This window comes from Lycium barbarum, chromosome 5, assembly GCF_019175385.1.
Source record: "Lycium barbarum isolate Lr01 chromosome 5, ASM1917538v2, whole genome shotgun sequence".
NCBI classification, from domain to species: Eukaryota; Viridiplantae; Streptophyta; class Magnoliopsida; order Solanales; family Solanaceae; genus Lycium; species Lycium barbarum.
Window position 1 is genome coordinate 143,085,024 of NC_083341.1, and position 64,149 is coordinate 143,149,172.

Consider the following 64,149-nt stretch of genomic DNA (forward strand, 5'->3'; position numbering starts at 1 on the left):
ACAAATTGGAAAAATGAGATTCGAGAAGGAAAATACTAGTTTATTTGATCCTTAAGTCTCAGCAGTGAGATACACATTGACATACTGCACATAAAATTTCCTTTCTTTTTTCATTTTTCTTTCACAAGTAGCGCACACGAACATTAAACAGTAAACAATTTCATCTAAAGAAACACAATAATTATAAGTCCACCATGATAACCACAACTACATACAAAGCCAATGAAATGAAGAGTTAAGTAGAAGGGAACTACCAAAGCCACTCTAAACAAATATTATAACCTTATCAAAACATTATTATTATACTACCAATTATTAGAAACCCAATATAACTTTGAAACACCACATAGTAATAACCATGACCCAACTTCAAAAACACTTCAAAAACTAATCTTAATCCTCAAAAACCAGGGTGGGGAAAAAAAAAAGACACAATCTTTACCTTATCAAAACATTATTACTATACTACCAATTACTAGAAACTCAATATAAAATTTGAAACCCAACATAGTAATAACCAAGACCCAACTCAAAAAACACTTCAAAATCTGATGTTAATCCTCAAAAACCAAGGCAGGCCAAAAAAAGAGACACAATTTTTATCATTAAAGTACTAATTATTAGAAACACAATATAAATTTGAAACCCCACAGAGTAATAACCAAAACACAACTTCAAAAACACTTCAAGAACTGATCTTAATCCTCAAAAACCAAGGTGAGGAAAAAAAGACACAATTTTTACCTTATCAGAACATTATTATTATAGTACCAATTATTAGAAACCCAATATAAATTTGAAACCCCACACAGTAATAACCAAGACCCAACTCCAAAAACACTTCAAAAAGTAATCTTAATCATCAAAAACCAAGGAGGAAAAATACAATACACAATCTACCTGAAATGAAATTCCCAATTACTATTATACTATCAATTATTAGAATTACAAATTTGAAACCCCACACAGTAATAACCAAGACCCAACTCCAAAAACACTTCAAAAACTGATCTTAATCCTCAAAAATCAGGAACAAGAAAAAAAGACACAATTTTTATTACTACCCAAAACCCTGATATCAATAGTAGAGAAATGTATGCATGTAAGTGAAGAGTTGGAGATATAAATAGAGTAGTTAAAAGGGTGTTGAGTGAAGCTTACAAATGTTTGAATTATTGGTGCTGATTATTGGAATATTACAGAGGAGTGAAGACACTGAAAATGGATTTTCAAGGAATAAAAATGTCTGCTGTGCAAATGTGAATAAAAACCCTAACTTGTCGCTGATCCTGTATTATTTTATTTTATGTAATCGTTTTGCAATGGAATCCTTCATTTGTTGCTTTATTCATGTATGTCCTTAAACGGAGGTTTGGGTTAAAATTGTCCCTTATCTATGGGAGTATGTTCATTTTGGTCCCTCAAATATTACCTTGAGCATATTTGATCCCTTATCTATGGGAGTAGGTTCATTTTGGTCCCTAAAATATAAGGCTAAGCATATTTAATCCCTTAACTATGCTAAAGTGGGGCACTTTTGGTTCCCCAAATAGAACCCGTTTAAAAAGTAACGCTACTAAACCCATATGACACTCCCGTGACTCGTAAACGGCTAAACCCATTGGACAAAATGCAAAGCAGAGTAATGGCATTTCTTTAAAAAATGCAACTCATATAAGATATTAGCAAAGCAACTCATAATATTTGGATCATAGGGTTGGTAACTAACTCTTAAACGATAATCTGGCAGCACATTGGAAGCATGTGAATATAAAGTTATTTTTGTTAAATATGAAAAAAATTAAAATTCTTTTTAACAACTGTTATAATTGTTAAATATGAAAAAAAATCAAAATTCTTTTTAACTGTTATAAATTATCTTAATTGGTGGAACCACTTCAACTTTTTTCGGAAGCATGTCAATGTAAATTTTAATAAATTAGATAAAGTTTCTGCGTGTTTTAAAAAATCAGCTTCTTCTTCTTCCAGCCAATTGAAGCTTTCTACAGAGAGGCTAGGGCTTTTTCCGGTGAAGTGTTTATTCATATGAAGTTGGGGAGAAAGGCGAATGAGTTTAGTATTTTTGTCCGATGCGTTTAGCCTCTTACAAGTCACGTGAGCGTCACATAGGTTTAGCATCGTTACTTTTTAAACAGGTTCTATTAGGGAAACCAAAAGTGCCCCAATGTAGCTTAGTTAAGGGATTAAATATGCTTAGTGTTATATTTAAGGGACCAAAATGAACCTACTCCCATAGATAAGGGACAATTTTAACCCAAAACTCTCCTTAAACGTGTCAACCGGTCCGGTTTAACCGGTTCAAACCGGTAACCGGACCGGTAGAACCGGTTAACCGTTTATTTCTTATCGGTCCGGTTCCCCTTTTTTTGAAACCGGAACCGGACCGGTTAAACCAGTAAAATTTAAAAAATATATATATATAGTCGTTGCTGCTGGGCTTATGGACGTTATTGGACCGTTGGCAACGATCCATTTGCAACCGTTGCCCAACGGCCATAAATTAATTCCCCCCCCCCCCCCCCCCCAACCCCCCAAACTTTTTTTAACACTTTAACCCATTCTCCAATCCTATATAAACCCTTCTTCATTTTCATTTTAATCCACACCAATTTACTCTTCTCTTTATCTCAAATCTCAATCTCTCAATTATAGTTACTTTGCAATAATTAGCCACTTTAAATTTCTCTCAAATAAATATTATAGTCTTATTCTAGTTTCAATTATTAATTTCACAATTATAATATTGTTGGTGATTTTGCAACAATGACGAGTTTAGAAAAGTTTTTACTCATTATTCTAATTTGGAAGAACGTGCTACACTCGTTGCTCCACGCCTTACTACTTCTCAAAGTAGCAAAAAGGGCTTGTCGGGTTTGTCGCATTTAAAAGTTTTACATTCACAGCCAACTTCTTCTTGTAATGCAAACTTTGATGAATATAACTTTTATTTGATGCATCCAAATGTGGATATCAAGGAACTGGATGAATTGGACGTCTTAGCATGGTGGAAGAAGTACAAGGCAAGTCATCTGATACTCTTAAGAATGGCTCGAGATATCCTTACGGTTCAAGTATCAACTGTGGCTTCAGAGAGCGCATTTAGCCAAGGAAGACAACAAATTGGAGACCATAGACATTCATTATCCGGCTTTAGCTTGCAAGTACTAGTGTGCATTCGCGATTGGATTAGATCGGAGCGACGCAACCAAAACTCAGAAGTGGAGGAAGGCGAAGAGGAAAAAATTGAAGATTTGATAGCAAGTGGACCAGACCAAATGGAAGACTTTGAAGATATTTCCATGGCCGAATACGATATGGGGGAAATTAACGAAATGATTCAGAATTGGTGATTTTATTATTCTATTATTTCTTTACAACTCATGTATTATTTGCAAGTTAAAAAAAACTACAACTTGCAAATAAATGTTATCCAATAATGAATAAAATATATGGCTCATTGAGCTTTCTTCTATTTACTTGTGTTCATATTTTTACTTTTATTAAGTTAGGAATATACCTAAAATATACTAAGAATATACTTATAATATACATCTACGTAAATTAAAAACTAGAAAGTTATATACTTGAAAAATAACTAAAATATATTAAGAATATATATTATAGTATACATATAATATATATATGTATACTATAAGTATAACTTAAATATATAATATATAGTATACTATTTGGATATATAGTATACTTATAATACATAGTATACATATAACTATATAAGTATAACTTAAATATATATATATATATATATATATATATATATATATATATATATGTGTGTGTGTGTGTGTGTGTGTGTGTGTTTAAGTTATACTTATAGTATACATGTAAGTATAGTATACATATAATATATATTAAGGATATATAGTATACATAAAATATATTTGGAATATACTTATAATATATAGCATATAAGTATAACTTAAATATATATATATGCATACTATATGTATACTATATGTTTAAGTATAGTATATCTATATATGTAATATGTATACTTAAACATATACTATATATTATAAGTATATTCTTAATATATTTTAGTTATTTTTCAAGTATATACACGTATATGTTGTATTGCTGACTTGCTGTTAGCCTGTTAGTCAGTAAATATTTAAAATTTACTTATAAACTTATATAACATATGTAAATATACCTACAGTATACTAATAAATACTATAATATATATATACTATACGAAAAAAGGGGGGTTTTGGACACTTTGAACCGGACCGGTTCCGGTTTGGGGTCTCGAACCGGTTAAACCGGAACCGGTGGCCGGTTCCATAACCGGTTACCGGTCCGATTCCGGTTAAACCGGTTGACGGGCTTAAATTGTCCTACTGATTTTATGATTTGCATCTATGCCTCTACCACAAGTGTACTGTAAACTACTGCCAATAGTGGCTATTTTGTGGGGAAGTCTAGACCAATTCTTATTCTCCATTTGTACTCTTTCCTTTAGTCAATTCTAATATATATATATATATATATATATATATATATATATATATATATATATTCTTTTATTCATTCTAAAACTCTATGTTTAGTTAAACACCTTCACATAAATTGAAACAGAGAGAATAGTTATTTTTCCAAAATCTTCTTGTAATCACTCCTTTGTCAAGGATAGATAGAATGGTTAAAATGAAGCTAGTCGGTGGCTATTTATCCAAAAAAATTCAATTCATTGTACATTTTTATTAGTTCTTAACAATTAGTAACATGTATTAATCTTATATGTCGGTTGCGACTTCCCTCAAGATCGAAATGATTATTCCTACCTGATGGGAGTAGGCAGGCAGGCTTAATTAAAAAAAATATATGTAAAACTGTTTCTTATATTTTTCTTTTCAACTTTTATGAATATATAATCAGTGAAGCTAGTTCGGTAACAAAATAAGCAACATTTAAAAGTTAGGTTACATCCATTATGAATGTCGTCGGTATTGTTAACTTTTCCGACATTCTTGAATTTCACCTATGTATGTTGGCACCTCCTGAATACACGAGAAAGAAAACATTTCTTGGAGCAACCCCTCAATTTCTATATTGCCGACTTAATACAATAAAAAGAGATATGTTTTTTGAGATAGATCAAAAATAAAAGTAAGACACTTTGGGGTGAAGAAATATTTCCAGACTTATAAGCAATTCAATACTAGTATTTTGTTAGTGATTGCCTAATATTTGATGAAAAAACTGCCTAATATTTTCTCTTCTCCATTGTTATCTATTGCATTAAAAAGAAAATGTTAGGCCTTGTTAGGGTTAGGGCTGCTTATCGGGCGGATCGGACGGATTATTATGTTTAACGGTTCGGCTTAACGGTTATCGGCTTTTAAAAGTACTAATCCGCTAGCCAACCTATAAGATATCGGTTGGTTCGGTATCAGATTAGCAATTATCAGACGGTTATCGGGCAGTGTATCGGCTAAATATAAGAGAAAATGAAAGAAGTGAAAGAAGATCCGACACTAAAAATAATGACCCAACACATTCTCACTCTGTTTTATGGATTGCCTATAGTTGCTCATTGAAAGTGCAAAAATGAAAGCCACATTTGAGAAGTTTTCACAGATGTGCTTCTAGCCCATGTACTTGGATGCTGGAAGACAGTTCTCTTCTGATATATATAGCACAAATATATTAATTGGTGCCTATGTGGGAACTTGCTAGTTGTAGAAATTGCAGTAAGGTTGCATAAAGCTGCACTAACTCCATTGAAACTCACAGTGAGTGCAAGTGCTAAAGGTCTGTTCAAAGGGAAATTCTTTATGCACAGAACAAAACAAACAGTGTAGAACCAAGTGATGCTGCATTAGCTAACAAGCAAAGTAAAAATACTTGTCAACAAAGTGAGCACAATTTAGAATATAGAGTCAGTATAATATCAGATTCTCAGTAGAGCATCACATTGTTGTATGAACTAACAAGAACCAAAATTCAATTAAACAACATAAAATATAAAGTACTATATTATGCCACTCAAATAGATCACTAATCAGTTGTGTTAAAAATAATCAGTTCTTTTTCACATCTAATTAGTCTACTTTTGTACAATATAATCCAATAGCATATTTGCTTTTCCTTGCACAACTTCTTTCGCACAACTGCTGGTGCTTTTTCTATTGCGGCAACCGGCAAGTATCCTACAATAAAAAACAGAATTCTTAATATGTAAAATTTTAAGTGCATTCAAACAAACATCGAGAAGATAACAGAACATTATGATCAACTTGTACTATATGTCAACTACAGTAGGGTCTTTCCCAGCGCTGGCTAAATCTGAAGAGAAAATTATCATAATGAGTCATGTAATAAGTGTAAACCATTTACAACAATAATATACAACAAATATAATAAAAAGTATTATTACCTTGTTCAAGCTGCTCGAGATTATCAAGATCTTCCTCAACACTAACAGGTTGTTTTAATTTTTCACTTCGAAGCCAATCTTGAAGACACACTAGAGCTTGCACTAATTTAGGAGTCAATGAACTCCTAAATGAATCAAGAAGACGTCCTCCCATACTAAACGCAAATTCAGATGCCACACTTGAAACTGGTACAACTAATACATCACGAGCCATCTCAGCAAGAATAGGAAATCTAGCTGAGTTCATTTTCCACCAGTCTAGGATGTTAAATTCTTTACTATCATCCTCAGTTTATTCACCAAAATATTTATCTAACTCTGTTCTAGCATCCACACCTCCACTCGCTATTTTATAGTTCTTTAGATCTTTCATGAGTGATTCTAAAAGTCTTGTACTTTGGGTACTTACTTGACTGCTAGAAAGCCCGGAAGTAGAAGTGTCCAGTGAAGAGCAAGGTGAAGATTCAACAAGCACGCTGCCTTTTGAGCTAGATTTTACATACTCGCTAAATAATGAAGTCATGTACTTCTTTACTTCTGCTTGTATAGATGGCCCTTTTTCCCCAAACATCTTTACAAGTGCATAGCTAACTGATTCAAGCTTGTAATAAGGATCCAAAATACATGAAATGAAAATTATCTTGTTCATTTTTGCTAGATCTCCCAATACTTATTAAATTTTCCTTTCATCTTTTTTGCCATATCGCTTAAACCAGTGTCTTCGCTTGCCATCAATTGATTCAAATAAACAGCAATCACACAAATTTCAAGAAAATGAATATTTGACGTAACATAACGTGATCCAGATATTTTCAAACTAAGAAAATAAAATATCTCAAGAAATCTCGTAATTCTTTTCACATGGACCCAATCACTACTCAAAAGTTCACCGGCAGTGATTCCAATTTCAACATAAGAATTTTCAAGATAATGTCTCAGGCCAATTTCACAAGAAGCATAATTTGAAAATGCATTCTCAAATTCAACATCCCTACTCAACATCAGATAGGTGGAATTCCACATAGTTGGAACATCTAAACATAAAGATTTTTTGCAACTGAGTTGTTCATCGTCACAACTTTCTTGAAATCTTTTCAACCTCGCAGGAGACTGCCTAACATATCTAACTGCATGTCTAACACGTTCAATAGACAAAGAGCATTCTTTTAAACCATCCTGGACAACAAGATTCATGATATGAGTCATACACCTCACGTGAAGGTGATTACCGTTCATCAAATTAGCTCTCATTTTTGTTAATTGCTTAGACAATTCTTTTACTGTCACATCATTTGAGCTTGCATTATCAACTGTGACGGTAAAGATTTTATTTATCCCCCACTCACATAAGCATCTACTAATACCATGTTCCATATCTTCACCTTTATGGCTAATAATAGGACAAAAATTAAGTATTTTCTTGCGCATGTTCCAATCACTATCGATCCAATGGGCAGTGATACACATGTAACACCTCGTGCATTCGGGCTAAGATTTGACTCATAAGACGGGGGTATAATGAACCCAATTTGAGTAGTGTATAAATGATGTTTGAAACCCAATCAAGACATGAGAAGAGTCCTTGAGCAAAGGAAAGTCGGAAGCTACCCTACGGAGCGTATTTTCAAGTGAGTTTGCACCATGTCTCAATTAAAATGAGCATACGGAAAAATATGTAAGGAATTTGGGAAAATTTCCTTTTGAAAGTTGTAGATCTTTGAAATACCTTTCTAACGGTATATTATGGAGGTCAAACAGACATCTGTACAAAAAGTTATGTCCGTTTTACTAAAATAGTGTTCTGCCGATTTACAGCGGAATCTACGGGCCGTGAAAATTATACGGGCCATAGATTTAGGCCGTAAAATTGGCCCAGAAATCCCAAATCACTGTGATTGATTTACGGTGGGATATAAGGTCCATAAAACTTTTATGGGCCGTAAAATAGGGCGTAAAATGGGTCCGACAGCAATTTTAAAACTTCGTTTTAAGGCTTTTCACTTCATTCTTCACACCCCAAGCCCTAGAACTACCTTCTATTCTCTCCCATCATCAAGAACACCAAGGTAAGCCTATTCTAATCATTCCAAGTCAATTCTAATATATATATCCTTGTAATCTAAACAAGAAATCATCATTCCTAACCTAGGGTTTTCAAGAAAACCTATCTCAAGGTTCAAAATTCAAGATTTTGGAAATCTTCTTCAAAGTTAAAGTCTTTGATTCAAGTTTGGAGCATTACCAGGTATGTAGAGTTACTATCTACGTGTGGGAACATCATTGTTCTTCCCCACGCCTCATAATCCATAAATTATGATTCTCCACTAAAACTAGGGTTTCTATACCATGCTCATGATAACCCTAGGTCCATGTCCATGATTATATTATGTATGAATTATTATAATTACATCATTGAGTTCTTAATATTTCTTTATGATTATTGAGAATCCGTCCGTAATCCATGAAAACCCATATCTTGTATTCCATGGGTTCTTGCACGCATGTTTTTAAATAAAAATGCTTATTTCATGAATATCCTACATGTCTACAAGTTTTCATGCAATTGTATTATATAACTATCTTCATGCCATGACTCAAGATACATATCTGCTAAATACAAGTTATTTCATGAAACCATGTTTACAAGTTATTTCATGAAATCATGTTTACAAGTTATTTCGTGAAATCATGATTACAAGACAAGTACAAGCTAATTCACGAAAATCATGGGCTTCTTATCCAATTATATCATGTTCATGTTTTTAGGAGTTGCACGAATTACCGAGAAGGCTCAGATAGCCTGAAACTACGTAGCCACCGTAGGACAAGGATCGCTCCGCCCAGTTAGGACGATTTCCTTAATTTGACACTGAATGGATCCATCAGGCACGTTACCACCTTATACCCTGACAAGGTATGGGGGCTCTGCTGGTCCGGCGAGGTACCAGACTCCACGTATCCACGTGGTGATATCATGTTATCAGTTTATGAAATGCTCTCCTTACTTATCATGTTTTACTCATGTTATATATATATATATATATATATATGTACCCATGCTCATGCTCATGTTCATGTCCAGGTTTTCAGTTTCAGTTCTTATCATGTTATTCCATGTCTCATGTTATTTCTTTCAGTTGCTTTACATACCAGTACATTCAATGTGCTGACGTCCCCTTTTATTGCCCGGGGGCCTGCATTTCACGATGCAAGTACGGATTTACAGGACGACGCCTTTACTCATTAGGATCTGCACGAACCAGCTTATTGGTGAGCCCTATCTCATTCGGGGTTTAGGCATTGTCTTTCTTTATTTAGTTTTGCATCTAAAGGTATGCTGGGGGCCTTGTCCCAGCAAGTATGTTACGTGTTTCAGACTCATGTTAGAGGTTTCATAGACAGACAAGTGTCATATTAAACTTCCAGAGTTGGTTAGCCGGTTTGGCTCATTTATGATATTGCCCGCATTCATGACTTAATCGAGTACTTATGTTTAATATTATGACTTACTATGTTTTATAAAAGCTCATCATGCACTTCACGTTATATTTCCGCTCATGTATGCCTTATGATGATTCAGCAAGTCATGTGGTTCGCTCGGTCACATGCAGTCAGGCACCGAGTGCCGTGTTACGCCCAGGCCCTGGTTCGGGGCGTGACAACACATGTAATTGATTATTTGTATAGAAGTCCATGTGTCAGTGGTAATACAAATTCTCTGTTTTGTTTCTATAAAATACCTTCTCAACTTTTGCTTTTCTTCGTTAAACAGATTAAAACAGTCCCTAGTTACAGTACTTACGGGAAGGGATCCAAAAATGAGGTTGCGCCATTTTCATAAATTCTTTGAAACCTTCTTTTTCGACAAAGCTAAAAGGAAGCTCATAAACTATTATCATACGACATAAAGCCTTCTTACACTCTTCTTGGTCAAATTTCCAAAAGACAACAGCTACATCACCTTGACTACCCCCCCGGAATAGATTTAAAGCCTATGGTTGATTGTTTTTTATCAACAAGAGGAGTAGGAAGTTTAGGACATGTCAACAAATAAGCAAGAAGAGTCGACGTACCATCTCTTGACTTAAAATAGTACACCTTATAGCAATGGCTACATTTTGCTTTCGTACCTTCGGAAGTTTCAACTTCTGTAAAATGATCCCAAGCAACATACCTTTTTCTTTTTTTTTTAGCACTAGTTGACTGAGTTATCTCAGCATGACTTGCTGCATTTGAAGCCTCACTTTCACCTATCACCTTATCACTTTGTTCAACCATGCTACGAGTTTAAGACTTTGAGTCCCTGTGATAAGAAAAAACAATTCAATAAACAACCAAAATTAGAACAGGCAAAATATGATCGGCACAACAAATAGTAACGGAAAATACACATAGCACAGGAAATAGAGAATTTGTTAATCCAAATACAACACAGACACACTATGGTAGTGGAAGCAAAACTGAAAATAGAAACATAGCAAAAAATGCAACACCTTTACATCACAGGGTTGGAAATAGATGAACAGATAGTCAAGCCAAATGAAACTCTTGCAAAAATAAATCGATCACACAAGACCTTGCAGTTCATGTATTGAGCCAGATAAATTGATCACACAAAACCTTGCAGTTCATGTATTGAGCCAAATAAATCGATTTGTAGTTTTTGATTTTATTGAGCTTCAATTTTACTTTATTCTAGAAATTGTTCAATTATCTGAGATTGCTTGTTCACGTATACTACTGCTTCAAATATGGTAGTGCTAGAAACTGAATGTGGATTATGCTCTAAAAGAACTCTCTTAAAGGCATCTTACTTTATTTTGTGGATGCTTAATCAACTGTGATTGCAACTTATCAGTATTTTTCCTTTTCTGGACTATGTTGTTGTATCAAGCATATTTGAACTTACAATTAAGTTGAAGAAAACTTGAATACAAGTACTTGATGAAATCGAACAGTGGGGTGAACTTGAAGTTGCTAATCCTAGGAAATATGTGTCTTTATGGAGTATTGACTAGGGAGAATTCTAAAAGTTGCAAAATAGAAAAAATCGTATAGATCAGAAGGAAAAAACCCATTACAATCATAAGCGGAAAAAAAAAAAACTCGAAATTTACCTTGCAGAAGCAGAACAATACTTTTGTCTTGCGTGTAGTAGCAGTTGCTGAGTTGCTGTGGTTTACCCTTGAGGTAAATTAGGGTTATTTTCTAAGAATTAATTAAGTGAATACACTTACTGCCTTATTAAACTAAATGGGCTTGGCCTGCCGAGGCTTATCTTTAGGTTTACAAATTATAATTACCATACATATTTTATATGTTTAGGAGTAAAAATATAATAAATTCTTAACAGGTTAACGGTTTACCCAATAAGAAATTGAGTAATCCGTCCCCGCACCGATAAGTCGTTAAATATAAAATTTAAATTCATTCCCCATCCGCTAATCCGATAACCCAATACCAATAAGCCAATAAACTGATTTTACGGTTGGGTTATCGGTAGCGGTTGGTTACAAAACTTCAATAAGACCATAGTAAGATCATATGTTATAAGGCTAGAGGCTGTTGGATATTTCAGTAATTGACATTTCTTTACATGCAAACCCTAAAAACCTTCTATATTTGGCAAAGATTTGGGTGATATTTTCTGCAGTGTCTTTGGTGCTTTATAGATCACAACGAATTCAGTAGTACCCAAAGAATTCTTCTTCCCCAAGAACACTGTAATTTATACTTTCTTTAGCTCTTTACATTTTTGGTGCTTATAAACTCTTTGTGCTTTTTTCTATCCAATTAACAAGATCAATTATTTACCATGTTCTTTAATCTTGCCCTTGAGTGCATTTCATTTGTGCCCTTTCTAATTGTTAAATTTTATTGAATTTCTGTATGGAAGTTAAAAGTTTTCTTTTTCTTTTTTCTTTTTCTGGATAAGTGTAAAAAGGAGATGGAGTTTTTGGGTGAATGAAAATTGCTTCTGGTTTGGGTTTTCTTGTAAAGCTGGTTACTTTAAAGGAAATTATGGAGTGTTAGAGACTTTATTCCAATAAATAGGGTATTCAATTTCAATCATGAATTTTCTATATGGGTTCATAGAGTTTTTCAAGAAAAAGTGTAAATGTGAGTGAAAATTGCTGTTGGTATGGGTTTTTTGTAAAGTTGATTGCTTTAATGGCAATTATACAGTGCTAGAGATTGTATTCAAGTAAGAGGGTCTTTAATCTTGAGCATTTAATTTTGTATGTCTGTTAACTTGCATTTTGTTACTTGGTTGATTGCAAGAGCTTCACCAATTAGGTTTTCTTGAAAATTGCTTCTTCGATTTAAGGCTGTTAGGTTGATTACTTTAAAGGAAAATCTAGATTGTTAGAGAAAACGAGGCCTTCAATTTCATTATGGTTACTTGGTTCTAAGGTTATTGAGTGAAGCAATATAACTTCATTGGGAAATTAGCATTGCATGTAATGTAATTTGCACCTCATGACATTCTATGTAATATCACTTCATGAGTTGTTAGTTTGTTTCTGATCAAAGTTGATACAGAATAGTTGGTTTGTAGGGTGACAAATTCAGCTCATCTTGGCATGGCAGGACAGAGGAATAACTTTGGGAAGAGAATGCAATCTGAATCCGACCACCCGAGGAATGATGGAAGTAAGAGAAGGAATCCAACTGATGAAAAGGAATCAAATTCCCTTGGACCAGAGGATACTGTTTTTCGTTATCTGTGCCCCACGGGAAAAATTGGAAGTATCATTGGAGTTGGTGGGGACATTGCAAAACAATTGAGGACAGAAACTAATTCAAAGATTAGGATTAGTGAGACCATTCCTGGCTGCGAGGAACGTGTGGTAACTATTTATAGCACTAGTGAAGAAACTAATGTCTATGAAGAGACTGGTGACCTGATTTCACCTGCTCAAGATGCTCTATTCAAGGTGCATGACAGGGTCTTTGCTGAAGAGCTGCGTATGGATGAAGATCTGGAGGATCCTCAGCAAATTACTATAAGGATGCTTGTCCCATCAGATCAAATAGGCTGTGTAATAGGGAAAGGTGGACAAGTGATCCAGAATATACGAAGTGAAACAGGTGCACAGGTTCGGGTCTTAAGCAGTGAGCACTTGCCTCCTTGTGCTCTAAACTCCGATGAGCTTCTCCAGGTAATAGCAGGGTCCTCCTCACTACGTTTTGAGTATATTTTATGTTCGCCAAAGTTCTATGTAATCTTATAAATTTTTTGATCATTGTAAGCATATACATTATGCATGTACTGTAGACTACTGAAATATTTAGGCATGTATGGTTTGAACATTACCATTCTCAATTAAAAAAAATAAAAAAAATAGACATGTATGGTTTACTTTACTTGAAGTAATTTCATCAGAATTTTGAATGTGAGCACTTCCCTTAACTGTGGAATAGTTGAGATCCGCGCAAGCTGGCCTGGAACACTACCGTCATAAAAAAAAGGAGGTTGCTTCACAAAGTAAAGTAGGTAGCTAGAAATGAGGGTTTTAGCTTGATTAAAAAAAAAATGAGGTTTTTGGTTTTCCAGCCTTGGGTCTCTCATAATGAAGAGGTTTGTTTCTATCTAGCTGATTGCCTCACCAAGCTAGTCAACCAACTTATTATGCTATTCACACTCTCTTCCTAAAAGATCTTAGATTTCCCATTGGCCTAAGATGAATTTAAATGGGGAATATGGTCAGTGAGGATTCATATAGCCGACCTCAACTTGTTTGAGACTAAGGCATTATAGTTGTTGTTTTTCTTGTAGGCATTGTATGTCAGTGTATATGTGTGAGTTTTGGAAGACCTTTAGGGGTCGTTTGGTTTAAGGACTCATTAGTCCCGGGATTATAATCCCGGGACTAATTTATTCCATCTATTGGGATTATTTTATACCATCTAAAAGATGGTATAAAATAATCCCAGTATAAGTGGCTTAAGAAGGTATAAGCTGGGTTATCCCAACACTAATTTTTATACCATGTTTGGTACACGGTATAAATTTATCCCAGCACTAATTTATACCTTATACCAAACATGGTATAAAAATTAGTGTTGGGATAACCCAGCTTATACCTTAAACCAAACGACCCCTTAGTTTTTAGAGAATCCTAACTACCTTAAAGGATCATTATATTGGAGTAAAATGAGTCCATAGAGCGGAATGGTAATGAAGGATTCATGCACTGACTTACTAGTTCGAGATTGAGGGGTAGTTGATGATTGGTATGAAGTACAACGGGGGTGAGCAGAGACTTAAACATGATTTGCTTGGTTCTTTTTCTGAGAAGGTAAAGTACATTTTAATAAACTAGCACAAAGGATGTGCTGTTACATCAAAAAATTGTTTGTAAAAATCAAAAGACATAAAAAGTGTGCCCCATCTAACCCCTGCAGGGCTGCTAACAAGATTGGTTTGGTTCTTTAAAAGCAGTTCTGTTATCTGTTAGCCATACCCATTTTTTAGGGCATCCATACGTGAAACTTGATGGTACTGAAAACACTGACACGGAATATTGACAGAAATGGACTTAGAATCAATTGTTGAGTGAGTTGAGTGAGCAACTGTATATATATATATATATATATATATATATATATATATATATATATATATATATATATATAGTATATATTTGCAAATGTCAGCCTATGCTCTCATTTACTTATTTCTGGTTATGCAAATATGTAAATGATGTGCTAAGAGATTCTTCGTTTATTTTCAGGTAACCGGTGAAGGTCCAGTTGTTAAGAAAGCACTTTATCAAGTAGCAGCGCGTCTCCATGATAATCCATCACGGTCCCAACATCAATTGCTGTCGTCACCCAGCATATATAGGTCTGGTGCTGGACTTGCTATCCCTCATGCTGGTCCCCAAGTAATGGGTACGACATCTTTGATGGGTCCTTATGGGAGAATTGATGGTAGAAGTCGATCTACTTCTGTAAAAGACTTTGCAGTTCGTTTGGTTTGTCCAACTGAAAATGTAGGCGCTGTAATTGGCAAAGGTGGAAGCATTATCAAACAGCTAAGACAGGAATCAGGTGCAGGTATTAAAGTCGATAGTGCTGCAGCTGAAGGAGATGATTGCGTTATATTTGTATCTGCAAAGGAGGTGAGCAACAGTTTCTTGGTTATTGAATTGATCATTTGATTGCTAGGACTGAGAATGCCTCTCCGTAGCGTTTGTTTCTTATCCAATTGTGATCTCAGGCATATGAAGATCAATCGCCTACAATCGATGCAACAATGCGTTTGCAACCAAGAAGTAGTGAGAAAACTGAAAAAGAATCTGGTGATGCTGTCCTGACGACTCGCCTGCTTGTACCTAGTTCACGAGTTGGATGCCTTATTGGTAAAGGTGGTTCCATTATCAATGAGATGCGAAATACCACAAGGGCAAGCATCCGCATCCTTTCGAAGGAAAATCTTCCCAAAGTGGCATCTGAAGATGACGAGATGGTGCAGGTAAACAGGTTTTGTATTTTTTTCCTTGTGTAATATTGTCTCACTTGTTTTGTTTACCGCTGAGGAGTTCTTTGTAGGTTGGGGTTGTGATGTTTGGGGTTTTGGTGTAGTCCCTACAAGAAATTCTTATGTCATGTTATTGTGTTTTTCTCCTTCAGATTACTGGAGATGCTAATGTTGCTGGCAATGCGTTATTGCAAGTACTTATGCGGTTGAGGGCCAATACATTTGAGATGGAAGGAGCTTTTGCTGCATTTTCTCCTGGCCTTTCTTACGTCCCAATGCCTGCAAACACGCTAGATGGTTCAAGATATGCAAATCGTGATAATAGATCGCGCCGGCATGGTTATTCATCTTATTCAGGTGGACATGATTACAATGATTTGCCTTCAACTGAAAGTTATGGCGGTTCACAGGTAATGCTCAGTGTTCATCTTTTAGAAGTTAGTTTGATTGACGTTATCTCATTTTTACAGGTAAAACTCAAGTTATCTTGTTCTGTTGTTCCTATTCTAATCAATGATCTTCTAATTTGCTGCTATGTTTGTATAGCAAACCAAATATGTTTGTAATAGTAGATCTGAATTCATTTTTCAGGTTGGTGGTGGAGGTAGTTATGCACCATATGGCGCGTATTCTTCTGGGCGATCTAGTAGTGCAGGGTAAAGCATTATTTGACGACATGCTTTGACATTCAGACTATCTTTCACTTACTATGAAAAGGTTTTGTTATTTACTTGTTCAAATTTTTCCAGGGTTTCCAGCCATAACCCTCCTGCATATGGGAAATCCTATGGCTACTAGGGTGTAGAGGGTTGTTAGCAGCCGGAGGTACAGAATTTTTGCCTTATTTTTTGTCTTGTACATAATCAATGGGCTTCTGTATTCTGTACTTCAGTTTAGCCCCAAACACATCTACCTAACTTTGACTAGCCTGAAGCCTGTGTTGTGTCTCTAATGCTCTTTCTTTTACTTTGCCTTTTCACACTTGCCTCTAAACAGCTATCATCTCCGATGCCTGATTCCAGCCCATTGCCCCTTTTGACGATGCCTCCAGCCTAAGAACAGACGACCAGACGAACAAGATAGAGAAACTTGTGGCCATCCTTGCCCTAGTATTTCTGTTTCTTAGGTTTACCAGCATAGATATTGTAATGAAACAACGCGTGTACCCAATAATACCTCTGCGTTAGTGGATTTGTGTAGCAGACTAAGTCATGACGGTGGTGGTTCTTTATTTTTTATTTTGTTTTTTTGTGTTCTGTAAAACTTTTGTGACGTAGTGGTATCACTTTCTCTGTTTTACTGTTGACCAGTATTGCTACAGGATTCAACATTCTGTCGTTTTCTCTTGCATCGAATTTTTCATGTTTTCTTGACAGCTTTCCAGTTATTGAACGAAAATTCAAGAAAGTTAGGCTTCCACATTTCAGGAGGTAAAAATGTAATCAGCTCATACTTATCAATCCCTTAGCCACTTTTGCTTGTAGTAATCTATAGTTTGGCATGATTCCCACTGTTGCTCAAACGTATCTCAAAGCTTTTAAGAGATCAAGAAATTGTTAATTATGATCAAAATTCACATTAATAGATGTTATGGTATATCCTAACAAAGGCAGAATTCTCCCGAAGCCATGTTAATTTTCTTCTCTTGCCTCTCTGGGGTAAAACCGTGAAAGGTACTTGAGATTGATAATTGCTTTTCAGAATGTTGAGTAGACCTGAATATGCTTTCAGAGCTTTGCTATCATGTACTATGTGGTAAATCTGCCGTGTCTTTATCTTGTCAATATTCGTGCTCCTTGGGCCTTAAGGAAATGATGGTGTTGGTCACTGCTTGATGTCTGATTATTTTATGTCATAAATTATGCAGGATTGATAGATAATTTAGTTCTTGTGATAAATTCCTATAAGGTAAGTATTTTTCTCTCTTGCAACTGTTAAACTTTAATCCCGGGCAGATTTATGATTTTAGTAGAAACATAGATACAATTGTCAAATATTTCAGGAGGAAAGAAAGCCAGCGTGATCGTGTTTAGTCAGTTAGCGTCATTCTTGTACTAGCAAGAAGCCTTAGTCCATTTCTGCAAAGGAATATTTCTTTTGATGAAGGAATGAAGCGTTTTGATTAGAGCAGTTCTACGAAGACGTATCACATGTATTGCCAACTGTCTTTTGCCCTTTGGAGAGGGCTTCATGATTCTTACAGTAGAATTACTGGGATTCCATGTCTACAAATGTATTCTTTCGTTAATTATTACTTTCTCTTTGAGCATGGATTAGTGTGGAGAAAAAAGCAAGGTTTTATTGTATTACACAGATTTGCTTGTTCTCTTAGCTCTGCGCTGCTTAGTGAGAGTTATGCACTGTACATTCAAAGCTGATCCGATTTCTTATATTGTGTTTGGAATCAATGCCTGTGAGTCTTTTCTTTTCATCTTCAAAATTTTCTTTTGTGTGTATACCTACTTTGCCCTTTCTTATTCCTCAATGAAAATACATAAATATGATGGGTTATGTTCGGCTGAAGGTGAGAGACACGGATGCTAGATTCCTCCATTAACCATGGTACCAGGGAAGGATATAGGTTTAAAGTATTTGTTTATAGCTTATACAAATGTATAAATTGAAAGGCAGAGCATAATTGCCCTTTGAGTGTGGCCGTTGTATGGTCCATTTAAAGCATTCTTCTAAGAATTTTATTTGATTTTAAGAGTAAATACCCACACCTTTTAGTTATTAGGTATTATGTCATTACTAAGGGGATGGTTGGGAACTTGTACCTTCACATCCAACTGGAGATGGGGTTCGAGTCGAAGTAGAAAACGTTTACTCCTTTGTGGATGGATCAGTGAGCTTCAAATGGGCGATGGTTAAACCAAAAAAATAAGTATCAAATCATTAAAAAGTAAGAAAGTAGTCATAACATCATTGTCAATTCCAGTAATCTGAGCAGAGTTGAATCAATGACTGCACATTTGCCGGGGGTCTGCGTACACTCTATCCTCTCAACCTCACTTGTGGGATTACACTGGGTGTCTGCTGTTGTTAGTTGAATCAACGATTGCCTTCTAAGGGTCTGCTTCGATTGTTTAAGTACTGACTTGCTTATTTGCAGCTCTGGAAGTGAATGGCGTTTGCTAAAGTGTCTATTAATTGAATTTTCGATTCTCTGGGGATTTACGACCTCATTTAGTGTTTCTCCATTTGTTTGAACCAAGCAAATCAAAGATGACGTTGGTGTTGCAGATTTTTTATCATGTTGTCCTGTTTAACAAGCCAATAAACCTTTTTCAACTGCTAGCAACAAGGTGTTGGGTGTCGGACCTCTGGAACATAATTTCTAGTGTGTTAAGAACCAAAATCGTAGTTTGTTGGCAAAAGAAGAAGAGGGTAGCATGAGATCATAAAAAGAAGTCGAGTACAATGAACCAAAAGGGAAAGCCATTAATATTGCAAAAAAGTATACGTCTAACATTTCATTCCATGGGTCATTTAGAACTTTTACCACCAAAGAAGTATATTACATCATGATGGAATAGCACAGCCATATGGGAGATGAACAAGAAGTTGCAGGCAGTTTTCTGAATTTTATGCAAGCAAATCAACTCAGTATAGGACCACAAATCTAATCTCAGTACAAAATTTTTGCCACACGAGCATTTATTCTTTCTTTTCTTTATACCTCTATAAGTAGCTAGCATGATTTACAACACCACCTTCAATTAATTCAGCAAGAATCTTCCATGAGGCTGTTCAAGAATGTGTTGGCCCTGATGCTTCTGATTCTAAGAATTATTTATTCTCACCATCCGCTGCTGGTGTTCCACTCTGCTCATCTTGCTGGTCAAGGCGGTTGTTGCTACCATCTGCTGCCACATTTTAAACGAAAAGGAAAAAAGTCAAAGGACCAAGTTTAGCTTACACTAAGAGCACACTACAGGAAATAGCTTTTATATACATACCTTCACCAGCCTCTGTCAGAGAAGAAGCTGAGAGGCGAGTACGAAGTTGCTGGTGTGGTGTGGGCTGTTATCACAGAACACATAAGTTATAAGTAATGCAATCTTGTTCTGATAGTTCAATATAAATCAAGCGCAAGGCAACTTGGGAGCAGGGTGTGTATATGAATTGTCATTTTATTTGTTACTATTTAAAGGACAAATTCATGCAGCCATGTTTTAGTTTGAATATATATAGCAAGATAGAGCTCCTCCTACTGAAACAAATAGTCAGGAAATCAAATGCTATTCAACACATTGTTCCGTCAGGCCTGAGATCCAAAAGTTTTGGATTGAGATTAACCATTGATTTGTTTTATTCCGGCCTAAGTTAAAAAATGACAAAGGCAGAAAAATAATAATCTAAGCAAGCTATTCAGACCAACAATAGAAACTGGAAATGTGTTTCGCAGAGTAACAGGGTAATGCACCTCTAATTTTGGGCGAAGTGCCTCAGCAGGTGCTTTGGCCTTCTGTGCCCCTTGCTGCAAGATAATAAAAACGAAAAGAACATGGTAAAAGATGCTTACAAACTTCAAAATTGATCGTTAGCTAAAGATTGAATCAGCCAAAAGTTCTTCTAGAGCTGAGTACCTTTCCTAATGCCCAGTCCGCAGAATCGAAGAAAGCACGTTCATGGTCCTGGCAAATGTAAAAGAGGTTGATAGAAAATTCAATGAGGACAAGAATTGAAGTAAAACTCAAAATACAACGAGATACCAAAGAGTTGAAGTAAAAGCTAAAATAATCACCTTAGATATCAATGGAGGTTTCTTTTTCACTAATCCACCGTACTTTTTCTTCATAAGTTCCTCCTGGACATATATAGCAAGGAAAGAATTATGCCCCGAATCTCAAGGAAAAATTGGCAGAAGTACCGTTTCATATAGTTGTAGTCGATCAAATTTGAGGTCATTTTCCCTAACACGTTCATCAACCTACACTATCTTCCTCAAATACCCTTATACACTTATAGATGGATACTAGTCTTATGAATGAACTGTCATTCACATGGTTTATGGCAGAAAATGAAACAAAGTACACGGGGCAAACGAAAGACAAAGTACACATGGATTTTCAAAAAAAACTTTGAGCAAAAATGTGTTCCCTAATCCCTGTGGCTTTAACATATGCTTCATCGTTCACTAGCATCGTAAAAGCTTTGAGCAAATGGAATCAATTAGCTGCGCATGAAAATATGTACCTCCTCAGGAGATGGATCTTGGCTTTCTTCTTCTTCTGAATTCTTTGGATCTTCTGCAGGAAGGTCATCATTTACTTCACCTTTAGGAGGATCATTACCAATGTTTGGCTCCTTGCCGCTTTCATCTGAGCTTGGGTTTGACATTTTCTTTGCTTGTTTCTGCAAAAATAAAACTGATTTGGTATCACTCAAAGCTTCTTTTCCAGACCGAGAACTCTTTGCTTGAAAACATTTTAACAGATGCCATAACAAGAAAATCCAAAAAATTGGGCATCTTCCAGTAAAATATTTAAATTCTAAGTAATCTATTAGAGATAAACTGAAAGCAAAGAGTTTCAATTGATCCACATATCAGAAAATGACCTTAAACAATCTAAGGCATTGACAAGTAAATGAATATAAAATCAACAAATCATGAATCACGGCATATATAATCTTAGTTAACAAATGAAAATCCACTGCCCTGGATAACATAAAGCTCCGTATAAATTGCATAAGCGATCTAGAACACATGAATCTAAAAATCACATATTACAGAAACTGATTGAAGCCTACAAACACTTATGCACAAGTATTGATGGAGATTCAATCGACTCAGTCGACACAAAATAAACTGAAGCCTGGAAGAGTCCCTAAGAAAGAAGAAAAACTTTAGATACTCCTATTACTGTATAATGTACAGTTTATAGTTTAATAAGTGCGCCATATCATACAAAAACAGCTCATTTTACACAGTTGACCGGAATATTGAATTGCCACCAAAGCTTACAGTGACACCCATGAGAATCACCACACAAAATGTGTTCAATTCTCACTATCACCTTCCCCGATCCCCAATGTAATACTCCCCCCGATTCAATTTGTTTGTTTGGTTTTGACTTGGCACCGAGATTAAGAAAGTAAAGAAAATCTTTGAATCTCACATTCGTAAATTAAAGATATGTAGCATCTACCAAAATGACCTTTAATCTTGTGGTCTTAAACATGCCAGGAGGAAAGTTGGAATTAAGGAAAGAGGCATTCTTTTTTAAAACGGACTAAAAAGGAAAGTAAGACAAACAACTCGACACCAAGGGAGTAGAAAAATCTAAAAGAAATTGATTTGATCCCCAAAATTTGAGGGGAAATAAAACCTTATCAGTTTTTTTCTTTCTTCAAGATTTCAGTTGTGTCAGGAGCTAAGCTAATAAACATGCAAACGAAACAAAATAAGGGAAAAACTATGCTATAAATTCCCAGTTCAAGAAAACATGAATTACACGCACAGATTCAGTAATCCACATCAATTCAAGCATCAAATCAATCATCACAAGAGTATCATTTCTAAGTTTTTTACATACAAACTTAGATCAATACTAAAATCCCATTTATACCAAGAACACAATAATAGATTATCAAATGAAAAATAACAAAAAGAATCAAACTTGATAGAAAGGCACAAGAACAAGCAATTTACTATATATTCAATATTACCACCTTTAATAATAATAATAATAAAAAAAAATATAGAACACAAGGGTGCCAAGAAAATCAATTTTTTGATATATGAAAAGAATAAATAAAGAATAATAAGAAACGTACCGGATTAAATGAAATTGATGAGTTACCAGAAATATGGAACAGAAAGAAGAAAGAAGCAAATAAACTGCAAAATGGAAATTAAAAAAAAAAAAAAAAAAGGTTGCGTTTTCATTCCACAGGAGAATATGGGCCTTCTCATATTGATACATGTTTTGGGCCTGGGCCTTAATTTTGGGGCCCCAACTTTTCGCGCGATATAACTTTAGATTTCGCTCGGTATAGTTTAGATTATATATCACACAAGTTATGTCAGTAAGGGAAAAATTTTCAAACTACACATCCAACTCTACAAAACAGGACTTATGCCGAGTGGAACAAAAGTTTAGTTTTCGAAGATATATGACAGAACTTATGCCGAGAGAAGCAGATTTGGATATTTTCATTAAATGAGTAGCATGGGTAAAATTAAAGACCAGTGTGTTTGAAGGGAAATCGGTGCAAAAACTTCTTTTGCAAGTCTTTCAATTTGAAATAACTTCAGACATTCAAGAATAACTATATATATATATATATATATATATATATATATATATAGTTACAACTTTTGTCTGAAGTTGGTAGGCACATACATGGCTGAAATAAAAAAGTTATTCTCGAATATATGCTCATAACTCATTAGGTACCAAATCTCCTTATATTCTCGAAAATGGGATTAGAAACCCTGCTAACTTTTAACTAGTGACATAGAGAGAAAAGAAAAGAAAATTTTAAAAAGACTGATAAATGATAAAGTTCAATATTGGAGTATTCGCTTAAATCCGAAACTTTATGTTTGCATGAATAATAAAATAAAAAAACAGATATAAATTGAGCAATACACAAAATTAGAACTTGAAAAAAACGAAGTGCTCTCTATTAACTTGTCAAAATAAGACGTTTCAGTGTCCATTTCTATAAAGTTAGCATATTTTCTAAAGGGACAATGTATTAATTTGATACAAGTGGTTTGTTTTTATAAGAGCAACATGAAGCAACTGTGAAATAATGATTAGCTCTTAAACATATAGCTTGTTAGGTAAGGAGTCTAAATTTTTTGACTCTCATGCATCACATGCTGCTAATCCCGCGTGGCTTCATTTTCTAAATGTCATAAGATCTCCTTTCTTTGTTTAGTACATCTAATTGCACCTTTCATTTTCTTGCTCATTGCATCAATCTTGATCACATTTAGATCTAGATCTTCTATGATATTTGGAGAAGTATCAAGTAAAATGATACTTATTTTCTTACTATTATTGGAGAAGTAATTTTCTTAATTTTTAAGAAACTTATTTCGGTAAATACATATCAGCACTTGTTGTTTACCCCAAACTATATATACCAATTATTGATTAATAGGGTGATAATATATAGTATTAATTAGCCGTGATTAAGTGATAATAGTGTGTTATCCAAATGTAGTGCATCTATTGGTTTGGTCTTTTTTTTTGCGGGTAAGCTTTTACCACTTATTTCCTAAAAAAATTGTTTCAAAATATTTTGATCAACCAAACATGAAAAAATTAAAAAATGTTTCTTCCATACCGAACATACCCTTGGTCCTTAGAGTATCAATTTCTATAACAGGACCTGTGTATCGAAGATGTTGGATAATGTCTATTTCCAAGAGCAAGATGTTTATTTGTGGTAACGTTTTTTTATAAACCCTGAAATGGTTATAGGACACTGAATTTTGTCTAGTTCTCATGTTTTATACGCATATAGAGGATAGGAAATGTCCAACCCTCACTACAATTTGTTATAATGTAAAGTTTGCTTGTACTATTTCTTTTAAGTATCAGTAAAATTAACATTCAGATTTTTTTTATCTTAAACTATCTGAAAAACAAAATGGAAACACGAGTCAATAAAGTGAGCTAGAGGGAAGTCTGTTAACAAACTTAAGAGTTTAAAAGAAAACAAAGCGTTGAATATTAGTTGTAATTACTAAAGCTGAAAATTGAAAACTAAATATGAAAGCTGAATTTCGCCTCACCAGATCTGAGTGCTAAAAATTAAAATCAAGATTTCCCTTCTAGCGTCAGAATGTCATCTCATAGCGTTTCGTAAACATCCAATGTATTTTCAATTTTCTGACTGTTACAGAATGTATATAGACTCATTATTAGTAATGTACATAGCCATAGTTAAGGAGCAAATTTGTAGGGATATGTAGAACAGATTTGTAGAAATCCTTCTTTCCTTAGTTAGCACGGTGATGTACTGTATTTATATTTTGCTTATCTATTGGAATCAGATAATAACTTAACTTCAATTCGATTACATGATATCAGAGCCTATAGGCTCATCGATCTTGTTTCGATTCTGTTTCAAAGAAAAAAAAAGCGATCTCTTTTTGACTTTGTTACTGAAAGAGATTCTGGATTTTGAATCGATCACTTTGAAGTGGTCATTTTGTGTCACCTCCACCATAGCAAGAGGTGGATAAGATTTTTCGACTGGAACAGTCTTCCCCAGAGACAGGGTGTGAAGCGAGTGACCTTTACTCGCCGGCTGTACTTTCCACCTGTCCATCACGCGCCGGGCTTTGAATGGAACTCCAGTTAATTATCTGTGTAACAAGCTGGGCATGATCAATATCTATGCTCCAGCTTGAGAGGGAGTGTTACAGAATGTATATAGACTCATTATTAGTAATGTACATAGCCATAGTTAAGGAGCAGATTTGTAGGGATATGTAGGAATCCTTTTTATTACTTTCCTTAGTTAGCACCGTGATGTACTGTATTAATACTTTGCTTAGCTATTGGAATAAGATAACAACTTAACTTCAATTCGATTACACTGGCATTTTATATTACCAATATTTTAGAATATTTTGCTTTAAGTTTTAATTAACATGAATCCAAATAATTGTAAAAAAGTATGATTATTCCTCATTAAGCCCAAATAAAAGATGTACTACCATTTTACGACCAATGGTAAGTCCAGTTGATTATATGTTATGTTTATTTTTAAGGTCAATGATAAGTCCAGTTGATTTCACTTAAATCTTAAAAAGAATTTTAAATGACATTACTACACATTATATCAAGTAATCTTCAGTTGCCTTAGTCATGTTACGAGGATTCTTCAATTGCCTTGGTGTACTCGTGTTGAACGAATGTGATGAGACTTAAGAGGGCAATATTTTGCGAATCCTTCGAAATACACGAAGAGTTCACCAAAATAACTTGAGTACAGAATACTTGAAAACACATGTACCTCATATGTATACATAAACGAATCCGGGTAACATATGTAGTAGCTCAACAAATTTGTTTACGAGTGCATAAATGCCAACTAATCAAAAACAGCATGAGAAAAAAAATTGAAAAGAAAAAAAGTCTCCAACTAGAAATTAGTTAGATTTGACCTACTCCATGAACTATTTCTTTTCTTTCTTTCTCGTTTTTAATTAAATAGTCAGCCTAGTATTATCAATCATTAAACTTTCTCGTTTTCTTAATCCTATTCGTCGTCCTTGATTTTCTTGTTCAAATAAAACTTTGTGCCTAATCCAAAGAACCATTCAGGACCATAGTCATCATTATTAGTAGTATATTATCATTTGACCTAGTATATAACAAATCAATGGTCATAAGTATAGTAGGCTTACAATATATTTAAAAAGAAATAATAATTAGGACAAAGAATGTTGCAGTTTCTTGCATGATGCATTTTCTTGAAAGAATATGCTATGAAGAGCTTGTTATGGAGAAAGTAGAGCAGGTAAAAAGTATAGCAAGTTAATGCAAAACTGAACTACTTTAAGGAATATCATGTATTAAACCAGATAGTTGCACATTTCATTGATTAAAGAAGCAAAAGGAACAACTATTTACGTGTCAGCAAAACCTAATACCCACTCTAACTAGTATAAATTCGCAGTTGCACTTAAGCTCATAACAGGCTTAACATAAAAATCATAACAGTTAATTTGATTTGAGTTTCGAAGTTTGAGCTAAAAGGGAAAAATGAAGGCGGCATCAATTGAACTTGGAGAAGCATCAAAGGCTAAAGTTCATGGAGTAAACAGAGGGATCTCTGTATTTGATCTTGTTTTTCGTATCGTTGCACTTGTTGGAACCTTAGCAGGTGCAGTGGCAATGGGTACTGCAGATCAAGCACTTTCCTTTAGCACACAGGTTGTAAATTTTGAGGCTCAATATGATGATATCGACGCGTTTAAGTAAGCAAAATCCAACATGTTACATGAAATATAACTTAATTTTTGTTGATTGAAAGGTTAACTAACTCTTTTTTTTTTGTTTCTTGTGATTGAAGGTTCTTTGTCGTTGTAAATGCCATAGCTTGTGGATATCTTGCACTTACTCTCCCTATTTCCATCTTTCACATTATGAAAAGAAGAGCAGGAAACAGCAGAGTTTTGCTCATCGTTCTAGATGCGGTAACCAAACTTCTAGGAAGGAAAAAGTGTTTTTTTTATTTATAAATCGCTTATTTTAAAAAGTTAGGTGTTTGTACAAGCTTTTAGAGAAAAAATAATTGCTTTTAAGCAATAGAAGAAGTTGTTTTTCAAAAGTCAAAGAAACGGAGTTTTTCCCCGTAAGCATTTTTGGAACATTGACCAAGTATAAAGTACTGCTCTAATAATGGCAAAAGTGATTTTCAAATCCATTAGCCAAACACAAACTACTACTCTCTAAAAGTATTTTTTCGAAAAACACTTCTGACAAAAAATACTTTTCAAAATAAGCAAATTTTGGATGCTTGGCCAAACAAGCTATAAATTTCTACTATGAATGTCGCGTTTTGTCTATGAAAAAAAATCTCATATTTATACTTATTGTGCTAAGTTATGAAGTTGTGCTGATATCTTTTATACTATTGTGAAATTTTTGAAGATAATGCTGGTTTTTATCACATCTGGAGCATCTGCAGCAGCCGCGATTGTGTCTTTGGCACATAATGGGAACCCTTCAACTAATTGGTTTTCGATATGCCAACAGTATACAGATTTCTGTCAGCAGTCTGCTGGATCACTTATTGGCTCTTTCGGAGCAATGGCCATGATGGTTTTCCTTATTATTTTGTCAGCTATCGCGTTATCCAGGAGCTAAAGTGTAAACAAAAGAAACTGGCTACACCAGCAATTGCTAGCCTTTGTGTGAATTGTGGTTTGAATGGTTAATTTCATCAGTTGAATTTCAGTGTGTTTTTTCATAACATGAAACTTGTATCAAGATTGTCATTAGTTGTATCTGCTGTTTCATTTATCCCCATGAATATTCACAAATGAAAAGATTTCAAGTTTCCATTACAATGTTTTTTTTCTTCTTATAAGGATCTAGTACTTGGGAGTTGGGACCACACAAGCAGAGGCGGATCTAGAATTTAAACTCTATAGTTCGACATTTAAGGTTCTGAACATTGAACCTATTATATTTTAATATTATGGGTTCAAACCTACTATTTGTTACAGTTTTAGTGAATTTTTACACATAAAATTATGCTGGATCCTCCTCTGCATACAGGAGAACTCATCTTCAAAAATCAAGTTAACAATCCATAGTTTCATTAAGCAGAAACTGATATTTACAATATAGATTGTCTCAGAAATGGCTCTCAAAACTATGTAATCATAAGCTCTAATTTGTTTATTGAGGAAAGTCCTTTTCTGAACAAACTAATGAACGTAAATTGAGACTATTTCAACTGCTACTGTATATAATTTCAAGATTTCTTGACCACTTTGAGAAATAAGCTCTTTACATTTGATGTGCAAACTCTCACATTATGCAAGTAATGCCACCAACTCATCAATTGATTTCAGCGTCTTCTCGTAGAATACACGTGATTCGTATACCTTTGGAGTTCGAATGTAATAATCAAACTGAAAAACAAAAATGCTAATCACTCAAAGAACTATTAACAGTCAAGAAATCTTGAGATTTTCTAACAAGGAATCAGGACAGTACCTCAGCCATGTTATCAGTCAGTTCATTGGCAGTTTTAACAAAAGACTCTTTTCGACTTTCAGGCACCCTGGACAAGGCATTCTTCATATCCTGTTTAAGATAAGCCGATTTAAGACGAATGTAAAACAAGACATACCTCCATGAATTGGTCTCCAACATTTCCTTAATACTATGTAGTCCATCTGCTGTTTGACGAATTCGTGCCACTGCATCTTCAGGGGACAACCCCGGCTCGAAGAAATGTTCCCTTAAAAATGATCGAACGCCCCAATTTTCAGCCAATGCTAATGGTGTGGATTGTAGGCCTAATGCTAATGAAGTGGCTAGAAATGTTGTGACAATTTTTCTCCTACAGGATTTTTTTTTTTCATCACTAGATAAGTTTGATTGGATTTTGGGTAATGTCCTGCATTGTGTGTGATTGTTTTTGGTTATGGTGATTTTTGGATGGAACAATGTTGTAGGATTTGTGAAAGTGCTCATGTTTGTGTAACAAAGTTAAAAGAGTGTTGTTGCTTTGAAATGTAATGTCCATAGTTGAGCTTTGGGGGTAAGCATTTGAATGGATAATAATTGATTTCTTTAAATCCAAATTGGACCTTAGCTTTTGGTGACTTGGCATTTCTTTATCCTCTTTATTTTGTTTTTGAAGAGTGTCCTTTTCTTCCAACAGACTTAGTGTTGGGTCGATGTTCAAAAGGCTTATGTTGTGTAGTTATTTAGCCCATTAGGTAATAATTGACCCATTTTGGAGTTGTTAACTTTGGGCTGGCCTGTTCACTTGAAAGTAACTTCTTACTTCTTCAGATTTCTTGGGTACCAATCAAGACTGAACATTAGCCCTATTTTGTAGACGGGTTGTGACCAACCTTCTATCTCATCCACGCTTATTTAGAAAGTATGCATTTCTTGCTTTAAGTTGTTGGGTTGGATTAAACTAGCTGGTTTGGCAGGAAGATAATATCATAAAAGAAACATTCCACTTTTGGAAAGAGATCTGATTATAGATCCCTTGTATTGCATTTAGTTAACTGGAGCTTAGATAAAGCGATAGGCACAAGAGAGAGAATTGAACACTAGCCCTATTTTGTAGATGGGTTGAGACGGAATATATTCCGTCGAACAATGTTTCACTGATTTGCTGTGTCTTTCTTTAGGCATATCCTTGACGCAGCTGCCTGCAAAACCATGTTATGAATGTAGTTAGTATATTATTTTGACCTTCAAACTACACACTACAAGACTGAAAAACCATTTAAACCCTTTCAAATAGAAGATGCTAGACTTTTATGTTAGATTCAAGACCACAGTTCCTGAACTCATAAGTAGCTGTCTTCCTTGCTTTCCTCCGAAGCTCAATAATTTTCCTGCAGAAAGAGAACTAATAAAGCAATTTAGGCAGAAAGAACAGATTCTTGATTGTGCATGACTGACCCCACCAAAAATTCTAATGCCTTCTCCCAGATTAGTTGGACTAATAATTGCTTTGCAAAGCAACAACTTCAATGACATACAGAGGGCCTAGCTATTCATAGGACTTACAGAAATTGACAGATGAGAAATGAATGGACAATGCTGAGAAAATTATTAAAAACAAACCAAAATAATAACTAAACCTCTATCTCAAATAAGTTTTGAGGATCATTTAAATTCATCTTGGTAAAATATTTAAAAAATAAAAAGTACGAATTCTTTAATTTCTATATTTCTTATATATTAGCATAAGGATCTCTAATAGGGCTAAAAGACTCTTGGAAAACATACTGCCTAAAATAAACATATTAACATACTAAAATAAAGTCTCAGCTAATAAATTGATATTATTAATATAAATCTTATACCCTATCTTTCACTAAGTTCACATTGATTTCAAGAGATGGAAGATCTTTAGAGACAACTTCTCTCCATGTGATCATTTTAAATTTTATCTAGTCTCCTTTTGAAGACTCTTTACTCCTTGTTTCCAAACCTGCATACCTATATATGCACCTAAAAACGATGTTTGCACAGAACATGACTAAATTCTTAAGGCTCAAGCAACCTTATCTCATTTTATTCTTAAAGTTTGTGAAAACGTGTATATTAAAGGGGTAGTATATGTTGTGAACGGCACCGGGAAGGACGATACTGGTTGACTGAGATATATAAATGAATAGTACATGCATCTGGTCGCAATTCACAAACTGTTTGACAGCTGATTTAATTGAGAAGCCAGCTTTTGGATCCTCATGTTTTTTCAACACGTGTGTGTATGAACATCCATGACAACACTACAAAAATCAACAGAAAGTTAGTACTACTCGCATATTGTTGTGCCTCAATATTAAGTCACCAGGTTATTAAAAAATGGAATGGTCAAAAGGGGTTTTCTTTGCCCTTTTGTATAATTGGCGTGCCCAAGTGACTGTTTAGTGTGTTAACTGTTAGTCTTGTCATCACTAATCTTGATTAAGGATTTAAGTCATACGTTACTCCCTCTATTCACTTTTACTTTTCGACTATAAATTTCGCACACCACTTAGGAAATAATAATGAAATGCATATTTTACCGCGATACCCGTATTAATTGTGTGTATAGTCTTGATGGACTCCTGGAGCCTAGGGTCTATCGAAAACAACTCTCCCTACCTTCTCAAGGTAGGGATAAGGTCTGCGTACACTGTACCCTCCTCAACCCTCACCTGGTGGGATTATATAGGATATGTTGTTGTTGTTGCTGTCGTCTTAATGGACTTGGAAAATAATTTGGAATGAGTATTTAATTCTAAGGATAAAATAGAAAAAAATGTAATTTTTCTCTTAATATGCTAAAATTGACAGGTAAAAGTGAAAATATATTTTTAATATAATGGACAATTAAAACTGAACAAAGGGAATATTATTAGTATACATAATCTTTACATCATCCGCATAATTTTTAATTAAATATAACATTTTTATTCCTCAAATTTTGTGGATTACTATATCAAGAATATTGTGAAGAGTTACTTCTTTTGAAATAAACTGTTTATGTGCTATCAGTCTAGTTATATCGTGATTATATAATTCAAAGGTTCTGTAGTCTAAGTACGATGGATATAATAATGCATGAATTTATGACGTGAATAGTGATTTGGGGATTGCTATGCGATGATTAATTTTTAATAGTACACCATCGATGTTGGGAATTGTCTAATTTAAGTACATCTAATTTTTGGCTTTATGTACCATTATCTACGTTAACCTATTTCTAATTCACGTACACTTATCCGGATGGGAATAGAAATTAATCGGGATCTCAAAACAAATACTAAAAATCAAGTGAGAAAAAAAAAAAAAGGTTTAAGGCCATAGTCAATATGAACACTTCAGCGCTAAAATCTCTCAGATTATTGGAAGGAAAGTGAAAGCTAGCTGTCTTTCTTTGTTTCCTCCGATGCTCACCATCCACATGAAAATGTCATATCCCAAAGCAAAACCCACCATGTAGGAATGATATAACTTTAACCCAAAGCAAGATCAATCATTTTCATGCACAAAAGAAATTAAAAGAATTTTAGGCAGAGAGACTAGATTTTTAATTAGTTCTGCATGAATGACGACAACCCAAAAAATCTCATTTCTTCTCCCACATAGTTGGATTAATGATTAGCCTAATAGCTTCATAGTGTTATAACACCTTTACAACTATCCATAGGACTTACAGAAAATGACAGCTTAAATGAATGGACAATGATTAGAAATAAAAGGAACAGAAACCTTAGGTATGGTTATTGTATGAGCTTAACTTATGCATATATGGTTACTCTTTATAATTTTATACCATCAGATTATATTTACCTATTGGAACAGAAATAAAAGAAACAGAAACCTTAGGGATAGTTATTGTATGAGCTTAACTTATGCATATATGGTTACTCTTAATAATTTTATACCATCAGATTATATTTATCTATTGGAACAAGTAATGTATGTTATTTTTTTTTTTTTTACTACTTGGGCATAGTTTGGTTAAAACCTTTTGAAATTAAAGTTGAAAAATGTTATTTGAAAGTTGAAGTTGTGCTCTGACATGCATTTCACTTGAAAAAATTAAACTTTTATGAGGGAACAATGATATTTCACTTGTAAAACTCATCTTCATCAAAAAATTTCCAACAGTAGAACCAAACAATTTCTTAATTTTTTTTTTAAAAAAGAAGAAATTTGTATAAACAAATAAGACTTAAATCTCACTTTTTAAATATCTTTTAATATGATTGACCTTACCCTAACATCAAAAGATTTGTTTATATAATTTCTCTTACTAATTAAATAAGTTTGTCTCGTGAGAACGTGTTCAACGATAGCTGGAGGAGCAATGTTAGTGTATCGTGCACGGCATCGAAAATACGAATTTGTTGAATTAATATTTGACCAACCATTCGTGCGGTCTTAATTTACTGTTTGACAGCTGATCCAATGAGAGGGCGCCAGCGTCTGAGATTATTGTTTTGGACTTTGGTGGATACAAAATCTGGAATTAGTGAATTAAAAAATATACTTATCATTTATTGGAGTACATATTAGATTTTGGTTTTAACGCATCGAAACCTTTAAACTTGTCAGTAATTTTATTTAGACATTTAGAGTGTAATTTGTGTTGGTTGAACACCTGAATATGATAAGAAATTTTTATTTGACATTTTTTGTTCAAATTTGGAAAACAAAATTGCGTGTGCTTCAAGTGACATAAATAAATCAATCACTTAACATGTGTCATATTTTTACTTATACACATCGCCTCAATAAGCCGTATAACTTCAAGCTAGTGGCAGAGCCACGTGTACTTAAGGGTGTCAACTGACACCCCATTTGTTGGAAAACTACACTGTGTGTAGCTAGGTATTGATATCCCTTGGCTTCTTTGTGGAACTACCTCTTTATATTTTGACCCTTTAGTGAAAATTCTGACTCTGTAATTGAGGCTAATGTATATAATTAAAGAAATAATATATTAAATTTGTGGTTAACTTAACTAAATAATAGACGTTTGATAACACACAATTTTCTAAAACTCTTTCCTTCTCATTCTTGATGTATTATACATGCCAACAACACGCAAATCAACAACACGTTACCACTATTCCCATGTTGTTGTGTTCATTCACCAGGTTATATATCAGGAAAAAATGGAAAGGTCAAAAGTGAGCTTTCTTTCCCCCTTTGTACAATTGGCAATTTGGCATGCCCAAGTAAACATTATTGTGTTGGTCTTATCATAACTAAACATGATTTTTGTTGGGACGTGAGTTATGTGAACTTTAGATAAAACTGGTCAACAATATTTGAATGCTCGAATTTGAATACATATTGCACGTTCTAATTGGTCTCTTCAGCCTAAATTAAGCTACAACATGAACTCTCTTTGGGTAACATTTTCTTGAATTTTATTTGATCCTTCTTTTTCTTCCAAAAAGCTCTTCAAGCGTGACCAAGGTCAATTTTATCACTGGATCATTATCTTAAATTTATACACTCCAGTTATCTATAGTATCATAATATGAGTTGTTGTAGAAAGATCAGTATGCAGTTTTTATTCGCTTTTCATTATTTATAGTTAAGGAATATTATAGTGAAGAAAATTAGGTTGAGTTGATATATATGGATTTGACTTTGCGTCATCTTGACGAGGGCTTTGTCAACATAAATTAGTTATTCATGTATTAATTATTTCATTTTATATCGTGCATAAAATATTAATTCTTAAATTGACTCATAATTAACTTATACAATACATGTTTAGTTATGAATGATAGTAAAATGATAATACTTGGTGTGCTAATGAATTTTATACAAAATTGCTGAAAAGCTTTCAAATATGACAATAATTATGCTAGTTTTAGTACGTGAATAATTATCTTTCTAACCATCAACCAAACGACCTCTTAAGGTCCCAAATCGTCCCTAATCAAATTATGTTAAATAAAAATGAAACGGAGCTAGAGAATATTATTTTACCTTGTACGTGGTTTCATTCCAATCCACATTTTCTTTTCCTTTATATTGAGCATCCTCGTATATGCGCAAGAAAATTAAAAGTGAAAGACAAATGCAAATACCTCGTTCATTGAACTGAAAGTTTGATCTTATCCTAGAATATTTTTAAAAGGACTTTCTAGGAGAAATTTCGGCGGAACATTATTGGCCGTTAAAAATGGAAAACCAAAACGAATAGAGCAATAGCAAGTTAGCAACTAAGTTAACAAAATAGTCCGAATGTGTCACTATCGAGCTGATGGGGATATTTTAATCTTTTAGAAGGGCCATGCATGCACGGATGCACCTAACTGATTACTGATCCCCATTTGGCCACTAGATCACCACAACTTTCATTTCTTTATCAACTGTCCAAGGATTTCTTTTTCTTCTTAGTTACCCAGTGTTCGATGTATCTGTATTGACGCTCGATTAAATTTGAATTTACATTAGAAAGTCTAGCATCATTAAGGGTAATGTGTTTTTTTAACAAAGATAATTTTATATTCAGAGCTGAAACTCGAAATCTCTAATAGAGAATAAAAGAGTACTTATCGTTGTACCATGACCCTGATTGGGAAGTAGCTCATATAAGGTTTTCTAGTCACTCATTTCTTTCCTTTATGCTCTTCTTATTCCTATTATCCTTTTTTTTTTTTGGGTATAGAAAAAATAAAAGTTTTTGATTTCAGTACTCGCATCATCTTAACTTGAAATGCGTCCACGTAGAAGATATTGATGTCAATTTTATATTAATTAACTTCGCTATTAGATGCCAATTTTATATTTATTAACTTCATTATAAGTTTAAATTCTATTTACCAAGGGTGGAAAAAGTGTTTACATAATCAAATCACTTATAAGAAATTATTAGTGAGTTATTATGACAAATACTTATAGGTAACTTGATAAAAATAGTACTAACTGCTACAATAGATTAAACTAAATTGATAGTGTAAGAAATTTGAAACTGTTACTAGCTCCCTCTATTCCACTTTCTGTGATAAAGTTACTATTTGAAGACTTAAACGAGTTTTTCTTTGATCATAATTTTTTTCAATATTTTTAAATATTTTGAATTATTAATTATTTTGACTTAATTAGTGTACTTTTTATATAATTTTTAAAAATTTAGGTAGTTGATTCTCCGAATGTCAAAAATCGAGCAGTCACTTAATTTCTATATGAACTCCACATATTAAAGCATCGAACCATATCTCTATCAACCTTCGTAATTAGTATCATCATGTTAATTAATAAAAAGTATTTTTTTCATCATACAGCTTGCACTAATCAAGGGTTCTGTTTTTTTTTATTCAAGACTTTTTACCTAATCTATACGAAAGTCTTATCTAATAATATACTTTCATTATTTCTCAACGCGGATTTACATCAAAGGATATTGACTTTTGAAAATAGATCTCCTTTTGTAAGCCTATCCCCAATTAAGTAATTCAATGAAAACTATCCTTTTTCTACCAAATCAGAAGACAAAAACATGAAAAATTAAGTTGAAGAAGAGGTTAAGGATAGTAGAGTAGAAGTTTGATCCAAAATCCAATTTTGACATTTCATTGTTAATAATTTTTTTTTTAAAATCAAAGGCAGATTGCCGAAAAATATTCATTACAATTTCACAAGCAAATTAGTTTTGCCAAACACAAGCCCAGGAAACTAAACTAAATTCTAAAATAATACAACAACATTTCTTTGACATAGGAATATATTTTACAATTGCTTGAAAACTTCTGCTGTCACCTTTTTCATCCAATAGCGTCCATATAATATAGTCACTGGAATTGAAATGCTGGATTCACAAAAACTGGCTGCTGATTGAAGAAGAAATTACAATAATTACTTTGGCTGACTTGGAACTTCAATGGATCTGCAATATTAGTATTTTGTTGTTGTGATGACACTTGATCCCCTAGCTGAAATTTCTCCGTATGATGAACCACATTTACATTATTAAAATTGTTCATTGTGTAACTTTGGTCATCATTTGAATTGTCACTTAGCAATTGTGGAATTGACCCAAAATAATCCAATTCTAGTAGATGTGACAATGAACAAGTCCTTGGCAATTTCATTGTTTGTGGTCCACAAGCAGCACCAACAACTTCAATATCATTATTTGTACTCACAATTTGAGCCTCTAACTCTTCTTCTTCAGCTTTCATCATCTCCATTGTTTTTCCCAAATTCTTCTTCTTATAAATTCTACAAAGTACCCAATCATCTAACTGAAAAATACCCAACAACAAAAAAAAAAGTTTAATTCATCAAAGGAAAGTAGACAACTTATGTTGCTAAGCAGTAAAAAGCCGCTGCTAATAATCCTATTGAAGGATCAATTAATGACAAAGTATCAAAACTGTTAGCTACAAACTATTTAACGACAAATTAACAATAAATTTTGTAGCTAGTTCCTATTTTTTCTTTGTAGTGTACATATAGTTGGCCCCGACTAATTTGAATTAAAGTTCTTACCCTCATGGAGCCACTTCGCTTAGTAGTTTGAGACTTTGAATCACTTAAACGATATTCATGCATGATCCAATCAGTCTTGACACCTTTTGGAGGCTTGCCTTTGTAAAAAACAAGAGCTTTTTTAACACCAACATACTTAGATGCACTATAAATTGCTTTATCAGTGCCTGTGGCCTTCCAATAACCTGACACAGCTGCTCTATTTGGCCTAACACCATTTGGGTATTTTCTATCACGAGGGGTGAAGAAGTACCACTCCTTTTCTCCAAATACAGCTTTCTCTACATTTCATAAGACATTATTAATCATCAATAAAATTTCAAGAAATTAATACTCAATTTTTTTTTAAATCATATTCTTCAATTTAAACAAGATTTTCAAGTATATATGCATGCATACTGACCAGGCAATTCCCAGGGATCGAACTTGTAGATATCAATTTCAGGGATAATTGAAACGGGACATGGCCTCGAGGTAGCTTGATATCGAAGATAATACATGATTAATTCTTCATCAGTGGGATGGAACCTAAATCCAGGAGGAAGGTCAGAGCTAATTTTTCCTACCATTTTTTTTTCTTAAATCTTTTTTTTTTTCTTTTTCAAATATAGCTAGTATAGAAATGAAAGAAGTGGCAAGTATTTACTTATACGATTTTGAATGGAATAGAATGAATTGTTCCAATTCCACTTTTTTTAACTAATCAAGGAAATTAAAAGAAGAGGGAGGAGAGAGAATTCTTTTGATTCTATAGGAGGAAAATGAAAAGTGAGAGTGTTTGAAATGTTTGCAAGGAGAAGGCTGCTCCATTTATAATTTTGGAGGTTTCTAAATTTGTCTTATTTTAATTGGTTGTTTTTGACTTGCATACCTAGTAGGCTAGTATGAGTATTGCTACTTGCAACGATATTTTAAGCAAATATCACTATCTTATGGCTTTCTTCATTCAATGGATAGTATATTGTTTTGCGGTGGTGGTTGGGGGGGGGGGGGGGTTGTTATTGGGGTATAAGGGCATTGTGGGAGAGGAATATCCTTAGTTCTTATCTTAATTTCTTGTTTGTGCAACTTTAACAAACTATTATTCGAAGACTCTATCTAGTCAAAAGTTATGGTCCTGAGCCAATAAGATTGGACTATGAGGACAACAAGCAAAGGAATTTTGGACCCTTTTGGTATTATTGAGTTCTGAGATTTTTCCCCCTTTTTCAATTGGCTTTGTTAGATAGGGATTAGCACCCCCACATGAGCGGATTATTTAGAATTTAAATTTATCGTATTTAACCTGTAAAGTTTTTAATATTGAACTTATTTTAAAGTTTGAGATTTTAGAATAATAATCTCAAATATTAATATATGGATTTTAAATTTACTATTTGTGCATATTTGATGAATTTTTAAACACAAATATAAAGTTTGAATTAAAAGTAACGGATTCTACCAAACTCATAATTTATTTTGCCTCCACCGTACCCCTGCGCATATATTGTGATCCAATATTTAGAGATAACAAGCGTTAGGGTATGTTTAAGATTTAAATTCAATGTGTTTGCCTTGTAAGGTCTTGAGCACTCAACTCATTTCACTTTTAAAATTATGAATTTAGATACAATATTTGGTGAAACTTTAGTATATTTTCACATATAAATTCATATCCTGCATTGAAGATATTGGACACGGATAAACTGGCTGCTTGTCGTTATGCTGCATCCGCCCCTAATAAGAATACCACTTAATATACACACACTTTTATTATTATTATTTTTACATTTTTTTATGTAGAGACATATAATTCAAGGTCAAGATATAAATTTAAGTACACCCACTGCTTGTATATTATACAATCTCCAAAGCTTATTAGTAAACAGAGAATGGTTCCTCTTCATATAAGTTGCATGGCCAACTTGAGAGGTCCATTAAATTTACTTCACTTGTTGTTTTCTTGACAAGAGAAAGTCTTTTCAATAATGCAGAGCTTCTTTTTCTTTTTTCCGTTCCACTATCATAGGAACAAACTTATGTGCTCTTGTCTATATATAGAAAGATTCATTGTATTATTTATCATAGAGAAATGTGATAAGAAAACGGTTCTTACACGTGATTTATAATGTGTTTGTTACAATACACGTTATACATGCACCGCCTATATAATATAGCTAATAAATTTCTTTACATTTTCCAAAACATTTTAAAAACTAAGAAAAATGAGCCTCATTGGCGGAGATATTGTATAATATTCCTGTCTTTATGTATACTATATTAATGATTTATTTAAATATATAATTCAACGTACCTGTAAAAGAGATTATTTTCTAATCTTGAGAAGTTTATACGAGTTTTTCCGTTTGTATTTGGATAAATGCATTAGAAAAAGACCATATACATTGAATCTAAATATAACTGCAATGGATAATGTTAACAGAGTACATTGCTTTTTCCTACTGATTGATCCAGCAAGTACATCTCTACATCATTGTCAACTTAAATAAATGATGGAAATCTTAATTAGACTAATTATTAGTTTAAAAAAATAGTTTTGCGTAAATCATCAATTGCCATAAATAGCTACGAGTTCCTACCTTAGAAAGTTGACAGGTGTCAAGTCAAAAGAGATTAGATTAGATAAGAACGTCTAGAGAAAAATGTAGTTTGAGTTACTTGTGGTTCTTATCTAACCACACTAATGAGCCATTAAATTTTAACGTCGACCAAATTTAATATTAATTACCATATAAAAAATTATTAATCAGAGTTAGAGATTGACAGGCCCAAGAGATATTCCACTAGTTTTTTTCCTAGAGATAACGAAGTATATTCCGTGACGTTTTGATCTAACCATGTAGACATGCACAATAGATATGGTATACTGTTTTTCTTAAGAAAATTCCTCCATGTCAAAACAATTGTTTTCTTTTAATATCGACTTGATACAATCGATCTTTACCTTCATCTTTGACTATAAATTACTTCCATCTTTCCGCCGATAAAAAAATGTGTAATAACTAAAATAAAACTTTTGTCTCTAGGTGGTGTAATAGAGATCCAATTAGACCATTTGAAGAATGCGAAATCTACGTGGTTTAGCTAAGTATTAGTAATAATTATATTTAGTAACTATAGTTTGAATTAATTACTTTTCATAGCTAAAAATTATATCTTAATAACATTTCTTAACTATTAAAGTAAAATATAGTAACAAGAAAATAAAGTCATCTCTCATCTCCATTTTCTCTCACGTCCATTTTTTGTAAACCTTATAACATAGAGATGAGTTCTCACCTCCATCCCCTCTATCTCTCTGCCATCACTCACCCCTCTCGCCTCTCCCTCTCTCTCTCTCTCAGTCGTCTCTCACCCCCCTCTCTCTCCACTGCACTCCCACAGCTAAGGCAACAATCATAGTCGTGAAAAAGCCGTGGTATTTTCGATTCGCCGGAGGAAGAAAGCAACGCCGCCGTTGGCGCCACCGCTACCACCCAGATCTTCATCTTGATGCGCAGCTGGCACAGTCACAGATCTGAGCGTATTTCAAAGGAGATTTCTCTGGCCACTCATTTCTCCTCCACCGCCGTCGTCTTCTATGGCTGGAATCCATGGCAAATCACCGAATTTTTCTAAGATCTGAGTGTGTTTTCTCATATCTAAGTGTATTTTATTTCTTGTATCTCAAATTTAAGTGTATTAGTTATTTTTTTAGTGTAAAATAGAGTGATTTTATTTCCTGTATCTCAGATTTGAGTGTATTTTTTTAGTGTAAAATAGAGTGTTTCTTTATGTATTTTCGCCTGTATTTCGAAGGAGATTTTTTGTATACAAATGAATACAATGAGTTTTGAATACATCCGAATAATCATATATTTTCTTTCACTTATGTTGTTTGAATACAACCGAATTTAAAATACAATAAGTTGAATACAGTGTAAAATTAGTTAGGAATGAATACAGCTTAATTGAATACATCCGAATTGAATACAACGAAATACGGCCGAATTCGAACACACGTTACTGTGGCTACGAAATGTAATTAGCAAAAGTGTAGTTATGCCTAAAAAAAAAAAAACAGAGTGCAGTCATTTGTGTAAATTGCCCTTGAAGAATCATACTCCCTCCATCCCAAAAACTTATCTTAGTTACTATTTACAGTCAAAGGATAAGTTTTTTAATCATAATTTTTTCAAATACTATCTAAATATTTTGAATTGTTAACTATTGTGACTTCGACCCTCATAATCCGAATCAAGACAATCTTTTTGGGACGGAGGAAGACTAACGCATTTAAGACTCAAATAACATGAGAGGAATCTCTAATAGGGCAACTTAAATAAAAAGTCTTTCCTGTATTTCAGTTTATGTGAAACATTTTTATTTTTGATTCATTTAAAAAAGAATGTCACAATTCAAAATTTGAAAACAATTAACTTTTAAATTATTATTTTACCCTAAATGAGAAACTTTTATAACTAAAGGCGGAGCTAGGATTTGGAGTTTATGAGTTCTAAACTTTCATCGAACTCATAGCTCGTATTTGTACTGGGTTCACGCTAAAACAATTATACATATATAGATTTTCTAATACAAATACAAGATTTAAGTGGCTTAAGTTCATCGTAACTAATATTGTAGCTTCACTTCTGTTTATAACTACAAAATTTTATGGCATATTTAAGGTCACAATTTTATAAAATTTTATGACACACAAATGCTATGACATGTTTAAGACCATAAATTTCAAAAGCTTATATTTTTTTAAAAAAAGCATGTAAGTTTCAACTATGCCACATAAACTGAAACAAAAGAAATTATATATTTAAATAAAGAATATCAGATCGATAAACATTGTACCCCCTCCGTCCATGTTTACTTATTCATGTTTGACTTGACACGCCTGTTAAAAAGTAGTAAATAAATGATAATTTTACTATATCGATCGCCCCCTAATTATTATATGTTGGTAATGAATTGAAAGTGATTATAGTATTTAATAATAAGGGTAAATTAGACATAAAATGGTAAATAATCTCTTAATTTTTCAAACTACACAAATAAAAATAAATATTTATTTTTAGTATACTGAATAAGTAAAAGTGAACGGAGGATTGATAAGGACAAGAAATGTTTTTCCACAGGAGTTCTATCTCCCAATAATTAGGGGTTTCTTAGATGAGCTCAAAACAAGGGATTACGACACATGCATATCTCTCTTTACCACCAAACGATGTTGTGCAACAGATGGAGTTGCTCCTATCTTAATTAGAGGTCTCAGGTTTGAGTCTTGAGTATAAAAAAATTCTTGGTAGGGAGCGCTTTCCCCCGAATGGGACCCTACACGGCACGAATCCTAGTTGAATGCCAATACGAGTATCGAACACTGGGTGAAAAATTAAAAAAAAATGCATATCTTTCTTTGAGGTTTATGGTTAGCAGTAAAAAATAATAATTTTAGAGAACATAAATGTTCAACGTGGATAGCACATACTGTAAGCTAAATAAACAGTCATTTAGTGGCCCACTGCATTTGTAAAAGGGAAAAAAACACTGTGTGTCCACTCAGCCAAACTAATTCCACATTTAACTATTGTTTGGGCGTAATCCCACTAGGTGTCCGGTCGGCCCAAATTAATGCCAAAAAATGGCCGGTCGGCCCAAAATAATGCCAAGGCTGGCCGGCCCAACAACCCAGCGCTTAAAAAAAAGACTTTAGTCGCTACAAAAACGTCGCCACTAAAGGCTGCTACAGCATATATACATATGTTGGAATTATGTATACACTTTATATACAAGAATTATACATTTTGTATACATATGCTAGAATTAATCTTACATTTATTATACATAAATTATACGTTAATTATACATTTATTATAAAAATATTATACAACAATGATATGATATTTATTTTTAACATATACAATAGTGATACATATTATATATCACAATGATACGGTTTCTATGATACATTTTTTATACGTATGATACACTTTCTATACAAGACTGATATAGTTTATATACACATGCTGGAATTATATATATGCTTTCTATACAAAAATAATATATATTATATACAAAAATGATACAATTTTCTATTCTATAATGCACATTATATACACAAATTATACATATTATCTACAAAAATGATACATACCTTAGTGATTCATATTTTATACAGTTTCTATACATTACATACAGGTATTGATACATATTTTTATACACAAACGATACATGTTATATACAAAAATCGCCTCAGAGTTTTTTGGAATATTTCTTACTAAATATACACATATTATACATGTTTTGGGATATTTAACCTTTAGTGGCGACTTTTTTAGTCGCCACAAAAAGTCTGACTTTTAAAAAAAAAAAAAAACAATGGGGCTGTTGGACCAGCCAGCCTTTAGTGACGACTTTTTAAATCTTTTGTGGCGTTTGTAGTACATATTTTGGCTATCGGATGAGAATAGTTTATGAGCTAATTTTTGAGTTTGGGAATAAATAGGCCAGCGCATGAGATTATTTATGGCCCAGCGGCTAGGGCTGGGCATAAAATACCGAAAATCGAAGTACCGAACCGAACCGGCTATTTCGGTATTTCGGTATTCGGTAATTCGGTAATTCGATTCGGTATTCGGTACTGAAATATAAAATTCGGTATTTCGGTTTCGGTATTTACAATTATACCGTTCGGTATTTGGTAAATACCGAATACCAAAATTAAATTACCAATACTATATGTCTGTAGGGCCTAAAGGAGTAAAGGGCTAAAGGCCCATTGTAAAAATATTTTAAGGCCAGCCCAAATTCGTAAAAATCAAGTGTAATCCCTAAGATTCTTAAGAGTTAAGACCTAACACTTCACTACTTCAGTACTTCACCTGTTCACCACCTTCATCTCATTTCCTTTCTATTCATCCTTGTGTCTTCATCCAAATTTCTCATCCAAATTCTGTGATTTCTCCATCTTAATTTCTGATTCTGCTCTATCTTCGTACCTCCTCCTCCTCCTTCTTCTTCTTCTTCTTCTTCTTCTTCTTCTTCTTCTTCTTCTTCTTCTTCTTCTTCTTCTTCTTCTTCTTCTTCTTCTTCTTCTTCTTCTTCTTCTTCCGTGAGGTAACTGCTGAATTTTTCTTATCCGCTGTTCTCTGTCTACTTACTTGGGTCTTTTCTTGATTTTTTTTTATCTTGTGGTTCATGTTGGGAGCTTGGGCCTTGGGGTATTCATCTATTCAATTCGTTTTCTTTTTGTATTTCATATATTGTTCATGCTAATGTGGGAAGGGCATCAGGGAATATGGGTGTACTCACGCAGAAAAGGAAAAATTTAAGTTGTTTTGGTTCTTTTTGTTTAAGTTGAAGAAAGGACATAGGAGAAACATAGTATAACAATTTAGAAAATAGAACTTATTTAATAGCTTCCGTATTGTATTTTTTGATTTTGTTTTACACTTCCAATGCTTCGTTGTTGTTGTTTTTGGGAGAGAAAGTTATGAATGGATAGTATCCATAGCAGTAGTATTTGGGAGAGAAAGAAAGAAAGATATTTGTTAAAATTGTCTCTTTCATTTCTGGGAAATGAAATGGGTTGCAGATTTTCTCCTTTTTTTGTCTTTTTTCTTTTGGGTGTGATCAGTTGGGATTTGCTTTCGGGTGAGAGAACTTAAATTAAAGAAAATAAGTTATTTTTTGCAGCAAGCAGAAAACAAGTAAAATAAAGTGATCATGTTATGTTAAGTAGAAATGATGCTTAATCCCTTGCAATTTATGTCTTATAACATTTGTAATCTCTTTTATGTTTGGATGGAAGATGAAACAAGTCGAACAACCAATGTCAGTGGAAGCGCACCTCTTACTGAGTCTCTTGATTCAACACCAGATGTTGAACAACATTCAGTGATTGTGAAGAGGAAAGCTATAGAACCAAGATCTGCTGCTTGGCCGCATTATGATAAGCTCATATAAGATGGAATTAATAAAGCAAAGTGCAAGCATTGTGGTAAAGTTCTCTTAGTTGATGCAACTAAAAATGGAACAAGTGGACTGAATAAACATTTGAAAACTTGTCCTAAAAATCCAAATAAGGTTAACACTTCCAATTCTAAGTACAAACAATCAAATTTAAACTTTCCATTAGAAAGTGACATGGGTGATGGGGCAATTTGGACTTTTGATCAAGAGGTATCTCGGAGGGCTTTAGTTGAGATGTTAATCCTTGATAAGCTTCCTTTTCGTTTTGTTGAAAAGGAAGGTTTTAAGAATTTTATGAAAAAAACCCAACCTTTATTCTGAGTTCCCTCCCGTAGAACAGTGACTAGGGATTGTTATGTAGTTTTTGGTGAAGAGAGACAAAAGTTTATGAAGTATTTAAAAGAAACATCACCGAGAGTTTGTCTAACCACGGACACATGGACTTCTATACAGAGAATAAATTATATGTGTTTGACAGTACACTTTATTGATAGTGATTGGCTCTTGCATAAATGAATTTTAAACTTTCAGATTGTTACTAGTCATAAGGGTGACGAAATGGCCCGTTGTATTAGTAAGTGTTTGCTTGATTGGAAATTGGAGAAAATAATCACTATAACTATAGATAATGCTTCTTCTAATGATGTCATGGTGAAAGAGTTACACAAACAAATGGTTAATTGGGGATCTAACATGAAATGTGGTAACCATCTTCACGTGAGATGTATGGCTCACATTTTAAATCTTATTGTGCAAGATGGCATGAAAGAAGTTGGTTCATCTATCAAACGTGTTAGGCATATGGTGAAATATGTTAGACAATCTGCCGCAAGGATTAGAAAATTTGCGGAATGTTGTGAACTAAAAAATATAGACAGTAAGAAGTCATTATGTTTAGATGTTTCAACCCGGTGGAATTCGACCTACTTGATATTGGATACCACACAACATTTTGAGAGTCCATTTGATAGGTTTGATCTTGAAGATGGTGGATTGTCAACTTATCTTGCTACTCATGTTTGTGAAAATGGAAGTGTTGCAGGTGTACTTGAAAGTGATGATTGACAAAAGGTGAGAAATATGGTAATATCTCTTAAAAGGTTTTATGATCTAACTGAGAAGGTTTCAGGTTCACTCTACGTCACTTCTAATGCTCACTTTGAAGATATAGTTGAGCTTCACAATCATTTAAGAGAGTGTATGGAAGATGATGATCCTTCTTTGGCAAAAATGGGAGAAAAAATGAAAGAAAAGTTTGTCAAGTATTGGGGTGCTCCTGAAAAAATGAATAAAGTGCTTTTTATTGCCTTTATCTTAGATCCTCGTAACAAACTTGAGTATGTTGGCGACGCACTTGAGGATATGTTTGGAGATGAAAAGGGGAGTGAAATAAAAGATGAAGTGGTGACTTACATGAAATCTATGTTTGAAGAGTATGTAGCAAAATTCTCTAATGTATCTCGACGCTCATCTTCTCTCTGATTTATCGGGTCAGACATCGGATTCATCTAGCTCTAACACTAGCACAAAATCAACAAAAGTGATAAATAGGATCCAAATGAAGAGGAACAAACAAGATGGTACATGTTTGGGTGGTAAGTCGGAGTTGGAAAAGTATCTTAGTGAAGAACTAGAGCCGAATGATGATGAGGATAATTTTGATATCTTGTCATGGTGGAAAGCTCATTCTCCTAGATATAAAATTCTTTCCGAGATGGCTCTTGACGTGTTGGAAATTCCAATTTCTAGTGTGGCATCGGAATGTGCATTTAGCACCGGGGGCCGTATTCTTGATTCATTTAGGAGTTCTTTGACTCCGAAATTGGTGCAAGCTGTTATTTGTCTTCAAGATTGGCGTCGAAATGAGCCTTATCCCATAAATGTTGAAGAAGATTTTAATGATCTTATGAAACTCGAACTTGGTATGTTTTTCAGTTTTTGTATTTTATTTTTATATTTTTTTACTTAGTTTAATTGTTGACACATTTTAAATTCTTTTTAGATATGGCTGATAGCTCAAAAAATTCCCTCGTTCTTGATTTGTAATCGCAAGATGCCTCAGGTATAAGGCTCTGAATTTTCATTTGATTATTCCACATTATTTCCACCAGTACTTTTAACTTTTGATAATGCCAACTGCTGCATCTTAACATAGGAGAGGCAGTGTATGAATGAAGAATAGACAATGGACAAGAGATGTATGCCTCCGGTGTAATTATGATAAGGTTTTAAACATTACTTTCAATCCTAGGTGCTAACTTGATGTTTTTGCTTTTATATTCTGCATTTTCACTGAGATACCAATACTTTTATGGTGAGGTTTATGATAAATTAGTGTTTGAAACGTATGTCATTGTCTCATTGAGCAGCTGATGTGACAAAAAATAGAGAAGGTGTAGGGCATTGCACATCCAGTAAGGAACATGAATCACTTTTTCAAGATAAAGTAGAACCATGTCCACTAAGTTGTTCTATCTTCTATGTGGAGAGTTCAAACAATTGAATACAGAGGAGACTGAAGCTTGCTCGAGGCTTTTGAGTATGCGTCCTTTTGTTATAGAAAATTAAAAGCTCTTATATGTTCTTAAGGTACCCCGACCTAACTTCTAAATTCTTGTCAAACTTTAGGTTTTCCAATATATTTGGTTCTTTGTGGTTCTACCTCCCATGTGGAAAATATGTAACACTTGGGCTCAGTTTATTATATACTCTTGCGAAACAGTTTTCCTTTTTACCATGCGTGCTTCAATTTGCAGATATGAATATGGGCTGATTGATGTACTTATTTTAAAAAAAAAGATATGTGTTGATATATCTACTTTTATTTACCAGCCATACATACGTGTATATGCTGCATTCTAAGCTCTACACAATGAAAGTTTTGAGTTGAAAATGTAAAGATAAAAACTTCGTTAACTGTATAATCCTTAAGGATCATAACACGACAGTGTAGAAACCATGCGTGCATCGTTTGTTTTCCAAGTTGTGCCACCATATCTAGGAAGAAAGATCCTTTGACTGTGGAGATTAAGCTAAATATACATACACTTGCTAACTGATCATTGTGAAGATCGAACATCTCATTTCTTTCTAGATGGATGGAGAAGCAACATGGAAGATGGTTTTTTCTTTTCGATTTTATTTGCAGAGTGATCTATAGAGTGTATAGGTGTATTTGTTAGCTGTTGACCAACTTATCTCCCCTATTTTGCCAATGCTTCTTCTACATGCATAATCTGTATAAATTTGAAGTTCAGAAATGTGTGAAGGGTCCTTTTCCAGATCTCTTTAAGGCCTTGTTTATTTGAAATATCACATAGGGTAAAATGTTTGAACTTTGCAGATACAAACACTGGTGATTGCTATACTTGCTGCTGTGGTGGGGAGCCAAGCCATCATCACTGGAACCTTTTCAATTATTAAACAATGCTCCTCTTTGGGTTGCTTTCCTAAAGTTAAAATAGTGAATACGTCATCAAAAATACATGGACAGATTTATATTCCAGAGATCAATTGGACCTTAATGTTACTGTGCTTGGCTGTTACTATTGGCTTCAAAGACACCAAAAGGATGGGCAATGCTTCAGGTATGGATGTAATGATATGAATAAGGGAGAGTAAAAGTTTGATTTGTCGAAATCATTTAACCTTCCTAGATCAACTGTTAAAGTTTATAGTCTCTGTCACAACTCTCTTTACACTTCTATCCTAAAACAAAATTACTTATTGGATCTGTTTCTCTTCCAAACGTTTCAAATATGGTATTACCGAATACCGTACCGAACCGAAGTTTGATTTACCGATTACCGAACCGAAGTTTGAAAGTTCGGTATTTGATATATACTTTGAATTACCGATTACCGAACCCGAACTTTGAAAATACCAAACCGAATATCGAACGCCCAGCCCTACCAGCGGCCATTTGTGTCCTTTCCCCTTTGTAAAACAAAGGAAAATGCAATGTTTTTTTCTTTTTATTAGAGGGATAAGGTTTCCTTTCTAGGGTTAAATGGAAAATTTTGCAATCAATTCTTGAGGCGGCTTGTGAATGGTGAAAGAAGATAAAAGTGAAAATGTAACACCCCGTAAAGTTGAACTAGGTGTGAATATGTAAATATATAGTGTTAAGATGATATTTTATCTATATGAATCCATTCTTGATGAATTCGGGTGGAGGATGGTCGTTTTGAAGTCAAACCAACTAGTGAAGTTCTTGAGGGCTCTTAAATTCGCCTAAGTTTTGGTAGGTCTATCTTCTGGGCGATTTTCGTGAAATTGTGTTGAGAATTTGGAAAAACTTCCTCAATGAAAGTTGTATATAATTGAAATACCTTTCCAACCATAGGTTGTGGACCTCCATGTGACATAGGGATAAGGATATATGGATGTTTTAAGGCAGAAAGGTCAAGTTGTTGGCCCAACTCGATTCCAAATCGGGTCAGGCCCATTTCCCTTGCTATTTAAAGGAAATGTTCAGCCCTAGCAGCCATATATCTCATACCAATACTCAGAATTTTTAGAGAGAGATAGGGAGGAAATTTAGAGAGAGAAAGTGGAGAATCGATCAAGTTCGAGGCTCCGAATCCCGAGGCTCGTGAAGGACAAAGTGTAGAACAAGTTGTTGCCGTCGTTCTAAGCTAAAAATTGAACTTGGGGGATGTTGTTTTCGTGGTGGCAGCTCATATAAGGTATATCTAAGATTTTAATGATGTTCTTACCCTTATCATTGATAGATTTAACGAGTTAGAATAGAGAAAATGGTATTGAAAGTTCGGTTATAATTTTTGAATATCAAATGAATTGTGGGGCTGTTTTGGTGATAAAATTCGTGGCTGTTTTGGGGGTTGTTTTGTCATAAATTTCGTGGCTGTTTTGGGGCTGTTTTGTGATAAAATTCGTGGCTGTTTTGGGGCTGTTTTGTGATAAAATTCGTGGCTGTTTTGGGGCTGTTTTGGGATAAAATTTGTGGTTGTTTTGTGATAAAATTCGTGGCTGTTTTGGAGCTGTTTTGTGATAAAATTCATGGTTGTTTTGGGGCTATTTTGTGATAAATTTCATGGCTGTTTTGGGGCTGTTTTGGTGATAAATTTCGTGGCTGTTTTGTGATAAATTTCGTGGCTGTTTTGGTGATAACATTTGTGGCTGTTTTGGGGCTGCTTTGGTGATAAAATTCGCGGCTGTTTTTGGGCTGTTTTGTGATAAAATTCGTGACTGTTTTGGTATGATTTAATGGATATGATTAGTTGGATGTTGATATAAAATAATTATTGATATTGTTGTTGACGATGTTGATAAGTTGGCATTCTTGAATTTGGAAGCATAAATATTATTCAAGATTCTTTAAATAAATGATGTCACACATCGTATTGGGGCAGGGTGGATGAAATGGAGGCTTGCTTCCGGAGTGCTATGTGACAAGAAGGTGCCACCACAACTTAAGGGCAAGTTCTACAAAGTGGTGGTTAGACCGACTATGTTGTATGGGGCGGAGTGTTGGCCAGTTAAGATTTCTCACGTTCAAAAGATGAAAGTTGTTGAGATGAGTATGTTGAGATGGATGTGTGGCCACACCAAGAGTGACAGGATTAGGAATGAGGATATTCGGGACAAGGTGGGAACGGCCTCGGTGGAAGACAAGATGCGAGAAGCGAGATTGAGATGGTTTGGGCATGTGAAGAGGAGAGACACGGATGCCCCAGTGCAGGTGTGAGAGGTTGGCCATGGATGGTTTCAGACGAGGTAGGGGTAGGCCAAAGAAGTATTGGGGAGAGGTAATTAGACACGACATGGCGCAGTTACAGCTTACCGACGACATGACCTTAGATAGGAGGGTTTGGAGGACCCACATTAGGGTGGAAGGCTAGTAGATAGTCTCATTATCCTGTCTTATTAGTAGTCGCATTATCATAGTATAATTTCTTGTGCTCTGATTTATGCTATTATCTGTTATTTCCTGTGCTTTGATTATTCTATGTTATCTGTGTCGCTTGCATTACTTCATTTCCATATCGCTTTGAATCTCTTAGCCGTATCTGACCTCTTTTTATGTTTTTATTGAGCCGAGGGTCTCTCGAAAACAACCGTCCTACCTTGGTAGGAGTAAGGTCTGCGTACACTCTACCCTCCCCAGACCCCACGTTGTGGGATTTCACTGGGTTGTTGTTGTTGTATTCTTTAAATAAATGAAAGAAAAAACAATATTTTCATGTTTCTTGAACTCTAATTTATGTCTAAATAGTGGTTGATGTGTGTGAGGGGATAAACCCACATTATACCTAGATGGCAACAAACCTTATATATGTATAAGCTATTATGAATGTTTTCCTCTATGGGAGATGCTTAGTAATGCTAGTTAAGAGTTGGTAATGACATTTTCATTAGTGAATTGGGACATAGAAATCTTTGTAAAGAAGTTGTACGTTTTCAAAGCATTGATTGGAATGACTTAGTGATATGCATAATGAACGTTAATGTTATTGATGGTGTGACAACTTTGAGACAATTTGCGAATCGGCTTCTATGCTATGAACTTTGTTATGATGTTTGGCCTAGCTACTCGGGAGGAAGGGTAGCCACTATGGATCCTAGTGTGTCACTACCTAGCCATTCGGGAGGAAGAGTGGCCGCCGCTAGTGTAACACCCCGCATCTTGGAACTGAGTTTAAGCTCATATTATTAGAGTTCTAGTGGAAACATTGAAGGTTTGAACGTTTTGCGAAAATGGTTGATAGGCCTAGTTCGGGCAGCAATAACTCCTTGATCGGTTTGGAATATTGGAAGGTACTATCAATGAAGTTGTAGTACGTAGAAATACCTTTCTAACGATATAAGGACCAAGCCAATCAGAGATCGGAGCAAGGAGATATGATCGTCTCAATATGGCTAATAGTAAGGCACTTGAAATCCTATAGAATCGGCTAAGTTTTTGATACGTCTGCCTTCCAGTCAAATTTCATGAAAATCCGTTGGGAATTTGAGAAAACTTCCTTGATGAAAGATGTATCCCTTTGAAATATCTTTCCAACGGTATCTTACGGGGGTCAAACGGACATCTGTGCAAAGAGTTATGCCCATGTTACTGAAGTCTGTTCGCTGGAAATTCTGCCAGCGTAACGGTGACGTTACGGACCGTAACACGTGTTACGGGCCGTAACAGTGGACCGTAATGTCCAGAAAATTTCCAGAACCTCACTGGAAATTTTCACCAAGGTACGGTACCAATTTACGGTCCGTACCTCGTGTTACGGGACCGTAACAGTGACCGTATCTTGGTCCGTATGTACGTTTCGGGTCACCTGATTTCGGGAGGCCATAACCCTATCATAACTTGGGAATTTGGGAAAACTCAAAGAACGAAAGTTGTAGATAATTGAAATACCTTTCCAACCATAGGTTGTGGGTTCAAGGCGACATCGGGATAGGGAGATATGGACGTTTTAAGACAGAAAGGTCCCAACCTATTTTCAAGTTGGGTCAAACCCATTTCCCCTTGGTATATAAGGGAAATGTAACCCTAGCAGCCCCATTTTTCCCATAACTTCAGATTTTAGAGAGAGGAAGTGAGAGAGAGGGGAAATTAGAGAGAGAAAGTAGAAAATCAACCAAGTTTAAGGCCCCGAATCCCGAAGCTCGTGAAGGATAAAGTGTAGTACAAGTTGTTGCCGTCATTCTAAGCTAAGGATCGAACTTGGGGGTGTTGATTTCGTGATTACTACTCTTGAAAGGTAATTTTTCTACTCCCTAATGATTTATGGTTGTGAATTGATGAATTCTTGGAAGAATAATAATTGGGTTTGATGAAGAGAATTATATGAACTATGCTAGAATTGTTGGATTGTTGACTTGGGATTGTTGTATTCATATGGTTGATGAAGAATGATGTTAATTACATCTAATTGATATTGTAGAATTAGCTAGAAGTAATAGAATGGGGATTGGGTGAAGAAAACACCATTAATGAGGGTTATAGAGCTTCATGCCCACTAAGTGTTTGATAAAATGCTTAGATGAACAAAACATGGATATTGTTGCTAATATAGAATCCCTATGGCTTGTATTGCTATAGATTGAAGTTGAAGGGATTGACGGACATTGTGATACACTCAAAAGCGGGAAGTTAAGGTATGTAGAACTTCCATCCACATGTGGGAATCTCTACGTTCTTCCCCATGATCCGTTTCGTAACATCTATGAAGTTCAAATCCTAGGGCATTAAACCCAACATATTGGTAGCCCGTAATTATGTATGTATGTACACGAATTCCGTATCTATGTTCGTTATTGTATTTCCTAATCTTCCATTACGGACATTAGGGATCCTAGCTTAATCCATGAATCATGAATTCTTCCTCATGTGTTCTCATTATGTTCATATGAAACTGCATGAGTTATTTTGCAAGTTATAAACATGTTTTCAAGTCAACTACAAATATATGATTATGAATTATTGTATTACTCATGAATCAAGAACATGTTTGCAAGACTATGACAAGTCATCTTATGAAACTATGTTTACAAGATTATTTCATGAAACCATGTTTACAAGATTATTTCATGAAACCATGTTTGAAACCATGTTACAAGTTATTTCGTGAAATCATGATTACAAGTTAATTCACGAAAATCATGGGCTTTTTAGCCAACTATATTATGTTCATGTTTTTGGGAGTTGCACGAATTACCGAGAAGGCTCAGATAGCCTGAAACTATGTAGCCACCATAGGACAAGGATCGCTCCGCCAGTTAGGACGATACCTTAATTTCACACTGAATGGTTCCATCAGGTACGTTATTACCTTATACCCTGGCAAGGTATAGGGGCTCTGCTGGTCCGGCGAGGTACCAGACTCCACGTATCCACGTGATGATATCATGTGTCGGTTTATGAAATGCTCTCCCTACTTATCATGTTTTACTCATGTTATATATATATGTACTCATGCTCATGCTCATGTTCATGTCCAAGTTTTCAGTTTCAGTTCTTATCATGTTATTCCATGTCCCATGTTATTTCTCTCGGTTGCTTTACATACCAGTACATTCAATGTGCTGACGTCCCCTTTTTATTGCCCGGGGGCCTGCATTTCACGATGCAGGTACTGATATACAGGACGACACATCTGCTCAGTAGGACAACATTCGTATCAACTTATTGGTGAGCCCCATCTCATTCGGGGTTTAGTCAACTTTTATTTTATGATTAATTATGCATCTAAAGGTATGCTGGGGGCCTTGTCCCAGTAAGTATGTTTTCCAGTCAGACTCATGATAGAGGTTTCATAGACTAGACAAGTCAGTTATGTCATGTCAGACATTTGGAGTCGTATAGCCATTTTGGCTCACTTATGTTTAAACAAGTATTTTATTAAGTATTATGACTTACCATGTTTTATAAAGGCTCATCATGCATTCACGTTATATTCCGCTTATGTTATGCATCATGATGATTCAGCAAGTCATGTGGTTCGCTCGGTCACATGCAGTCAGGCACCGAGTGCCGTGTTACGTCCAGGCCATGGTTCGGGGCGTGACAGCTAGGTTCGCTACCCGGGGTGTGATTTATGCCTAGCTATTCGGAAGGAAGGATAGCCACCACGTACTACATAGTCCGGTGTGATTTATGCCTAGCTATTCAGGAGGAAGGATAGCCACCGAGAATTATATGTTCCGGTGTGGTGCGCTATGCGCGATATGCTTGATTTTTGGGCTTGTATTGGCATGTGTGACATTCTTATTCTCTTATTGAATTGTTGATGACTATCTTAATTGATTAAAAAGGCATACTTGAAGTTGTAACTTGACAAAAGGCTTTATAAATGGGTTTTGATACTTACTATTGAGATACATAGACTGAATAACTGTTCTTACGTTGGTTTCATATGATTCTCCAGACTGATCTCTTCATGTATTATTTTACTTTATTTTCGTATTATTCATTGTCCCCGAGGCACTCACTGAGTACGAAGTACTCAGGCATACCATTGTTGTTTTTGATGGTATGTTAGGTAACGAAGAAGAGCAGGTTCGTGATACTTTCGACGCTTAAGAGAACTTGCTGCTGTCATACCCCATTTTAACCGGATTAAGTAGAGTACAACATATTGGTGATTCCTATTTTGTTTATTTGTTTTAAGGAGTCCCCACCTAAAGTTTATTAAAATAGTTATCTAAACTTGATATTATTGTAAAGTCTACGAAACCGAAAGGATCTGAGTAAGGATTCAACTAATCTAGAGGGAAGGTATTAGGCATCCTCTAAATTCCATTAATAATGGTTAACCGACCGGACTAAAATTTAATTAGGCTAAAAATGTAGATGTAAATATTTAAATATTTAAGAAAATATCTTGTAAGTATTGCTAAAGTTATTTAAAGTAAAACTTGTAGAAAATAATAGTTGCATAAAAGATTTTAGTTAAAATAAACTAAAAGGAGCGGGACATGTAATGTTTATGTGTATTTGGAGAGAAGTGAGTTATGCCGACTCACAAATTAAAAAGAGTTATTGTAAGATTAATATTAAATAAAGCTTAAAGGTTTTATAGAAAGACTATTAGTTTAATGTATATTGTGCGATGGTTGTTTTAAACAAATATGTATTTCAGGTGTTGGAAAGGAACTAAAGTGAAAAAGTTATCCGTTAAAACTAATTTGCCTTTTATTTCTTAGAATAAGCTAACGTTATGTAAAATTCGTGACGTTTTAAACTTCTAAGATAGTAAGCATAAATTATGATTCCTTTAGCCAAAATATGTAGTCATGCTATTTTGAAAATCAATTATTCTAAAAAATATATATATATTATAGATACTATAAATAATTTTAAAAATAGAAGTGAATGTGATTTGTGGAATTAACTACCCATTACTAAACTAAAACTCTTAATGTTACTAAAGTTTATCTTAATTAACAAGCACAAATGTTAGTTATACAAAGCAAATAAAATACACAACAATAAGAATAAGGAAGAGAGGAAAAGGTTAAATGGATCTGGCCCATTTAGTAAGGCCCAATTGCTGCGAACTGTTCACGTTATTGGGCTTCGGCCTAATAAATTTCTTTATATGGCTGCTACGGGCTATTCCTGTCTATTGGGCTTTGGCCCAGATTTTTTTTTTTTTTTTTTCTATTTGTGCTGCGAACAGAGGCCGGACAAGGAGGAGGTTTTGTTGGGCTTTGGCCCGACGCCGAATGCGGGAGATGACGAGTCGCTTGGACTCGTACGCAAGATGTCATGCATAAAAAAAGAAAAGTATTAGGAAATTAGCAGTGAATAATGTTAAACATCGAAATATGAATTAAAAAAAACAACTTCACAGATTGTATATTCTGTGTATATTTTAAATATACCTCACGTATACACAATTCAGCCACCACACACTTACTACGTATAAACAAAGCAACAACCAAACACAACTGAATCAAACAGTATAACATCTATTATGCATTAGACGTGTGCAAAGCTCAGACATATGTAATGACTAATACATGCACAGTATTCAGAGTATGCCTGGTATACCTGAAAGGTATACACTGATATGCGGCTCTTGTATACACTTGATGTATACTAAGGCTCATATACTATGTATACTTTGAGGTATATCATAACACAAACAGAAAATCAGAGAGAGAATATGCGAAGATAAGTCAACATGAGTATTTGGAGCATAAATGTAACCAAACAAGACAGCAAGCATCAAGGATTAGATTCTGATGATTGAATGAGTGGCCATTTATCAAGAATACATGTGAGATTTCAAACCAATTTTTTCAATCAGTGTTTTGAATCAATTTTTTAATATGCATGCAATGACAATTAAGTTCAAGAAGGGATTATTGCAGACTTTGAGCATTCAAAGATTTAGGCATGAGTGGGAGGCGATGCACAAATACATACGTATGAGATTCATTTTACAAAGTTCTTAATGACACAAAACAGTAATAACAAGTCAAACAAGCAGTAACAGCAGCTGTAATAGCAGCTGTGAGCACAGGCAGCTTGTGAAGGGGCAAAGACAATCTCATGAGTGGACTTAGAGTCTCAGCAAGAGCATGTAACATTAAATAGTAAAGTTCAATGACAAACTTAATTTAAAGAGAAGCATTTCATATCCAGCAAATGGTGGTTAACCCCAATCAGTCAAAAAAAATATAACTAGACTTAGGCAGACATGCCAAGTATGCATACTAAATGAAAAGAGGTATGTTTAACTTATTTAGAGGAATACAAACATCAACCATGATCCTAAACTCAAACGAATTTAAGAAAGTCTAATGAGTACTACAGAGTGATAGCTATATCATGGCATCTCAGGAATGGGCAAAGGCAAGCAGATTGGCAACCAGATCAAAACATGATGCAAGTTGAATGGCATATGACTTCACACAGTAAGGATGCAAAGGTAAATACTCTCAAGTATGAAGAGGCCCAGCAACAGGCTTATTATGGATTTAAAGTTAACAATAGCACTGCAGCTTGGTTAGGAGCTCAGCACATTCATGCGGGCAATTCAGGGGTAAAGCTCTAGTCATAACATGCATGATCAGATGCAGGTCACAATACTAAGCAAGATAAAATGCCTTGTAGGCCATGTGATTACACAGAACAAGCATACAGAGTGTTTTAGCTAGGATAAGAAGCAGGAGAGGAGAGAATACATAAGGAAACAAGTCAAAAAGAAGCAGGAGTGTCATGCAAAAGTCAGAAGGAAACAGTAGCACAGAGTAGCATGGGTATGCAGTAGCCAGGATGAAAGAAAGCAGGCAAGTTACAACATGTTTGAAGGGCTGGAGTTATGCAAAATTCATTCAATGATACATGATGACATATCTAGAATAGAGAGAGAAGTAAATCACAATCAGTAATGCAGAGTTCAAGGAGTAAAACAGGACCAAGATAGGGCTTGATGTTCATGATCAGTAAAGATGTCCAGGGGAGATGCAATGCCACGGAATTCCCAAAGAGGAAACTAACTATGCAAGACTAATGAGGATGAACTATCAATAAAGAATTCACGTAACCAAAACAACTCCTCAAGGCACTGATGGGTATACAAAACCAGGTTCAATGCTATGATTATGTAATGGTCACATATGAGTTGAGTTGAGTTGAAAAGCACAGAATCATGTCATGTCGCCAAGGCAGTAATTCAGATAACTACCATTGAATATGAAGTTGTTAGATAAATATTATACACTCGGACCTAACTGACATCAGGGTCTAAGACCTGTTTATTTTCATATAAACATACTAATCCGACAAAATAGGACTAGGCCTAATATATGGTTGATAATAGAACTGAGCATAGAATGTAAATTGGAGACCAAATCAAATCAGTAAACAACCTCGCCATGTCATATGACCATTTTATCGTATCTAACCCAAGCAGATTTCATTCATGACAGGGTATATTACTTAAACAAACAGAGTAAAAGAGAGACAGTGCTGGCCTGTTTTAATCATATACATAATATACCTAAGATATACACACCATGGTGTATGTATATATCAGATGTATATCGAATGTATACCTTCGTCTTACCTTGATAGCTCACTGTATACCATATGTATATTCGGCTCTAAATGGGTTCTAAGTTCTGGAAATTCAGTCTAAACATCCAAACTACAGTATACGTCTTTCAAATTCATTTTAGCGATTAACATTCTATACTAGCAGCTCCCAAACATCAAAGAAATTACATAACTAAAATAGCAGAATCAGCTAAAGATTTAACTAAAGCAAGAATTAAAGACTAGAAATAATAAATGTATCAAGGTTTACCTTTTTTGTGCGCAATGAACTGAGGTCGTCGGGGTTTCGAATCTACCCTCGATTTTAAAGTAGCAGTAGAATTGAAAGAGTAAACCACTTAATATATTAAATGCGTATTCCCAAATACAGTAATTGAGAATAGATTTTCCAAAAGGGGTTAAGGTTATCGAAGGAACTAAAATTTCGTATTCCTTTTTTTTTTATGAGTCGAGTGACAAACTAAGAATGGAGAGCAAGGATTCGGTCTCTCTCCCAGCTGAAAAAAAATCCCAGATTTAGAGTAGGTAAAGTAGAAATGTTAAGGGTAGTAAAGTATCCTTTTTTTTTTTGATGAATCAAACCAGATATTAAAAAAAAAAAAACAGAGAGTAGGGATTCCTTTTTCTTCGAAAACGTTGAGTAATCCCCAAAAATCTGAAAATCCCCCCCTTTTTCTATTTCAAAAATCCTCTTTTTATAGAAAAGAGAGGGGAGAGTACAAGAGATAGGCGTGGGGGACAAGGGAGACAGAGGAGACAGAGGCGTGGGGGAACAAAGGGAAGTGGAGAGGAGCGTGGGAGGAGCGGAGATGGTGAGAGAAAGAGAGAGAGAGTAGGGTAGAGAGATGGATGAAGAAAGAGAAGGGGAGGGAGGCGGCTCAAGAAGGAGAAAGAACCCTAGGGGGTTCTTTTGTTTACTGACCCGGGTCAGGTCACCGGGATGGACCGGGTAAAAGGGGTAGTGGGCTGAATTGTTTTGGTAGGGAAATAATGTGGCCTGGTCTGTTGAGGAAGGTTGTATTTTGGGCCATTAATTTGGCTGAAATTGTTGATCCTTCCTCCTCTAATTTAATTACTCTTGGGCTTTTAACTAGTACAATATATGCTATATGAGACAATTAATAATTAATATGTAGAAAAAATAAGGATTTAACAAAGTGTTGTCTTGTAATTAATTTAACGAGTCCAAACCCGAAAATGAGACGATGACGAACCATTTAAAATTTGTGATAAAGTAATGCTCGTAATGTTGAAAATGAAAGTAGCGATATTAATAGTAGTAGCAATAAAAATAAAATACTGAAAAATAAAGTATTTAGTTCGTCAATAAATTTAGAAGCCCGAGTAAATAAAATTAAATAAAGGAGGGACAAAATTGGGTGTCAACAGCTGTTGCTGCTGGTTGGTGAGCCCACATCCTTGTTCGTGGGACACTTCCTGTTTCATTTATTATTCTAGATTTCCGGGCTGCGTCCCGAAGTTAGATGATATTGTGTCTCTTAGAAGCTCCATAGATAGTTGTCAGAATTGTGGGTAGATTGTCAAAGTCTCGTACGACTTAATGGGTGTTTGCCACGTTTATGACTATGACTTATAAAGACTTCCGCTGATTTAATTCATGTATTCATGATTTGTTACATTTAATTTATAAACTGTTGGAGGCGAATGTTGAACCTGGCGGGTTCAAGTATCATTATTGTGTTGTTTAGGTTCTTCCGATGTTGTTCATGACGTCGGATGCCGGTTACGTCTAGGGTGGGTTTTGGGGCGTGACAGAAAAATTCTTTTCATTAAGGAAAAGAAAAAATAAAGTTACAACTATTAGTAGGTGCACTTCAATTAATTTACCACCAAAACATTGATAGTATTCCTCCACTCTTAATTGGGGGCCTCGAGTTTAAGTCCTGTATATGAATCCTTTTTCAATAGAGAGCACTTTTTTCTTTAATGAACCTTACCAAATATAAATCTAAATTAATCGAGATCAAATGTTGGTATGAAACGAGTGAAAAACCAAAAAAGAACTTCCGCTAATTTCACAAACTCATGCATCTATCCTAGAAGTTTATTCATTACATCGAGGGACAATCTAGTGTAATATTTATATTACGAGGACTAATGACTGGCCGGTCAATTCATAAAATTTAATTATTTTGGTCAACATGGATATGATCACTCGCGATTTCTTTTCCTTTTATTTGTTTTTATTGTTGTAATAAATAATTCAGGAATTTCATTCATTTCCCTGAGAAATATAGTCAAAGATATCTTTCTAGTTTTAGCTTTAGGTTGGCTTAAATTTATCTAACATCAAATAATTTGCTTGATTAGGTGTGCAAAGTTTGTCATGGATGATGTCATTATCTTTTGTGGCTCAAAGAGTTCGCAGTACTTCATACCCAATGCTCACGAGGACTTACATAATTTCATACTCAATTCTCACGGGAACCCCCACCAAATATAGTAGATCCCTCATGCTAGGAAGGAGTGTTACCTCGTGGAGGTAGAAGTTGTTTCCAAAGTACCCTCGGCTTAAGTGAAGCAAATCAAAAGTAGCCATTAAAAAAGAACTTCTAAATTTACAGAAATGAAGAGATGATGACAAATGTTGATGGTCCCGAACTCTAGATTATGGTAGAAGGTTAGTAGGTAGTTGAGCGTTGTCTCACTTTCCAGCGACATAATAGTGTGACCCGACTTATTTTTTAAAAAGAAAAAAAATCCAGCCTCCAGGGCTACTTTATTAATAATCAAAAGAGGGTATCAAAATAAAAAAAGGCAACCTACTTCCAGAAAGAGAAAGTAAGCGACATAATAGAAAATCTAATCTAGAAAGGGAAAGCAACGAGAATCAGAGTGCTGCCATTTTTAAGGTTACATCTGAAGATCAAGATTCGAAGTCAATTTATCCAATTTTTGTTCTTGGAGATGAAGATCGTGACCTGACGAATTGAAATGCAATCCAACCATAAATAATTAGAAGAAAATAGATGAAAAGTTAGATCACATCAAACAGATTGAGTTAGAAAATAGATGAAAAGTTGGATCACATCAAACAGATTGAGTTATGATCCATGACCTGAAATTCATGTTAAATCCACTCATCATGGCTGCTGCAGGATCATAAAACAACCCATTCGAAGAAAAATGGAGGTACGAATAACTTGGTGTTGGTGCAAAGTTGATCGACAAAACCGAGGCTGAGATAGTAGACAATGCAAGAGGTGAAAAATCTGGATAATCATCATCGTGGGGCGGAGACGAAATGGTGTGAGAAGAAATTGGGACTACTCCTCCACGACCTGCTTCCATTATGCTTAGATCCCAAACCCGTGCAAGAACAATACCCCTTTGGAACCCTATTAGAAAATTTACTTTTTTCATGATTGAAAATGAAATCTTTGGGTGAATTTTCCAGAGAATTTAAACGATTCTTCTGATTGATCTCCAATTTAAGTAAATTCTGATAGATTATCACTTTTAGAGCATATCCATCACGAAAATAAGGGTTAAGATGTCTTTTTGGGTCCAGCGCATTGACGGAAATCTCCTCGCCTGGGGCAGCGACTTCTCCACCGGGACATCGTCTTCTGTGATTGTGATGGCAACATCAAATGACATCTTCTGCCACTGCGTCGACCTTGATTTTGCTGATCAACTATGCATCAACACCGAGTTATTCGAACCCGCATTTTTCACTGAATAGGTTGTTTTAAGATCCCGCAGTTGTCATGATAAGTGGCTTTAACATGAATTTTAGGTAATGTATCATAACTCCATCTGTTCTATATGATTTTCATCTATTTTTTTTAATAATTATTTGTTGGATTACATTTCGATCAGTTGGTCATACTATTCTGACCCGCTTTGACCCTATAAATTGATGGGTTATTTCAAGTGCAATATGTTCGCTCAGGTCACCAAGTTGGTCATAATCAATATGTTTGAATTTGGTCGAGTTAAACAGGTTACTAAAAGATGAGTTGATTTTTCCACCTCCAAATTTACAGGATTAAAGAGCAGCTTCTCTTTCTACCTTACTCAGCGTGACACCCTTCTCACTTATTGTATGGTTATTAAAGTAAAAATCAAACTTTCTTATTTGTCATTAACTACATATTAAAAAAATGCTTCAGATCTCTCTAGTCTTCCTTATGACATGTTAACTACTCGCATAATGAAAGCAAATAATATTAGTTTGGACGAATATCCTGCTCCGCATATCAAGCAGTGATATAACTCTAGGGTGTTTGTCAGAATGAGAAGCACCCATATTGATACCATTTGAATTCTCAAAAATGCGTTTGATAGTTTTTTGGCTCTTTTCCCATCCAATTCTAAGCCCTCTATCTCCTTCAATCCTCCTGCAATTGATCACTCTACCAAAAATTTTGCTAAGTTGACTGCTTGGATGAGAAGCTAGACTCCTTTAAAGATGTCCTGGTTTCCATTCAATTTCAAATGGAGACGGTTCGAAATGTCACTAAAGAGGCTGATGCTGATGCTGCTCACATCCGCATTAAACGGGACCAGGTCATCAAGGAGGCTGTTAAGGAGGCCATTAAAATTTAAAATAGCAATGAGAAATTTTACACTACTGTCTCTACCAAATTTCAAGAATTTGCTATGTGACTGTGAAGTTTGATTCTTATGAAGGATAAAGGGCAGCCCGGTGCACTAAGCTCCCGCTATGCGCGGGGTCCGGCGAAGGGCCGGACTACAAGGGTCTATTGTACGCAGCCTTACCTTGCATTTCTGCAAGAGGCTGTTTTCACGGCTCGAACCTGTGACCTCCTGGTCACATGGCAGCAACTTTACCAGTTACGCCAAGGCTCTCCTGGATTCTTATGAAGGATGTTATTGTCAAAACCCTGAGTTACTTTCTTTGACAAAATTAGTGTTTCTATTGGATGTCTATTTAAAACAATTTTTTTGTCTGGACCTAAGTCCAGTTGACCTAGTTTTTAGTCATTATGTCTCTTTCTACATGCTGTCTTTCTCTTTTTGCTAGTGTGAAAGGGGAGGAATTAAAGCAAGGGAAGCGCAAGACAACTTTGTCCACTACTGAGGGAGGGTTTTCAAATTCAAGTCGACTTGATTAAATTCATAAGAAACTCCAGGATTTAAATAGATGTTTGTCGACTAAAACTTAGGAAAGTTGACTACAGTCGTTACTCTTAAATTGCCATCATAAAAAATGGGTATTCGAGTTAAGATTTTAATTATGATCAATTTAATTGTACAGGAAAATCTTTATGGACAGAAGCCATATATAGAAAGTCGACTTACTCATTTTTGAAGTAAGTCAAGCGGAAATGAAAGAAGATCTGCCAGCAAAGGACTTTACATAAATCAAGAAGTCTTTCAGCAACAAAGATGGAAAGAAATAAAGAAAAAACAGACAATTAATAAAGTTAAGAAATCAATTAAAGAAGAAGATCTTAGTGCTTATTATGAAGCAAGATCTAAGGAGAATTGAAGGTTGTCAAAGAAAATAAGTACCAAGGAGTTTATGATTTCTTAATAAACGAAGCCCAGAATGAAACAAGCAATTAAAGATCAC

The 64,149-nt window shown here is 34.6% G+C and overlaps 6 protein-coding genes across 16 annotated transcripts in view; 2 read left to right on the forward strand and 4 right to left on the reverse strand.

Moving 5' to 3' along the window:
* LOC132642066 (uncharacterized) overlaps nt 1-1,308 on the reverse strand; it is an 8,327-nt gene extending 7,019 nt beyond the window's left edge. Inside the window, exon 1 of the mRNA XM_060359323.1 lies at nt 1,162-1,308. The gene's annotated coding sequence lies outside the window, so the exon portion shown is untranslated. The remainder of the gene's footprint in view (nt 1-1,161) is intronic.
* Nucleotides 1,309-11,970: 10,662 nt separating this feature from the next.
* Nucleotides 11,971-18,316, forward strand: LOC132642067 (RNA-binding KH domain-containing protein RCF3-like). Of its 6 annotated transcripts, XR_009583046.1 has the most exons (9): nt 11,971-12,144; nt 12,981-13,584; nt 15,160-15,549; nt 15,648-15,902; nt 16,061-16,318; nt 16,500-16,564; nt 16,658-16,733; nt 17,776-17,816; nt 17,911-18,316. XR_009583046.1 is itself a non-coding variant. In XM_060359328.1 (8 exons), exons 2-7 carry the CDS (start codon nt 13,006-13,008, stop codon nt 16,704-16,706), a joined length of 1,596 nt encoding a protein of 531 aa, XP_060215311.1. In that variant the 5' UTR covers nt 11,971-12,144; nt 12,981-13,005; the 3' UTR covers nt 16,707-16,733; nt 17,776-18,316. The 6 variants fall into 6 exon arrangements, 5 of the variants coding, with proteins under 5 accessions (XP_060215311.1, XP_060215310.1, XP_060215309.1 ...); XM_060359328.1 differs by having other exon boundaries at nt 17,776-18,316; XM_060359327.1 differs by lacking the exons at nt 17,776-17,816; nt 17,911-18,316 and adding an exon at nt 16,905-17,207 and having other exon boundaries at nt 11,972-12,144; nt 12,970-13,584.
* Nucleotides 18,317-19,329: 1,013 nt separating this feature from the next.
* LOC132642068 (uncharacterized) lies at nt 19,330-22,839 on the reverse strand. Of its 5 annotated transcripts, none has more exons than XM_060359333.1 (7): nt 22,689-22,839; nt 21,108-21,266; nt 20,656-20,718; nt 20,498-20,545; nt 20,335-20,388; nt 19,868-19,931; nt 19,330-19,774 (listed from the first exon to the last, which is right to left on the reverse strand). In XM_060359333.1, exons 2-7 carry the CDS (start codon nt 21,249-21,251, stop codon nt 19,698-19,700), a joined length of 450 nt encoding a protein of 149 aa, XP_060215316.1. In that variant the 5' UTR covers nt 21,252-21,266; nt 22,689-22,839; the 3' UTR covers nt 19,330-19,697. The 5 variants fall into 5 exon arrangements, with proteins under 5 accessions (XP_060215316.1, XP_060215315.1, XP_060215317.1 ...); XM_060359332.1 differs by having other exon boundaries at nt 21,108-21,280; nt 22,689-22,830; XM_060359334.1 differs by having other exon boundaries at nt 19,330-19,771; nt 21,108-21,280; nt 22,689-22,827.
* Nucleotides 22,840-26,465: 3,626 nt separating this feature from the next.
* LOC132642071 (casparian strip membrane protein 2) lies at nt 26,466-28,054 on the forward strand. The gene is made up of 3 exons (XM_060359339.1): nt 26,466-26,859; nt 26,955-27,078; nt 27,536-28,054. Exons 1-3 carry the CDS (start codon nt 26,645-26,647, stop codon nt 27,749-27,751), a joined length of 555 nt encoding a protein of 184 aa, XP_060215322.1. The 5' UTR covers nt 26,466-26,644; the 3' UTR covers nt 27,752-28,054.
* Nucleotides 28,055-28,184: 130 nt separating this feature from the next.
* Nucleotides 28,185-29,177, reverse strand: LOC132642069 (photosynthetic NDH subunit of lumenal location 2, chloroplastic). 2 transcript variants are annotated; one of them, XM_060359338.1, is made up of 3 exons: nt 28,746-29,177; nt 28,610-28,676; nt 28,185-28,524 (listed from the first exon to the last, which is right to left on the reverse strand). In XM_060359338.1, exons 1-3 carry the CDS (start codon nt 29,090-29,092, stop codon nt 28,426-28,428), a joined length of 513 nt encoding a protein of 170 aa, XP_060215321.1. In that variant the 5' UTR covers nt 29,093-29,177; the 3' UTR covers nt 28,185-28,425. The 2 variants fall into 2 exon arrangements, with proteins under 2 accessions (XP_060215321.1, XP_060215320.1); XM_060359337.1 differs by having other exon boundaries at nt 28,610-29,173.
* Nucleotides 29,178-36,150: 6,973 nt separating this feature from the next.
* Nucleotides 36,151-37,893, reverse strand: LOC132642072 (NAC domain-containing protein 1-like). Its single transcript, XM_060359340.1, has 3 exons — nt 37,500-37,893; nt 37,097-37,377; nt 36,151-36,849 (listed from the first exon to the last, which is right to left on the reverse strand). The coding sequence occupies exons 1-3, from the start codon at nt 37,663-37,665 to the stop codon at nt 36,397-36,399; spliced, it is 900 nt and encodes a 299-aa protein (XP_060215323.1). The 5' UTR covers nt 37,666-37,893; the 3' UTR covers nt 36,151-36,396.
* Nucleotides 37,894-64,149: the final 26,256 nt, after the last annotated feature.

Coding starts and splice junctions, on each gene's coding strand:
- LOC132642068 (XM_060359333.1), bottom strand. CDS start 21,251: ATGTCAAACCCAAGCTCAGATGAAAGCGGCAAGGAGCCAAACATTGGT. Junction 20,546..20,655: donor AACCTCCATTGATATCTAAG/GTGATTATTTTA, acceptor TACATTTGCCAG/GACCATGAACGTGCTTTCTT. Junction 19,932..20,334: donor CACTTCGCCCAAAATTAGAG/GTGCATTACCCT, acceptor CTGTGATAACAG/CCCACACCACACCAGCAACT.
- LOC132642072 (XM_060359340.1), bottom strand. CDS start 37,665: ATGGTAGGAAAAATTAGCTCTGACCTTCCTCCTGGATTTAGGTTCCAT. Junction 37,378..37,499: donor CGATCCCTGGGAATTGCCTG/GTCAGTATGCAT, acceptor TATGAAATGTAG/AGAAAGCTGTATTTGGAGAA. Junction 36,850..37,096: donor AGCGAAGTGGCTCCATGAGG/GTAAGAACTTTA, acceptor GGTATTTTTCAG/TTAGATGATTGGGTACTTTG.
- LOC132642069 (XM_060359337.1), bottom strand. CDS start 29,092: ATGAGCACTTTCACAAATCCTACAACATTGTTCCATCCAAAAATCACC. Junction 28,525..28,609: donor TGACTGATAACATGGCTGAG/GTACTGTCCTGA, acceptor TTTGTTTTTCAG/TTTGATTATTACATTCGAAC.
- LOC132642067 (XM_060359328.1), top strand. CDS start 13,006: ATGGCAGGACAGAGGAATAACTTTGGGAAGAGAATGCAATCTGAATCC. Junction 16,319..16,499: donor AAAGTTATGGCGGTTCACAG/GTAATGCTCAGT, acceptor TTCATTTTTCAG/GTTGGTGGTGGAGGTAGTTA. Junction 16,565..16,657: donor GGGCGATCTAGTAGTGCAGG/GTAAAGCATTAT, acceptor AAATTTTTCCAG/GGTTTCCAGCCATAACCCTC.
- LOC132642071 (XM_060359339.1), top strand. CDS start 26,645: ATGAAGGCGGCATCAATTGAACTTGGAGAAGCATCAAAGGCTAAAGTT. Junction 26,860..26,954: donor GATGATATCGACGCGTTTAA/GTAAGCAAAATC, acceptor TTGTGATTGAAG/GTTCTTTGTCGTTGTAAATG. Junction 27,079..27,535: donor TGCTCATCGTTCTAGATGCG/GTAACCAAACTT, acceptor AAATTTTTGAAG/ATAATGCTGGTTTTTATCAC.